This window comes from Musa acuminata, chromosome BXJ1-5, assembly GCF_036884655.1.
Source record: "Musa acuminata AAA Group cultivar baxijiao chromosome BXJ1-5, Cavendish_Baxijiao_AAA, whole genome shotgun sequence".
Taxonomy (NCBI): Eukaryota; Viridiplantae; Streptophyta; class Magnoliopsida; order Zingiberales; family Musaceae; genus Musa; species Musa acuminata.
In genome coordinates this window covers 36236239-36308327 of record NC_088331.1, presented here as the reverse complement: position 1 = coordinate 36308327, position 72089 = coordinate 36236239, and the positions used below count along the sequence as shown (strand labels likewise).

Sequence of the window (72089 nt, the reverse complement as noted above, 5' to 3'; positions counted from 1 at the left end):
AAAGCAAATGGGTTCCTAAAGATCATCCCTTCCTATAAAAACATTAAAAGTCTAGGCCGGAGCAAGAAATAATATTCTGCTCCTTGACTCTCAATGGTCATAAACCAAGAATCAAAAAGGAACTCGCAACACTTAAGTAACAAGTGGAAGTTGTGAAATCACAAATACGATACAACCTTATTAGAAACGTATGATATCCAAATTCACATAAATATGTCATGATCTTAAAAGGGATACCAAACAAACATACGTATGCACGTTAAAAGATCTATCTTGATCGTACAAGAGCTTCTTCCTTAAATAAAAACTCATACGAAACCATCTAACAAACATTAATTGCTCTGAAACTCTCCTCAAGGCAAAGGCTCCCTAATCAAATCATATTAGGTGCTCACTGGCTGCAGGCGGTGGCACCTCTCCAGCTGGCGGTGGCACCTCCAGCTATCACGGGTTGCCAGAGGTTGCACTGCTCCAGCCAGAGGTGCAACCGCCAGCAGCTCTGCCCTTTAAAACCACACTAGGGCCGGCTAAGGAACCGACCCCAACTCACCCCCATTTCCTCCTCTACTCTTCCAAGTCTCCTCCATTCCCATTTCACTCCTCTAAGCCTTCCAAATACCTCCCATTTCGGAGCAAAACATCAAGAATCCTTCCTTCTCTTGAAGATTTCACAAAGGTACTCTCTAAGAAGCTCTTAAATTCTGTTTTGTTCTTCATTTACTTTAGCTTATCATCATCCCTCTAAACAGCAGTAGTTATGGGATCTAGAAGATCCTCAAGGGACAAGGGAAAGAGGAGATTAGTAGAAGAGTTTGATTTCACTCTTTTCGATTCAAAATACCATGCTGAAAAATTTCCCTCTTTCGAACTTAGATGTATTACTAAGGGAAAATACGTAGATCTAAATGAACTAAGAGACTTAGAGACCATCCAATGGTTTGCGAACCTAGATCTACTTCCAATCTTGCAGATTAATGAACCCATCTATCCTAGGCTTGTTAGATTATTTTACAATAACATACAAATAGATGATGAAGGAAGAATGTCCACCTATCTTTTGGGACAACACATCTCAATCACTGATAAATTCATTTGTGATATGATAGGCATTCCCATAAAAAGCATAGGACTCTACTTTAGAGGATCATGGGATGATGAAAGTATTGGAACATCCTATGATGAAGCCTTAGGAACAATCTTTGCCAATCCTAATATAGCATTGGTTCCTAAAAGTTGTGAACATCTATTGCCTTTGAACACTAAGATACTTCATTACATCATGACTAGTATAATTCTTCCTAAACAATACCATCATGATGAAATAAGTCAACTAGAATTAGGAACTATGTACTCTATCTTGAAGGGACATGACATCTGTCTTGGCTATCTTATTCAACAAAATATGTTAGAATTATCTAAGAAAGATATGATGCTCCCATATGGTGGTATAATCACTAGAATAATAAAAGCTTACGACATTCTAATATCACCAGAAGAAGAAGTAATGAAAGCAGATAGATTCAGCATAATAAACAAAAATCTACTTCACCGACTAAGATGTCACTATAGAAACGGTAACTGGGTTAGAATGCCTAGAAGAACTGATCCCCCTCAGCCTGAACCTGAACCTGAACCAGAGCCGGAAACCCTAGTCTTTAGGAGTACCCAATCTCCTCCGATCTGTCCCTTTGAGGAAACACATCCGGTTGAGCAAACTCACACATCATCCATCGAAGATATCGGGATTCGGATGGACCGATTTGAACAAAGACAAGAACGGCTTGAACTTCGACAAGATCAAATCCTAACCGAGCTGCAGCAAATCCATCGACAATTTGACTCTTTACTTAAGCACTTTAATCTTCCACCTCATGAATAAGCTTGTATGAACATCTGCTGTTTTTGATATGACATGTTGTAAACTCCCTATGTTATTCATGAAGGACTTTGTCTTTATGGTTACCTGATATGCTGTACATATGTTACCCTGATATGGTTATCTTTGTTTGTGTAAGCATATTTGCAAACATCTCTTGTTGTTTATCTCGGTTTTTGCACTGAAACTAAAAAGGTTTAAAAGCCTATGCCTTGAAAAATATGAAGCAACATACCAATGTAAGTTGATAAGTCAGCAGTATGACATTGATATGGTTGCTATTACTAATATGATTGCTATCATGCCATGTATCAAGATATCAAACAAAAATTTGCATCGTACGAGCTGATATCTTACCATGTGATGCAATGCTACACTTGCTGAAATAAAAATCTTGCTATACAATATGATAGAATGCTGCACTTGAAATAATTGTGTTACTACATCAAAAGCTTAACACTCAAGAATCAAACACATTGATATTAGACATCACTTTATACGAGATCATGTCTCTAATCATGATGTAACCATAGAGTTTATTGATACCAAACATCAACTGGCTGATATCTTCACAAAACCCCTATGTGAAGAACAATTTGATTACATAAGAAAAGAATTAGGAATGTTGATTTGTCCAAATACTTAAACTAGTTAAAATTATTTTTCGGATGTTATTACTATTACATGCCTTGACAACGCTTGATCAAATAACATGTTGCAAATTATGTGACAAATATTTTTAACCAAATGCATGTAAGAAGTTCATTTTTCGGTTTGTATGGGATGTTCCTATACACTCTTATGAAAACTCTTTGAAAAATGACTTTCCTCCGTCAAGCAACAAACAATAAAGAGATATATGTGTCATGACTTCCTTTATATGCTTGATAATGCTATCATGCTTTTTGTTGATGACAAAGGGGGAGAAACATATGAATTGATAAACACTATGTCATAGCCGAACTGCCATAATCATGTCTATGTCGTAGTTGCAAATACTTGAGTGATGCTATAAACAATGTTATAGTTATGCCATCCTTGCATCACCAAGAGATATGTGAATATGCGCTATAGTTTGCATCATGTCTTGATTTGATATTCTATATTGTGAAGAAAATGCAAACTTGCTAGAAAATCTCAAATGTGTGCATCATGTAAAAAGTCCTTCGTAGCTTTATATTATTACATGATGAATAGTTACAAACACTATCATACAAACTTGATGATGTATGTCATGCCTTGACATCATTCTTGAAGAGATACATCATGATGGGCATCATGATGGGAGCATTGATAAGTTTAACTGATCTAACTTATCAATACGTCACTTGAATTCCTAGGTCTTGAATTCAAGGTTGACTTATCTCAACTATGGCATATAGATAGGGGGAGTTAAGGACAACTCCTTTATCAATTGATTGTCATCATCAAAAAGGGGGAGATTGTTGAATCTCGGATTTTGATGATGAAGTCAATTGTCATTTGTTATCTAATCTATGTGTTGAGATAAGTGTGCAGGATTAACTACGATGAGAGTAAGACAAGCAGCAGGTGTTGCGCCGGAGTCAAGATCATGATCACGTTGGGAGTTCGAGAGTTCGACGGAGTTCGGACGGTCGTCGGAGGTTCAGCGAGAACAGATCCGAGAAGTCCTGAAGCTTGCCAAGCGAAGCTCGTCGGAACTCGCCAAGTGGATCGTCGCAAAGTCCAGGAGTTTGCCGGAAGTCCGCAGGAGCATCACCGAGGGTTCATCGGATGATCGACGGAAGTTCGCCGGAAACTCGCCGGAAGAAGCGATTGACGTACCGAAGCAAAGCTGCAGAAATTGTCTTAGATTTAATCGTAGTTAGCACGGTGATTAAGTTAGAAATGGGAGGTGATCCCATTAGCTTAATCCTGGGGCAATTGGGCCCCTGAAGAACTCAAGTTGGGTCGAATGGTTCAACCCATTCGAACCCAAGTAGCTGTGGGAGGTGCAACCGCCCAGGCAGGGAGGTGCAACCGCCCAGGCTAAGTCTCCCAGCGAGACTGGGCGGTGCAACCGCTCCAGCCAGGCGGTGCAACCGCCCAGGGCTCAGTCTCCAAGCGAGACTGGGCGGTGCAACCTCCTCTGTCAAGAGGTAGCACCGCCAGAGCTCAAGTTCCGAGCTCTGCCGAGAGGTGCAACCACCGAGCTCGGTCTTCGAGCTCTGGCAGAGAGGTGCAACCTCTTTGGACAGGTGATGCATCGCCTGAGCTCGGTCTTCGAGCTCTGGCAGACAGGTGCAACCACCCCTGACAGAGAGGTGCATCCGCCTGAGCTCAGTCTTCGAGCTCTGCCAGGCGGTGCAACCTCTCCAGTCAAGAGGTGCAACCGCCTGATCCCGGAATTCCGGGATTTGATGGTTTTGAGCTCGAATTTTGAATTGGGTTGGGGCCTATAAATACCCCACCCATTCAGCACTGAAAAGATACAGACCTACACCGAAATCTTGATCTTTTCTGTGATTCTAAGAGCTCAAAAGTGTTGTAAAGCCTTTAAGTCTCCTCCTTCTGTTCTTCAAGTTTTCAGTTGTAAAGTGAGGAGAGAAAGGTTTGTAAAGGTTGTCTCCTGAGCCTATCAAAAGGAGAGAAATTGTAAAAGGGCAGTTTGGCCTTCGCCTATTGAAGGAAGGCCCCTAGTTGACATCGGCAACCTCGTCGGTGGAGGAAGCCAAAAGTGGAGTAGGTCAAGGCTGACCGAACCACTCTAAATCTCTGGTTTGCGTTTATTCTCGAGCACTTTATCATTACTGCAAACCTCCTTCATTACTACTGCTCTCTGCGCTTTCACAAACAAGTTCTAAGTGCTGTTCTTCCGAATCTGCATTCAGACGTAAATTCGTATTTTCATACATTACAGTTTACGTTTACGTTTGATTCTGCAGAACTGTCTTCCGTGCTTTTACGAACGAGCTTCTTTGCAGTTTACACTTACATTTTGATCCTATTGATAACTGCAAACTGTCCTCTACAATTTTACGAACGAGTTTCAACATTTAGACGTAAAACTGCATTCAGACGTAAATCGGCTTTCCTCGCACAATCATCAGATCTCAGTTCACGTTTACGTCTTGATTTCAACTGCATACTGCCTTCTGCGAGTATACAAACGAGTTTCAAAGTTTAGACATAAATCTGCGTCTAGACGTAAAACTGCGTTTAGACGTAAATCTGCGTTTAGACGTAAATCTGAGTTTAGACGTAAATCTGAGTTTAAACGTAAATCTGAGTTTAGACGTAAATCTGCGTTTAGACGTAAAACTGCGTTTAGACGTAAATATGCGTTTAGACGTAAATCTGCGTTTAGACGCAAAACTGCGTTTAGACGTAAATCTGAGTTTAGACGTAAACTGCGCTTAGACGCAAAACTGCGCTTAGACGCAATCTGCGCTTAGACGCAAACTGCACTTAGATACAAACTGAGAATTAGCTTTTGCATCATAATAGTTTTTGAACGAACGCAGCTTTTGGTTTTTAATCGCTGTAAGATTTCCGCTGCACTAATTCACCCCCCCCCCCTCTTAGTGCTCTCGATCCTAACAAAAACTACATTAATAGACTCTTCTATAACTAAGGTTCTCTTGTTAAAAACACGAAAAGCCTTAGAAACGGAAGAGTAACCAAGAAAGATGCCTTCATCGGATTTAGCATCAAATTTTTCTAAGGCATCCTTTTCATTCAAAATAAAGCATTTGCAACCGAAAACTTTAAAATAAGAAACATTTGGTTTTTTGTTATTCTATAATTCATAGGGAGTTTTTAATGAAGACGGTCTTATTAGAACCCTATTCATGATGTAGCAAGCCGTATTCATGGCTTCGGCCCAAAAATACTTGGGTAGAATATGTTCATTTAACATAATTCTTGTCATTTCTTGTAGGTTTCTATTTTTTCTTTCAACTACTCCATTTTGTTGAGGATTTCTTGGAGTGGAGAAGTTGTGATTGTATCCATTAACTTCACAAATATTTTAAAAATCACGATTTTGAAATTCGCCACCGTGATCACTCCGAATTGATGAAATCATAAAGCCTTTTTTGTTTTGAGTGAGTTTACAAAATTTAGAGAAACACTTGAAACAATCACTTTTGTGAACTAAGAAATAGGTCCAAGTGTACCTAGTATAGTCATCCACAATTACAAAAGCATATTTGCTTCCTCCTAGACTTGTTGTGTCAATTTGTCCAAATAAGTCCAAATGGATCAATTGTAATGGTCTAGTGGTGCTAATTTGATTTTTTGGTTTGAAAATAGTTTTTATTTGTTTACCTAGTTGACATGCATCGCATGCTTTGTCCTTAATAAACTTCATATTTGGAATCCCTCGTACTAATTCTCTAGATGAGATCTTAGATATTAGTTTCATGCTTGCATGGCCTAATCTCCTATTCCAAAGCCAAGCATCATCATTTAGAGCAGAGAAGCATATTTCATTACTTAGTTCATCAAGATTGATGGTGTAGACATTATTTTGTTTTAATGCAATCATAGTCATGTTATTGTTTGGTTTTTCAATAATACACATATTTGATTCAAATCTAACGATATAACCTTTATCACATAATTGACTAATACTCAAAAGATTATGTTTCAATCCATCAACTAGTAATACATCATCAATAGAAAAACTTAATTTATTACCTATGGTTCCCTTGCTAATGATTTTGCCTTTGTTGTCGTCTCCGAATGTGACGTACCCTTCTTCTTTGCTAGTGAGCATAGAGAAATTAGATGGATCTCCAATCATATGTCTTGAGCATCCACTATCGAGATACCATCTCTTGCTCCTAATTTGTGGGTTTGTCTACAAAAGAAGATGATTTTTAGGTACCCATTTGATTTTGGGTGCCTCAAAAATTGATCCACTAATTTTGTTATTCATTATTGAATTATTTATAGTTCCTTTAGGAACCCATATTAATTTATGTGGACTAATTTTCCTAAACGGACATTTGTAGGCAATACGTCCAGATTTGCAACAAAAGTTGCATTTCATATAAGATGAAACATGCAATGTAGGTCCTTTTATGAAAGTGGTAGGATTTTGATGTGATCCTTTTACAAATCCAATTCCACTTCTATTTGCGATGTGACCCTTGTTTGTAAGGATCATATCTAATCCTTTGCTACCGACCTTAAACTTGTTTAAGGTTTCTTTAAGTAGCAAATTTTTATTTTTTATTGCTTCTAAATACTCACACTTAGAGCATAGAGGATTTTGAAGACTATCAAACTTATTTTGTAGTAGGATATGCTCTTTCTTTAATATATTTAACTTCTTACTAATAGTTCTACATTCATCAAATAATTCATGAAAAGTGATAGAGAGTTCTTCAAAAGATAAATCTTCATTAATTAAATCACATACCTCTTCTCCTAAAGTCATTAGCGCAAAGTTTGCCTCCTCTTTATTGCTAGCTTCTTCACTTTTGGAATCACTTGAATCGTCCCAAGTTGCTTTTAGAGCTTTCTTCTTCTTCGGTTGCTTCTTCTTGGCTTGGGGGCATTCATTTTTGAAATGCCCTAGCATCTTGCATTCATAGCATATCACTTGGTCCTTTTTATATTCAAGTCTGTTTTTGGTGTTATTTTTAAATTTGTTTTTTCTTAAATTTTTTTTAAAATTTTGAGTCAAAAGTGCAATGTCATTTTCATTGTCCTCATCACTTGATGTTCCTTTCAAGTGATCTTCTTGTGATGTGAGTGACATATCCTTCCTGTTCTTTAGAAGGGGGTTTTTGAGTTCGTCATGATCTTGACAAGTCATTTCGTAGGTCATTAGAGACCCAATGAGTTCTTCAAGAGGGAATGTTTTAAGGTCCTAGGCCTCTTGAATGATCATAACTTTTGGATCCCAACTTTTAGGAAGGGATCTTAAGATTTTATTTACTAGTTCAAAGTTAAAAAAATCTTTACCAAGAGCTTTGAGTCCATTGATGACATCCGTGAAACGGGTGTACATGTCTCCAATGGACTCACTTGATTTCATTCGGAAAAGTTCATAAGAGTGTACAAGGATGTTGATTTTGGACTCTTTCACTCGGCTAGTGCCTTCATGAGTGACCTCAAGAGTTCTCCAAATATTAAAAGCCAAATCAGAAATTGAAACATGATTAAACTCATTTTTGTCTAGTGCACAAAACAAGACATTCATAGCCCTTGCGTTTAAATCAAAAACCTTCTTTTCCGATTCATTCCATTCGCTCATCAGAAGAGAAGATTTTTGAAATCCGTTTTCGATAATAGTCCAAAGCTTGAAATCCATGGAAATGAGGAAGATCCTCATACGAGTCTTCCAATACGTGTAATCCGACCCATTAAACATAAGTGGACGTGTGATAGAATGACCCTCATGCATACTGGAGTAAGCCATCTCTCTTGGGTATTAAACCAAGTATGAGAGTGAGCCTCGCTCTAATACCAATTGTTAGGATCGGAGCAGCACTAAGAGGGGGGGTGAATTAGTGCAGAGGATTAAAACTTATAAGTTCGAAAATGATTCCGTAAAATGCAAAGAGATTTAGCTTTGATAGTAACTTGAGTAAAGTAAGAACCAGAAACTCATTGCTATGTAGATAACGATTGCAGAAAGGTAAGTACTTACACATTCAATGAACATGCCAATTTAAAGTGGTTCGGTCAAATGACCTACATTCACTTGCGAAGCCTTCTTCGATGAGGCTTCCAACTTCCACTAGCAAATCACTTTGAAGGGAAAGGACTAATACCCCTCTTACAACCTTTACAAGTGGTTCACACTCTTACAATTTTTTCAACAAGAAGGAAGGAGGTGAACACTCAAGCAATTTGAAAACAAGACTTGCTAAGACTTTGCTAAGGCTCTTATCTCAATCTATTGCTTTGCAAAAGTTGTAATCTCAGCTGAGAATTGAGGGGTATTTATAGGTCTCAAGAGGATTCAAATTTGGGCTCCAAATTTTGAATTCTCTTGGGTTTCCGAGGCTGGCGATGCCACCGCCTTGTCACGACCTTAGCTGGAATTGCCTAAGGCGTGAGGCACCCTTGCGGCCAAAGACGCGAACTTAGCTTTGTTAGGATCGGAGCGGCACTAAGAGGGGGGGGTGAATTAGTGCAGCGGAATAAAACTTTGGTTTTAGTAAATCTTTCGTACGATAAGAACGGAACTTGAAAAGCTTAATCTTGAAAGCGTATTCTTAAATATGTGCAGCAAAAGTAATAAGGAACTTAAAGCATATAAGAAGGTTTGCAATAATGTAAATAGCAATAATGAAATGCAAACCAAGAATCACACCAATTTTAGAGTGGTTCGGTCAAATGACCTACTCCACTTGCGAGGCCCCTCTTCGATGAGGCTCCCACCTTCCACTAGCAAGTCTCTTGAAATGGAAGGGTAAATACCCCTCTTACAACTCTTTACAAGCGGTTCACTCTCTTACAGATTTTCGAGAAGAGATGAGGTGAACACTAGCAAATTGAAAAGAAGACAAGCTAACACTTTTCTAAGACCTTTCTCTCAAACTTTTGCTACACAAAAAGTTGTATACTCAGCTGAGTTTTGAGGGGTATTTATAGGCCTCAAGAGGATTCAAATTTGGGCTCCAAAATTTGGGCTCCAAATTTGAATTCTCTTTGGTTTCCCGATGCTGGCGGTGCCACCGCCCAGCGCTCGGGTGCTGGGCGGTGCAACCGCCCAGCCCAGGAGGTGTCACCGCCCAGCTCTCGGGTGCTGGGCGGTGCCACCGCCTACAGTGTTTTCAGCCACTAGTTGGGCTTCAATCTTGGCCTAAACTAGTCCGAACTCGGGCCCAATTGGCCCCTAACCAGGATATAGGATTATTTTCTTAATCCTAATCCTAATTACAAGTGAACTACATAACAAAACACATCCTAAGCAATTTTATCAACCGCGAATGTCAAGTCTTGTTCCGGCGAGCTTTCCGACGAACTTCTTCCGACGGGGTCCAAGCACGCTCCTGAACTTGTGATGACTTTAATGAGTAGCCGAGACTTCTCGGTGATCTCTGCGAACCTCCGACGATCTCTTCGGCGAACTTCCAACAGGTTCCCGATTCTTTCTCGGTTGGTTCCATCAGCATCTCCGACGATTCTTCGGACTCTTAAACGTTCATCGAACTTGACTTCGGTATTCTTGCTTTGTGTTTTCTATTTATCGTAGTTAATCCTGCACACTTAACTCAATAATATGGATTAGATTAAATAACCCATCAATTGATTTTATCATCAAAATCCGAGATTCAACAATCTCCCCCTTTTTGATGATGACAATCAATTGATGACGGAGTTAAACATAACTCCCCCTATCTATATGTCATATTATGAGAAGATAAACAATACTTGAATTCCATCCCATTGGATTCAAGCATAACCCGATAAGTTCTAACCATAGAGCTTATCGTGATCCTTAATAAACAATAGTAAGTACGAAACTTCTTTGAAAATCATAAGTTAAATGAAGAGGGACGAATTTTACTACGACAGAAGATAAAGATTTTCAATATAAATTTTATGATGTAGATGTAAGGCATGCTTTCAATATGATCAATCATTCTTGTGATATTTTCAAGGATTTTGCAAGGCATATAAGTCACTCATATCACATTAGTTTTTGTGATCCATATAAGTCATGCTATCATTATGCTATCATTATGGTGTAGGTGATCACTTAGTCATCACTTCTCCCCCTTTGTCATCAACAAAAAGAGACAAGCCAGCGAATTTATGATCATAAAAAAAATTAGCATTTAACAGTAAACAAGGTTCATCATTCGAATTTGCCAGAAATAGTTTATCCAAGAGAAATCATGTAGATCAAAACAGTAGTTATCAGGTATCGTTTAATAGATGACAAACTTGTTGTAGGTAATCCATAGTGCTGATATCTAAAAGCAAACAGAACAAAATAAAAAGATACATCAATTTAATCCTTAGGAGGTAATCCACAATGCTGATACATGATATCTATTTTTACATTCATTTGTCGTAGTGTCTTCAAAATTTCAACTTGTTGATTTTGAATTTGTTCTTGCTGTAATTTGATCTGAGACAGTTCCGCCATTATGCGATCTTCAGAAAAGGAAATAGGAGCTGAAGGTGCTGCGCCAAAAGGACTAGGAGGAGGAGATTCATTTCCCACAAGAATTGGTGTTTCGGGCTGTTCTATTTGTGGAGGAATTGGATCCGTCCTTCTAGGCTGCCTAACCCATATGCCATTGCTAAATGTGCACCTAAGTCTTTTCAGCAGGTTTTTATTTATTATGTTATATCTATCATTCTGAATAGATTCTTCATCAGGTGGGATGCAAATGTCATAGGCATGAAGAAATCTAGTGATTAACCTCCCATATGGCAACATAGTATCCTTGCCCATAATATCCTGCATGTGTTGCCGAATTGAGTACCCAAAACAATTATGCTGACCGGTCATTATCCAATACATGGTACTCAGCTCTATTTGACTTATTTCGTCAAGATGAAATTGTTTGGGGAATATGATGCTTGTGATAATGTGATGAAGAATTTTAGAGTTGAAAGGCAGTAAGTGTTCACAGCTCTTGGGTAGGAAGTCAAGGTTTGGATTTTCAAAAATTGTTTCTACGGCTTCGGTATAGGTTGCTCCTATTGAGTTGATGTCCCATTTACCTTTAAAATAGCATCCTCTATTTTTTTCAGTTATGCCAATTAGCTCACAAATGGTGCCGTCAAATATTCTAATGGGTGTTCCTAGAAGGTAAGTGCTTAGGCTATCATCGTCCTCATATAGGTTGGCATAGAACAATCTAACTAATCGCGGATAGATTGGTTCATCTAGTTGTAGTAGAGGTAGAGCTTCTAGGTGTGCAAAACACCTAATGGGATCTAAGTCTTCTAGTTCATCCAAATCAACATATTTTCCCTTATGGATAACTCGTTTTTCAAATTTTGGAAAACTAAGGGCTACCTCTTTTGATCTAAAAAGATCATGGTCAAATGAATCTCCTTCAATCCTTTTTCCTTTTGATCTCTTGGGAGCCATTATCTAGACAAGATGATGATGAAATTGTGAAAAATAAGCAAGGGAAAGAGAAAGGAAAAGAGGGAATGAGGTACCAAAAAGAGGGATTTCAAGTGTTACCTTATGGAGATTATGTTGAGAGATAGAAGGCTTGGACCACCAAGAATCCTTCTCCAATGCTTCTAAGAGGTAGAATGAGGGTTAGAGGAAATGGGAGAGGGTTTTGAGAGCTCTCTCTTCAGGTTGGGGGCGGTGTCACCGCTGGCCCTAACCCCTCGGGTTAATAAGGGTCGCTCGGTCGGTGCCACCGCCAAACCGAGCGGTGTCACCGCTTGGCGCCCGAGCGCTCAGGCGGTGCAACCGCCAAATCTGGCGGTGCCACCGCTGGCATCCCGTGGAGGAAAGAAAAAAAATTTTCTTCCTCCCCCTCCCCCTTTTTTTTTTGTTTGCTTCCCTCAAGATAATAAGTTATACTTTAGTGGATCATTTTGAATTGAAGAAGAAATCAAATCCACAAAAGAAAGGAAAAGGACGAGTCATTTTTCGTGAAGCTTATTTTAGGGACAATTTAACATGCCTAATTCCCTTCTAATGAATTCAAATTGATCTTCATTCAGAGCTTTTGTGAATATATCTGCTAATTGATGCTTTGTGTCAATGAATTCTAGAACAACATTATTGTTAAGGACATGATCGCGTATGAAATGATGCCTAACGTCGATGTGCTTAGTTCTAGAATGCTGAATTGGATTTTTAGTAAGACATATGGCACTAGTATTATCACATTTTATGGGAATATTTCTAAAGTGAATTCCATAGTCTTCTAATGTATTTTTCATCCATACAACTTGTGCACAGCATGCACTCGCAGCAATGTATTCGGCTTCCGCCGTAGATAGTGCGACTGAATTTTGTTTCTTGGAAGTCCAAGAAACAAGTGCATGTCCTAAAAATTGGCATGTTCCGGATGTACTTTTTCTATCTATTCTACATCCGCCAAAATCGGCATCCGCATAAGCCATTAAATCAAAATTTTCAGATTTTGGATACCATAAACCTAAATTTGGAGTTCCTTTAATATACCTAAATATTCTTTTAACACTTTTAAGATGAGATAGTTTAGGATTTGATTGAAACCTAGCACAAAGTCCTACACTAAACATGATATCTGGTCTAGTCGCGGTAAGGTAGAGTAGACTACCTATCATACCCCTATATGTTTTTTGATCGAAATTTTCACTAATTTCATCCATATCTAACTTAGTCGCAGTACTCATAGGGGTGTTTATTGCTTTTGAATTATCCATGTTAAATCGTTTTAACAATTCTAACGTATATTTAGATTGGTTAAGAAATATACCATCCTTAAGTTGTTTGATTTGTAATCCTAAAAAGAAAGTTAATTCCCCCATTAAACTCATTTCGAATTCATGACTCATAGATTTGGCAAATGATTCACATAGTGATTCATCCGAAGAGCCAAAAATAATATCGTCAACATAAATTTGCACAATAAGAAAATTATTTTCAAAATGTTTAATAAACAATGTAGTATCAACCTTGCCTTTGGTAAAATTATTTAAAATAAGAAAGGAACTAAGCCTTTCATACCAAGCTCTAGGAGCTTGTTTCAAGCCATAGAGAGCCTTAGTCAATTTGAATACATGATTAGGAAAAAGAGTATTTTCAAATCCGGGAGGTTGTTCGACATATACTTCTTCGGAAATAAAACCATTCAAGAAGGCACTTTTGACATCCATTTGAAATAGTTTAAAATTATAACTACTAGCATAGGCAAGGAGCATCCTTATGGCTTCTAATCGAGCCACGGGAGCGAAGGTTTCTTCGTAATCGATACCTTCTTCTTGGTTGAAACCTTTGGCCACTAATCTAGCCTTGTTTCTAACCACGATACCATTTTCGTCTTGCTTGTTTCTAAAGACCCACTTAGTACCAATGACTAAATGGTCACTAGGTCTAGGAACAAGCTCCCACACCTTATTTCTCTCAAATTGATTTAATTCCTCTTGCATTGCAATAACCCAAAAATCATCTTTTATGGTCTCGTCAATGCACTTAGGTTCGATTTGAGAGAGGAAGGCGGCATTAGCACAAAAATTCTTGAAAGAGGAACGAGTTTGAATCCCTTTAGATGTATCCCCTATAATTAGCTCCTTTGGATGAGCATCTATATACTTCCATTCCTTAGGTAAGGAAATTTCGGAAGAAGGTGCATCCAAGTTGCTATTTTGAGGAAGGGGTTCATTTAAATTCAAATTATCAAAACCAAGATCATCGTCAAAATCATTTTTCTTAAAATTTGAGACTTCATTAAAGAATACATGAATAGACTCTTCAATTACTAAAGTTCTTTTATTAAAAACCCGAAAAGCTTTCGAAACGGAAGAGTAACCAAGAAAGATGCCTTCATCGGATTTAGCATCAAATTTTCCTAAGGCATCCCTTTCATTTAAAATAAAGCATTTACAACCGAAAACTTTAAAATAGGAAATATTTGGTTTTTTGTTATTCCATAATTCATAGGGAGTTTTTGATAAGGAAGGTCTTATTAGGACTCTATTCATGATGTAGCAAGCCGTATTTACGGCTTTGGCCCAAAAATACTTAGGTAAACTATGTTCATTTAACATAGTTCTTGCCATTTCTTGTAGGTTTCTATTTTTTCTTTCAACTACTCCATTTTGTTGGGGATTTCTCGGAGTGGAGAAGTTATGATTGTATCCATTAACTTCACAAAAATTTTGAAAGTCATGGTTTTGAAATTCGCCACCATGATCACTTCGTATTGATGAAATCATGAAACCTTTTTCGTTTTGAGTGAGTTTACAAAATTTAGAGAAACACTTGAAACAATCACTTTTGTGAGTTAAGAAATAGGTCCAAGTGTATCTAGAGTAGTCATCCACAATCACAAAAGCATATTTGCTTCCACCTAGACTTATTGTATCAATTGGTCCAAATAAGTCCAAATGGATCAATTGTAATGGTCTAGTGGTGCTAATTTGATTTTTTGGTTTGAAGCTTATTTTTATTTGTTTCCCTAGTTGACATGCATCGCATACCTTATCCTTAATAAACTTCATATTCGGAATCCCTCGTACTAGTTTTTGAGATGAGATTTTAGATATTGTTTTCATGCTTGCATGACCTAATCTCCTATGCCAAAGCCAAGCATCATCATTTACGGCGGAAAAACACATTTCATTACTTAGTTCATCAAGATTGATGGTATAGACATTATTTTGTTTTAACGCAATCATAGTCATGTTATGATTTGGTTTTTCAATAATGCACATATTTGATTCAAACCTAACGATATAACCTTTATCGCATAGTTGACTAATACTTAAGAGATTGTGTTTCAATCCATCAACTAGTAAAACATCATCAATGGAAAAGCTAAATTTATTACTAATAGTTCCCTTGCCAATGATTTTGCCTTTGTTGTTGTCTCCGAAGGTGACGTACCCTTCTTCTTTGCTAGTGAGCATAGAGAAATGAGATGGATCTCCAGTCATATGTCTTGAGCATCCACTATCGAGATACCATCTCTTGCTCCTAGCTTGTGAGTTTGTCTACAAAAGAGGATGATTTTTAGGTACCCATTTGATTTTGGGTGCCTCAAAAATTAACCCACTAACTTTGTTATTTATTATCGAATCCTTTATAGTTCCTTTAGGAACCCATATTAATTTTTGTGAACTCATTTTCCTAAATGGACATTTGTAGGCAATATGTCCGGATTTGCAACAGAAGTTGCATTGCATATAAGAGGAAACATGTAATGTAGGTCCTTTTATGAAAGTGGTAGGATTTTGATGTAATCCTTTTACAAATCCAATTCCATTTCTATTTGCGATGTGACCCTTGTGTGCAAGGATAATATTTAATCCTTTGCTACCAACCTTAAATTTGTTTAAGGTTTCTTTAAGAAGCAAATTTTCATTTTTTATTGCTTCTAAATGCTCACACTTAGAGCATGGAGGAGTTTGAATATTATCAAACTTATCTTGTAGCAAAGCATGCTCTTTCTTTAAGATACTTAACTTCTTGCTAACAGTTCTACATTCATCAAATAATTCATGAAAAGCGATAGAGAGTTCTTCAAAAGATAAATCTTCATTAAATAAATCACATACCTCTTCTCCTAAAGCCATTAGCGCGTAATGAGCAACTTGCTCGGTGTTGGACTCCTCTTCTTCGGATGTACTTGAATCATCCCACGTTGCCTTTAGCGCCTTCTTCTTTGATGTTCTCTTTTTGGCTTGAGGGCAATCGTTCTTGTAGTGTCCCGGTTTTTTACATTCATAGCAAATCACTTGGTCCTTCTTTTGTTCAAATTTATTTTTTGTATTATTTTTAAATTTGTTCTTCCTTAAATATTTTTTGAATTTTTGAGTCAAAAGTGCAATGTCATTGTCACTGTCCTCATCACTTGATGTTCCTTTCAAGTGGTCTTCTTGTGATTTGAGTGTCATATCCTTCCTGTTCTTTGGAAGGGGGTTCTCGAGCTCGTCATGAGCTTGACATGTCATTTCATAGGTCATTAGAGACCCAATGAGTTCTTCAAGAGGGAATACTTTAAGGTCTTTGGCCTCTTGAATGGCCGTGACTTTTGGATCCCAACTTTTAGGGAGGGATCTTAAGATTTTAGTTACTAGTTCAAAGTTAGTAAAATCTTTACCAAGAGCTTTGAGTCCATTGATGACATCCGTAAACCGGGTGTACATGTCTCCGATGGACTCACTTGGTTTCATTCGGAAAAGTTCATAAGAGTGCACAAGGATGTTGATTTTGGACTCTTTCACTCGGCTAGTACCTTCATGAGTGACCTCAAGAGTTCTCCAAATATCAAAAGCCGAATCACAAATTGAAACACGATTAAATTCATTTTTGTCTAGTGCACAAAACAAGGCATTCATAGCCTTTGCATTTAAAGCAAAAACCTTCTTCTCCGATTCATTCCATTCACTCATCGGAAGAGAAGATTTTTGAAATCCATTCTCGACAATAGACCAAAGCTCAAAGTCCATAGAAATGAGGAAGATCCTCATGCGAGTTTTCCAATATGTGTAATCCGACCCATTAAAGAAAGGTGGTCGTGCAATAGAATGGCCCTCTTGCATGTCGGAGTAAGCCATCTCTCTTGGGTATTAAACCAAATATGAGAGATAACCTTGCTCTGATACCAATTGTTAGGATCGGAGCGGCACTAAGAGGGGGGGGTGAATTAGTGCAGCGGATTAAAACTTCGGTTTTAGTAAATCTTTCGTACGATAAGAACGGAACTTGAAAAGCTTAATCTTGAAAGCGTATTCTTAAATATGTGCAGCAAAAGTAATAAGGAACTTAAAGCATATAAGAAGGTTTGCAATAATGTAAATAGCAATAATGAAATGCAAACCAAGAATCACGCCAATTTTAGAGTGGTTCGGTCAAATGACCTACTCCACTTGCGAGGCCCCTCTTCGATGAGGCTCCCACCTTCCACTAGCAAGTCTCTTGAAATGGAAGGGTAAATACCCCTCTTACAACTCTTTACAAGCGGTTCACTCTCTTACAGATTTTCGAGAAGAGATGAGGTGAACACTAGCAAATTGAAAAGAAGACAAGCTACCACTTTTCTAAGACCTTTCTCTCAAACTTTTGCTACACAAAAAGTTGTATACTCAGCTGAGTTTTGAGGGGTATTTATAGGCCTCAAGAGGATTCAAATTTGGGCTCCAAAATTTGGGCTCCAATTTTGAATTCTCTTTGGTTTCCCGATGCTGGCGGTGCCACCGCCTAGCGCTCGGGTGCTGGGCGGTGCAACCGCCCAGCCCAGGAGGTGTCACCGCCAAGCCAGGCGGTGCCACCGCCTACAGTGTTTTCAGCCACTAGTTGGGCTTCAATCTTGGCCTAAACTAGTCCGAACTCGGGCCCAATTGGCCCCTAACCAGGATATAGGATTATCTTCTTAATCCTAATCCTAATTACAAGTGAACTACATAACAAAACACATCCTAAGCAATTTTATCAACCGCGAACGTCAAGTCTTGTTCCGGCGAGCTTTCCGACGAACTTCTTCCGACGGGGTCCAAGCACGCTCCTGAACTTGTGATGACTTTAATGAGTAGCCGAGACTTCTTAGTGATCTCTGCGAACCTCCGACGATCTCTTCGGCGAACTTCCAACAGGTTCTCGATTCTTTCTCGGTTGGTTCCATCAGCATCTCCGACGATTCTTCGGACTCTTAAACGTTCATCGAACTTGACTCCGGTATTCTTGCTTTGTGTTTTCTGTTTATCGTAGTTAATCCTACACACTTAACTCAATAATATGGATTAGATTAAATAACCCATCAATTGATTTTATCATCAAAATCCGAGATTCAACAAGCTTGTGTTTCCTAAGTCGCGAGTCACCCTTGTGGCAAAGACGCGAACTTAGCTTGCGTTGCCTAAGTCGCGCTTCGCCCTTGCGATCTTGCTCCGCAAGGATCAGCCCACTTTGTAACCTCTCGCAGGTCCCGAAGGACCTGTAAAAGAGAAAGAAGTTAGTTTGAAAGAACGAGCAACAGACAAGTCCCGAAGTCTCGCGAAAAGGGAAGCTTTACAAGCAATTCGTTGAACACCTTGTGTGCACAAGAGAAAAGAGGGAGAGGGAGAAAAACAAGGCTTTCAAGGATGAATGAATAGCTGCAAGCCCACAAACAACCGCTCACCTGGTCCCGGGCGCAAAACCAAGTTCCCGTAAAGGTCACGTGCGAACTTGCGAAAGAGAGTTCAACGCCCGGTATATAACCGAAGCCCCATCCAGCCCTGTGCCACCCGGGGGGTTCCTGGGGTCTGAGATGGCTGACATTTTGGTGAGCAGAGGCAGCTCTCCGCTCACCTCCCGCGGCACGCGAAAACGGAGCTGTTTTGGGCTGTTTTAGGGCTGTTTTGCTCGGTTCGGTGAGCGGTCGCTTTACAACGCTGCAGCTTGTTCGAACTTACATATTTACAAGCAAAATGACCCAAAACCATGAGAAAACATGCTGCCAAGCAGCTGTACATGCAGGTATGAGCGACGAACGGTTCGTTGAACGGAGTTGTTGCGGGTGCGCGACGACCGTTCGTGACATTCTCCCCCACTTAAACTGTCGACGCCCTCGTCGACGCTTGTTGGTAGTTTTTGATGACTTCTTCTTCATGTCGTAGGGCATCTTCAGGCTCCCAACTGGCTTCAGTTCGAGGAAGCTTTCGCCACTTCACCAAGTACTCTGTCTGCTCCGCTCCGTTGGGTAGCTTTATCTTGTGATCCGCCAGAATGGTTTCCACTCGCTTCTCGTAGGAGGCTGTGATGGGAGGTAGCCGAGTTGGAATACTTCGGGAAGCATCTTGCAGATCCGAATGGTAGGCTTTTAGGTTGCTGGCGTGAAGAACGTTGTGAATTTTGAACCACGCCGGCAGTTGCAACTTGTAAGAGACATTGCCTACCCTACTGATAATTGGGAAGGGCCCTTCATACTTACGCACCAATCCTTTGTGGACTTTGTTCCTGAAGAATTGGAGTGATGCTGGTTAGATCTTTACCAACACCAAATCGCCAACTTTGAACTCTTGTGGTCGCCTTCCCAAGTCTGCCTACTTCATCCGTTTTGTCGCCTTCTCCAAGTAAGCCCACGCAATATCTGCATTTCGATGCCACTCCTTTGCGAAATGATAGGCTGATGGACTACTCCCAGTATACCCAATTGCCATAGTGTGCGGAGTCGACGGTTGTTGTCCTGTGATAATTTCGAAGGGGCTCTTGTTGGATGCAGAGCTCCGCTGCAAGTTGTAGGAGAAATGGGCGATGTCTAACAGCTTCACCCAATCTCGTTAATTGGCACTCACGTAGTGCCGGAGATACTGCTCCAAGAGCGAATTTATTCTTTCAGTCTGGCCATCCATCTGGGGATGGAGGCTTGTAGAGAAGTATAACTTTGACCCCAACAATTTGAATAGCTCGGTCTAGAATCGTCGCAGGGACCGAGCGTCTCGATCACTAATGATATTGTGCGGGACTCCCCAATACTTCACTACATCCTTCATCATCAGTCTGGCTGCCTCTTCTGCTGAACAGTGTAGGGGAGCAGTAATGAAAGTTGCATACTTTGAAAACCGATCGACCACCACGAGTATCGATCCGAGTCCCCCTACAGGTGGCAAGCTTGATATGAAGTCTAAGGAAATGCTCTCCCACGGCCTTTCGGGTACGGGCAACGGCTCCAAAAGTCCCACCGGCTTCCGCTGCTCCACCTTGTCTTGTTGGCAAGTAAGGCATGTTCGAACATACTCCTCCACATCAGTCCCCATCTTTGGCCAGTAGAAGGCCCTCTCCACGAGAGCCAACGTTCTGTGAATACCTGGGTGTCCAGCCCAAAGGGAATCATGATACTCTTTTAAAAGTTCACGCCTTAAATTGTCTACTCGGGGAACATAAACCCTATTCCCTTTTGTGTAAACAAGTCCCTCCTGGACCCAAAATCATCGTGCCTTGCCTTTTTTTATGAGCTGCATCAGGATAACTGCCTGGGGATCACTATACAGTCCATTCTTGATTCGGGAAAGGAAGTTGGAGTGCAACTGACTTGCTTGGCCTTTGCCCTCCAGTTGTGCAGCATTCACGCATTCCACTTTCCGGCTCAGCGCATCGGCCACGACATTCGCCTTCCCAGGCTTGTATTCCATTGCCATATTAAATTCAGCCAGGAAGTCCTGCCATCGTGCTTGCTTTAGGGAGAGCTTCTTCTGAGTTTGGAAATAGCTCAGGGCGATGTTGTCTGTCCTCAGCACAAATCGCGACCCGAGGAGGTAGTGTCGCCAAACTCGTAGGCAGTGGATCACCGCTGTCATCTCCTTCTCATGCACTGGATACCGCCTCTCGGTCTCGTTGAGTTTGCGGCTCTCGTATGCCACCGGATGACCTTCTTGCATGAGTACTCCACCAATAGCAAAGTCCGAAGCATCTGTATGGACTTCAAAGGGCTCTCCATAGTTTGGCAATTTGAGCATTGGTTCTTCTAGAATAGTAGCCTTCAGATCTTGGAATGCTATCTCACATTTGTCAGACCACTTCCAAGGCTGCTCCTTCTTTAGCAACTCCGTCAGTGGGGTTGCCCGCTTCGAGTATCCAGCAATGAAGCGTCGATAGTAGTTGACGAAACCAAGGAAGGATCTCAACTCTGGCACCTTCTTTGGAGTTCGTCATTCTGCAACTACTTGCACCTTCGACTTATCCATCCGAATGGAGCCATCACCGATTCGATGCCCTAAGAATAGGATCTCAGTTTGAGCAAAGTAGCATTTCTCCCTTTTTACGAATAAAGTGTTCTCTCAGAGAACCTTGAAAATCGTCCGAAGGTGCTTGACATGCTCCTCGAGCGTTTGGCTATAGACGACGATATCGTCCAGGTAGACGACCACAAACTTATCCAAATACTCCTTGAATAGCTGGTTCATGAGAGTACAGAATGTGGCCGGAGCGTTGGTTAAGCAGAAAGGCATCACCAAGAACTCAAATGCTCCATACCTGGTCACACAGGTAGTCTTCGCTTCATCGCCTTCAGCAATGCGCACCTGCCAATACCCTGACCGAAGGTCGAGTTTTAAGAAATACTTGGCCTTGCCCAGTTAGTCGAACAAGTCCGCGATGAGCGGGATGAGATACTTGTTCTTCACCGTTACTTTGTTGAGGGCTCGATAGTCGACGCATAATCGGAGGCTCCCATCTTGTTTCTTTTGGAAGAGAACTGGAGCTCCGAAAGGTGCTTTAGAGCTACGGATGAGACCACCGCTTAGCAGTTCACCTAACTGCTTCCTGAGTTCTGCCAACTCTGGTGGAGGCATGCGGTAGGGTGGTCTTGCTGGAGGCTTCACTCCTGGCTCCAGCTCGATACTATGATCCACGCCTCTGCGTGGAGGAAGAGTCTTCGGCAACTTGGGTGGCATGACGTCTTTGAACTCCTTCAGGACGTTCGCCACCATAGTAGGTTCTTGAATGGCCTCTTCGTTGAGTGGCTCTAGATTCATAGCAGCCACGAATGTCAGTTCGCCTTTTCGCACCCCTTTCTTCAATTGTAATGCCGAAATGTGTTGGGGCTCCTTGGTTCCTCTCCAAGAGACGGGAACCATGCAGGGGTCATCGCCTCCCATCATACATAGGGAGTTCAAGAACGGCATCGGCACCAACTTCGCCGCGTGCATAAACTCCATTCCAAGAATCACTTAGAAGTCGTCTAGTGGCACGGCCATCATGTTGGTGTTTCCGCTCCAAGTCCCGATTTTGATAGGAACACCCTTCGCCAACCCGGAGATTCACCTGGCCTCCTAGTTCACCGCTTTCATTCGGCTTGGGCTCTTCTCCAAGGTCAACCCAAGTCGCTGTGCTTCACGATCGGCTATGAAGTTATGGGTAGCGCCCGTGTCCACCATTGCACGGGTCGTTTGGCCATTCAGCTTGATGTCCACATACATCAGTTCACTACTTCCTGCTTTTTGTGCCTTTGTCTTCATGTTCTCCCCCACTTGACCCCACATAGCGTTCAACAAACGCATTGCTCCCATTCGGGGTCCTTGCGACTCCTCATCGTCGCTGCTGGATTCTGAACTGCTCGAACTAAGAGCAACAGCTTTGCCCTTGTCCGATCGGGGGGGGGGGGTGTATGGAAGCCGTCAAAGCATTGAGTGCCTATTTTTGTGGGCACTCCCTTACCATGTGCGGTCCTCCGCACAAGAAGCATCCTCCAGGTTTTGAGGCCTTGCCTTTCGGGTTCGGCCCTTTGTGGGAGCTCTTCTTCTTATGTTCGCCCCCGAGCTCCTTCCCTCGAGAATGTTTTGGAGGGCGATTGCCTAAAAATTGTTTCCTTCTCGCTGGGTCTTCAGAGGAAACAAAGTCGGTGAGCCTTTCTGCAGCAGCAATTGCCCCGACTACATCAGTAACATTCCTTCGATTTAGCTCCTATTGAGCCCATGGTTTCAAACCATCAAGGAAGCTGAACAACTTGTCCTTCTCGGACATGTCCTGTATGTCCAGCATTAGTGCAGAAAACTATTTCACATAGTCTCGGATGGTGGTGCTTTGGCGGAGTTGTCTCAACTTCCTTCTTGCGACAAACTCTGTGTTCTCCGGTAGGAACTGAGTTCTCAACTCCCACTTCAAGTCCTCCCATGTGTCGACTCGACACCGACCTTGTTGGATTTCCTCCCAATGAGTTCGCCATCAAAGTTTCGCATCTCCATTCAGATACATTGTTGCTATAGAAACTTTGGTATCTTCAGAATCGGGCCTCGTAGCTCAGAAGTATTGCTCCATGTCGAACAGAAAGTTCTCGAGCTATTTGGCATCTCTGGCCACTCTATATCCATGGGGCTCAGGTGCCCTCAAGTTTTGTGGCAGTGCAACGCGGGTGTTTCCTCCTCCCGCCTTTAGCGTTCTTGTGAGAATAGCCACCTTTGCAATGAGTTCCGCCATAACATCTTGTAAGTGCTGCACGGAGTCCTTGGTGTCATCAGACAGTCGGTCGACTAGGGCCTCGACCTTGTTGATCCTGGACTCCGCTTCCTCTTGCGAGCTCTCTACCCCAACAAGTCTTTGTTGGTCATGGTAGAGTTCCTCCATGCTCGCTTCCAAAACATCCAAGCGGGTTTCCGCCGTCGTGAGTCTCTCCTTATGACTCTTTTTTCCAGTTAGCGCACCAGATTGCGCTTCCTCCGCTCGCGGAGAGTTGCCAAGTTCTCGCTCATCCTGCTTGCTACCGCGCTCCTCTTGAGCGGCTCCAATGGCATGTGAGCGAGTGTGCACATGCAGCCCACCTGCGGCTACTTGGGGCAAGGGTCCAGCTTGCCCCGTCTTGCTTGATTCGCCACGATGCTTTGCCATGGCGAAGTTGCAAAGTTTGTTCGCTGTTCGATCGAAGAGCTTGCCTACTCTGATACCACAATGTCACGACCTTAGCTGGAATTACCTAAGGCGTGAGGCACCCTTGCGGCCAAAGACGCGAACTTAGCCTAAGTCGCGAGTCACCCTTGTGGCAAAGATGCGAACTTAGCTTGCGTTGCCAAAGTCACGCTTCGCCCTTACGATCTTGCTCCGCAAGGATCAGCCCATTTTATAACCTCTCGCAGGTCCCGAAGGACCTGTAAAAGAGAAAGAAGTTAGTTCGAAAGAACGAGCAACGGACAAGTCCCGAAGTCTCGCGAAAAGGGAAGCTTTACAAGCAATTCGTCGAACACCTTGTGTGCACAAGAAAAAAGAGGGAGAGAGAGAAAAACAAGGCTTTCAAGGATGAACGAACAGCTGCAAGCCCACAAACAGCCGCTCACCTGGTCCCGGGCGCAAAACCAAGTTCCCGTAAAGGTCACGTGCAAACTTGCGAAAGAGAGTTCAACGCCCGGTATATAACCGAAGCCCCATCCAGCCCTGTGCCACCTGGGGGGTTCCTAGGGTCTGAGATGGCTGACATTTTGGTGAGCGGAGGCAGCTCTCCGCTCACCTCTCGCGGCACGTGAAAACAGAGCTGTTTTGGGCTGTTTTGGGGCTGTTTTGCTCGGTTCGGTGAGCGGTCGCTTTGCAACGCTGCAGCTTGTTCGAACTTCAATATTTACAAGAAAAATGACCCAAAACCATGAGAAAACATGCTGCCAAGCAGCTGTACATGCAGGTGTGAGCGACGAACGGTTTGTTGAACGGAGTTGTTGCGGGTGTGCGACAACCGTTCGTGACAGCCTGTCAGTGTCTGACATTGATAGTATACTAGCGGTGCCACCGCCCGACCTCTCGGGTTCTGGGTGGTGCCACCACTCAGTTCTCAGGTTCTGGGTGGTGCCACCGCCTAATCTGGCGGTGCCATCGCCTACACTATTTCAACTCACTGATTGGGCTCCAAAATTGGCCCAAACCAGTCCGAACTCGGGCCCAATTGGCCCTTACTTGGGTTATAGGATTAACACCTAATCCTAACCCTAATTAATGTGCTAACTATGAATTTAAAGACATTTCCTAAGCTATTACAAAGTTCGCAAGTCAAGACTTCTTCCAGCGAGCTTCCGGTGAACTTTCGGTGGTCTTCCGATAAACTTTCGGAAACCATTCTACGGACTCCCGGCAAGCTCCTAGACTTCACGATTTGATCTTGGCGAGTTCTGACAAGCTTCTTCGGCAAGCTACGATCTTTCTCGGTGAGCTCCGCGAACTTCCGACGTACCTTACGATGAGCTTCCGAAAACCCTTCGGCAAGCTCCCTACTCATTCTCGGCTAGTTCCGGCAACATTCCCGACGAATCTTCGGACTCTCAAACATTCATCGAACTTGACTTCGGTATCGTTGCTTTATGTTTTCAGGCTATCGTAGTTAATCCTGCACACTTAACTTCAATAATATGGATTAGATCAATTAACCCATCAATTGATTTCATCATCAAAATCCGAGATTCAACGGACACCTATGCTTTCTTGATATACGCTTGCCACATTGTCATTTTTATGCTAGCTAAACATAAGCAATTAAAGGAGAAAAGTTAAGAAAATTTATCAAATGAGAATCTTGATGCAACTTGTCTTAGATTAAAGAAGAGAAGAGAAGAATAATTGAAGGAGAGGTGTTGCTTTGACTTGATGGTTTGGACCAATTCATCACCCTTGGGATTAAATTTTTCTAAGACAAGTGTTCAAATTCATCCTATAGATATTTCTATCCTTCATTTCTTCTTGTTTATGGGTAATTTGTAGAGTTTTATCCTTTCTAATGACATAAACATTATTTAAGCTACAAATTTACTAATCTAGAATTTTTGAGAATTTTGATATATCTGCTTTGTTTTAACTATAACATTTATATAGAATTTTGATTTGGGTAAAACCTAAGTTTTTAGAAATTAGACTTTTATATCTTTCTTTCAATACCAATTTGGAATGCAAATGCTTGTGCAAATATTTGTTTCTTTTGATCATTTGAATTTTATAAAATAGAGAATATATTTTTATCTTTCTATATTAAATTACTTGTAACTCTCTATAGACCACTCTAATTTATATAAAACATACTTTATATAAAAATAGACTCATATATCTTTTAGATTATTAGGATCGAGTTGGCACTAAGAGATGAATTAGTGCAGTGGATTAAAACATCAGTTTAAAATTCTTTGTACGTTAAAAAGGATCTCAGAAGATAACTTGAAAGAGTGTTTGATCGTAAGGGTAGTGAAAGCCAAGTAAAAAGGAAGTTAAGCTATTGTAACGTAAGTAAATAGCAATAATAGAAATGCAAACCAGAATTTATAGTAGTTTGGTCGGTGTGACCTATATCCACTTTCGATTCCTCCTCCGTCGAGGTCACCAGCGTCCACTAATGGTCTTCCTTCAATAGGTGAAGACCAACCACCTCTTTATACTGCTTTCTCCTTTTCATGGGTTTAGGAGATAACTCTTACAAACCTCACACATCTCTTGAATGATCTCAACTCTTAGAAAGGGAGGAGGAGGACTCATGCACTTTTTACAACAATTTAACACCTCAAGAATTCAAGATTAAGTTAACACTTTCGTGCCTTTTCATGCAGAAAAACGTGAAACATTTATATGCCCTAGTAGCTTCTGAATTGGAGCCAAAAAGTGTCATATCCCTGGATTTCGAAGTGCTAGCAGTATCACTACCATTGTTGGGCGGTACTACCACCTGCAGATTGACATTGGGCAGTTCCACCACTTAGTATGGGCGGTACGACCGCCTGACAGAGCTTGGAGATCGAGCTTTGGCGGTACCACCACTTGATAGCATTAACTTGTTAGGATCAAGAGCGGCACTAAGAGGGGGGTGAATTAGTGCAGCGAAAAACTTTTCCGAATTCAGAAAAATATTTGTTTCGATTAAAACTGATTTCAACAAAAATGGTTTCGATTCAATCCGTTTTGGAGAGATTATGAACTTGAAAGCTTTCAAAAAAGTGTAAGAGAGGATTAAGGAGATTTATAGTAATGTAAATTGCACAAATGAAATGCAAACCAGAATTTAGAGTGGTTCGGTCAATGTGACCTACATCCACTTTTGGATTCCTCCTCCGACGATATATCTGGCATCCACTAGAGACCTTCCTTCAATAGGCGAAGGCCAACCACCTTTTACAACTCTTTCTCCTTTTGCCGGGTTTAAGAGACAACCCTTACAAGTCTTGCTAGTCATAGGTGCCCAACAAGCCAATCATGTGATGGCATATGTGACTTGACACAAAATCTTTTTTCTTATTATATTTTGACATTTATCACTTTATATTAACTATTGTATATATGCATATATATATATATATATTGTGATGTCCTTGGATCTATGCAATGGGAATTAGATCGTGATGAGATCACAATAATGAGATTGATTCACCTTTAAATACAAATCCTAAATAATCACAGTCATAGGTTACTCGAGAGGGACATTATGATAACCGGATAGATTGGTGTGCTATATACCCATCCATATAATGAATACAGCTGGTCTCATAGCTGCTCGTGTGGGGACACTAGGGATATAGTACAAGTGCTCATTGGAGAATGAGTTCACTGATTGATCCACTTATGGAATGCTGGATGGTTGATGGTGCCTTATTGTCAGACAGCGATTCCGTAGTCCTAGTGGTGTATCTGGTCCTTAGACTTGAGACACTAAGGATATCCTGTATGAGTGCTCCACTCTTTGATACTAGACTTATAGGTTTTGATGTCTTAGATTTAGTACAACCAGTCATTAGGAGTGGTAGTCAAACTTATAAGAGCTATTGAGTATCGATAGAGGATTATCCACCCTCGATATCATGAGAGGAATATCCCATGTGTTCTTACTCAAACAAATCCCTGGCCAGAGTCATTCAGATTGAGAGAGAAAGAGTTCTCCGGGAAAATCCGATTAGAGCAAGACTCGAGAAGAAACCGTATGGGTCTAATAACACCATACTCGATATATGATCTTTAGGATATTAGATGGATAAGGTGCTAGTCATAGGTGCCCAGCAAGCCAATCACGTGAGTGATGGCACGTGTGACTTGTTACATAATCTTTTTGATTATTATATTTTGGCGTATATCACTTTATAACTATTGCATAAATGCATATATATATTGTGATGTCCCTGGATTTGTGCAATGGGAATCGGATCGTGATGAGATCACGATAATAAGATCGATTCACCTTCAAACACATATCCTAAATAATCCCGGTCATAGGTTACTCGAGAGGGACATCGTGATAACCGGATAGACTAGTGTGCTGTATACCCGTCCATATGATGGATGCAGCTGGTATCATATCTGCTCGTGTAGGGACACTAGGGATACAGTACAGGTGCTCATTGGAGAATGAGTTCACTGATTGATCCGCTTACGGAATGATGGATGGTTGATGATGCCTTATTGTCAGACAGCGATTCCGTAGTCCTAGTGGTGTATCTGGTCCTTAGACTTGAGACACCAAGGATGTCCTATATGAGTGCTCCACTCTTTGATACCAGACTTATAGGTTTGGCTGTCCCAGATCTAGTACAGTTGGTCATTGGGAGTGGTAGTCGACCTTACGAGGGCTATTGAGTGTCGATAGAGGATCATCCACTCTCGGTGTCATGAGAGGAATATCCCATGTGTTCTTGCTCAGACAAATCCCTGGCCAGGGTCATTCGGGTTGAGAGAGAAAGAGTTCTCTGGGAGAATCCGATTAGAGCGAGACTTGAGTAGAAACCGTATGGGTCTGACAGCACCATGCTCGATATACGGTCTCTGGGATATTAGATAGATGAGAGACTATAGGTACATGGTAAATGAGGACAGACATGTCCAATGGATTGGATTCCCCTGTATCGTCTGGGGACTACGGCGTAGTGGCCTAGTACGTCCGTAGTCGATGAGTCGAGTGAATTATTACAGAGATAATAATTCACTGAGTTAGAACGAGTTCTAACAGGTATGACTCACGGCCAGCTCGATATTGGGCCTAGAGGGTCACACACATATGGTAGGCATTGCGATGAGTAGAGGTTCGGATATGAGATATCCGACGGAGCCCTTGTCTTATTGGATGCAGATCCAATACCCACTAGGGAAGGACCCATTAGGGTTTGACATGGGATCTCTATAAATAGGAGGGATTCACAGCCTCATAGGCTAGAGTCTTTGCTCGCCTTTCCTATTCTCCTCTCCCTCTCTACCTCAGAGTAGACCCGGAGTTTTGAGGAGGGTCGTCGCAACCCTGCTATGTGGATCACCGCTAGAGAGGAGGACGCTTGACCTCCTTCACCCTCTCCGAAGGATCTGCAAGGAAATAGGGATATACGATCTCCCTAGGTAACACAATCTCTATACGCAGTTTTGTGTTTTGCAGATTTTTTGCGCACCAATCTTCGCATGACGACGAACATCTTTTTGGGAATCGGGGATTTTTGTTTTCTTATTCTTCCGTTGCGCATATGATGTCGCCCCCCATGATTTTCCAACATAAGGGACTATAGTTATATGGTAACTGAGGACAGACATGTCCAATGGATTGGATTCCCCTGTATCGTTTGGGGACTACGGCATAGTGGCCTAGTACGTCCGTAGTCAAAGAGTCAAGTGAATTATTATAGAGATAATAATTCACTAAGTTAGAAGGAGTTCTGATAGGTATGACTCATAGCTAGCTCGATATTGGGCCTAGAGGGTCACACATATATGGTAGGCATTACGATGAGTAGAGGTTCTGATATGAGATATCCGCCGGAGTCCCTATCTTATTGGATATCCAATAAACCCCTGAATTATTGGATCCCATAGATGAGATCAAATAAGAGCCCATGAGAGATTATTGGATAGAGATCCATTAATCTAAAAGGCTTGGGTAATTGGATGCAGATCCAATACTCACTAGGGGAGGATCCATTAGGGTTTGACAAGGGACCTCTATAAATAGGAGGAATTCAGTGGTTCATAAGATAGAGCCTTTACTTGCCTCTCCTATTCTCCTCCCCCTCTCCACCTCAAAGTAGGCCTGGAGTTTTGAAGAGCGTCGTTGCAGCCGTATAGTGTGGATCACCGCTAGAGAGGAGAACGCTCGACCTCCTTCACCCTCTCCTAGAGATCTGCAAGGAAACAGGGACATACGATCTTCCTAAGTAACATAATCTATTTTATACGCAGTTTGTTTCACGGATTTTTATGCACCAATCTTCCCACGACGACGAACATCTTTTTGGACAATTAGGGATTTGTTTTCTTATTCTTCCACTATGCATATGATGTCGCTCCCAAGATTTCCTAATAGTAGCATCAAAGCTAGGTTATTCGTGCAAATGATTGGTTTTTAATTGCGTGTGTTGTGTTTAGGAAGAATTTTGACGTTAAATTATTGACGTTAAATTATTGACGCAATAGACGAGGAAGGGTAGCAACTGTTACTGCCCTTGCTACACTCGAAGATGGCTGCCTGCTTGCTGCCATCTTCATGCAGGCAGGCTGCCTATAATGGTGGCATGCAAGGGCGACGCCTGCGGGTGTTGGACCCACGGGCAAAGGCACTGCGGGGCAACAATGCCTTCGGCCGCTGCTCCCATGGGCTGACGCACCGTAGGGCAGCGGTGCCTGTGCCCGCTACTCCCGCGGACAAAAACCCCACAGGGGTGGCCGCCCGACGAGGTAGCACCACTTGCGGGCACTGCCTCATGGGCAAAACCGCCCGCGGAGGGGGCGACGCCCACAAGGGAACCCACCCGTGGGGGCAGCGCTACCCACGGGGGCGCCCACCTATAGGGGCGGCGCCCCGGCCCCGTTACACATGCCGCCGCTGGTAAGGTGGCGGTGGCAGCAGCAATAAAGAAGAAGGAGATGGGCTTAGGGTTTTGGGCAAAAAGATAATTTTGCCCATCGAAATTTGAAAAATTTTTGTTTCTATCTTTTATCCAAATTATGAAAATACCCCTAGGAATTCTGAAATTCCCTACATATCCTTGAATTCAGAAAATATTAATTAATTAAAAAGTTTAGTTGATTATTATTTTGATTATTATCTAGTAGTCCTACATGATAATGATTTATATATGTGATGTTTGATGTGTGGATGGATGATCATGGACCATGTGACGTGTGTACTTGTGATTATTATTATTGGGGTCTGCGAGCCTCCATTATATTTCTCATTTATTATCGTGCCTACGTGTCTATGATTAAGTTGTAATCACATGAGGAGGCGTAGTGGGAGCGTGGATACGATAGCGGGACCCACGAGACGGACGATCGCGATGCATGAAGATGCATCGAGATGTCGATGGAACCGACGAGGATGAGATGGACGATCATAGGGCATGAAGATGCACCGTTGGACACATAGATCTTGATGTGAGTAATTAGGCCTACTGGCTTGGACCTGATCACATTAGGTTATGGTCCATGATCATCTGGTGTGATTGCTTATATACATACTAAATATGTATATATATTTACATGCGATGTAGATATATATTAAATATGTATATATGTGATATGTTATATTAGGAGACTAAAACGATAAAGAAACCTCTCTCTCGATAATATTAAGTCGGTATACGTGAGGCAATTAGATTGACCCACGTGGCCTTCCATCATTATAGGTAGGAACCGATTCCTAGTGTAGGTTGAGTTGGTCGAGTCCCTCGAGGCTCACTTATATCATGATTCGCTATCTTGCTTACGACATAGAGATGTCACCGGTTACTTGAGGAAATGGTATGCTTGGTCGAGTCCCTCGATGGTATATCGTCAAATCAGACTCATCTTGTAACAAAGGTGTTGACTTAACCGAACATCATGGTTAGTTGAGTCCCTCGAGACCATGGTGATTCGGAGGCCAAATAGGATGAGAATCACAAGGAGTTATGATCAGCAAGAGTTGTCTACTTTTTGGGCTTGGTGTGATTGGTCAGTCCCTTGAGGTTACACTAAGACGCTGATTGGATCTTGATCCTCACTAGAAGTCTGCCGGAGACTTCCATTTTACGTGCTGAGGGTGTCGCGTGACTCGCTAGTAAAATAGTGGAAGCATAATAAGATAAAAGCCCATATCTTGATTGTTTATTTCTTGTAAAATCTGGATGTTATTCATTTCTACTACATCTTTATTTTTAGAAAATGTCGCATTCAAATCCCTTACGTGGCATAATTGATGTCAACCGTCTCACTAGTCCAAATTATACAGATTGACTCTGCAACTTGAGAATTATTCTCACGACGGAGAAAATCGCGTACGTCCTTAATACAGTGATGCCTACGCCCAAGGAAGGGGCAAGCGAGGATGAGATCACTCGCTACGTGAAGTACATTGATGACTCCACTCTTGCTCAGTGCTACATGTTGGGCTCTATGACTCCTGAGTTACAAAGACAATATGAAAAGATGGATGTCAGATCCATTCTCCAAAATGTCCATAAATTGTTTGAGGAATAGGGAAGGACTCAACGATATGAGATATCCAAGAGCCTCTTCTACGCTAGGATGATTGAGGGGACACTAGTTCAGAACCATATCTTAAAGATGATTGAGTGGATAGAGAAACTCATAGGACTAGGAATGGTCCTAGAGGATAACTTATGTGTGGACATTGTGCTTCAATCCCTACTATATTCCTTTTTACAATTCATAATGAATTTTAATATGAACAAACTTGAGGTGACTCTCCCAGAGCTCCTCAATATGTTGAGGGAGATAGAGAGTACTATTAAGAAAGAGAAGCTAGTTCTCTACACTGGTGAGATTAGAAAGAAAAGAAAAACAGAAAAGTCCCTTAAAAAGGGTAAGGGCAAGGGCAGACCAGGTAAAGCAAAGGTTGCTAAGAAAGACCCAACAAAGGATAAAGGCCAATGCTTCCACTATGGCAAAGATGGGCACTAGAAGAGGAACTGTAAAGAATACCTTGCAGAGAGGGTGAAACAAAAGCTTGGAGAAGCTTTAGATACATTCATGATCAGTCTCCATTTGTTAGACTCTTATGATAACACATGGGTATTGGATACCGGTAGTGCTTATCATATATGCAATTTGTTGTAGATTCTAGCAAAGCTGAGGAGATTGGCGAGAGGAATATTGCATAAAGGTTTATTTATGTTAGACACTACTCCACATATCATGAATGTAAGTGTGTCTAAGAGGAAATGAGATGAGGTGAACAGTGCATACTTGTGGCATTATAGGCTAGGTAACATCCATGAGGGAAAGATTCAAAAGTTGCTAAATGATGAATATCTAGATTCATTCGACTATGAGTCATATGTAACTTGCGAGCCTTGCCTTCATGGAAAACTAACCAACTCTCCATTTAGTGGAACTAGAGAGAGAGCCACTGAGTTGTTGGAACTCATACATAGTGATGTATGTGGACCCATGTCAACTCATGCCATTGGTGGTTACTCCTACTTCATTACCTTTACTGATGATTTCTTAAGGTATGGATATATGTACTTAATGAAGTACAAGTCTGAGGTCTTTGAGAAATTTAGAGAGTATAAGAATGAAGTGGAGAACCAGACTGGAAAGAGTATCAAGAATCTTCGATCAGATCGAGGATGTGAGTACTTAAGTACAGAGTTTACTCAGTTCCTTAAGGACTATGAGATATTATTCTAATGGATACCTCCTTATACACCTCAGCTCAATGGTGTCTTTGAAAGGAGAAATCATATGCTATTAGACATAGTATGGCCCATAATGAGTTTCATTGACCTACCCATCTCATTCTGGGGATATACCCTAGAGACCGCAGCTTACATTCTGAATAGAGTTCCAACTAAATCGGTAGTGTCTACACCATATGAGATATAGAAAAAGAAAAAGCCCAATCTTAAGGTTGTTAAGATTTGGGGCTGCCCTACCCACGTTAAAAGACACAACCTTGATAAGTTAGAATGGAGAACAAAGCGGTGCAAATTTATGGGATACCCCAAGGAAACGTGTGGGTATTATTTCTATCATCTCGAGGACCAAAAGGTCCTTGCAGCCAAGAGAACAGTGTTCCTTGAAAAGGAACACATTCTTGGCGGAGATAGTGGGAGCATGATAGAGTTGAGCGAGGTTGGAGAACTAAACTCAAGCACCACTCTACAGCCCGAGTCTGTTCAGGTAACTAACACACAAGTTTCAACTTTACATAGGTCTGGCAGAGTATCCCATCCTCCTGAGCGATATGTGGGACATATTAGAGGAGAAGATGTTAAGGACATTGATCCTCAAACCTACGAGGAGGCTATTATGAGTATAGACTCTGGGATGTGGCAAGAAGCCATGAATTCTGAGATAGATTCTACGTACTCCAACAAGGTTTAAAACTTAGTTGATGCACCCAAAGGTATTTGTACCCATCAGTTGTAAGTGGATCTTTAAAAAAAAGATCGGAGTAGATGGAAAGGTAGACACCTATAAAGAAAGGCTAGTGGCTAAGGGGTATCATCAAAGGCAAGGTGTTGACTATGACGAAACCTTCTCACTCATAGCAATGCTAAAATCCATCCGAATTCTATTGGCTATTGCAGGACACTATGATTATGAGATCTGACAGATGGATGTGAAAACTACATTCCTCAATAGGAACCTCGAGAAGGACGTGTATATAATACAACCTGAGGGATTCGTGTGCAAGAACAGCCCAGATAAGGTGTGTAGGTTATTTAGATTCATTTATGGACTAAAGTAAGCTTCTCGAAGTTGGAACATAAGATTTGATGAGGCAATCAGATCTTATGACTTTGTTAAGAACGAATATGAGCCTTGTGTGTACAGGAAGGTAAGTGGGAGCGCTATCACCTTTTTGGTGTTATATGTGGATGATATCCTGATCATTGAAAATGATATAGGAATGCTATCCATAGTAAAGGCTTGGTTATCTAGATACTTCTCCATGAAGGACTTTTGGGAAGTATCCTATATCTTGGGGATTCAGATCTATAGAGACAGATCCAAGAGGATGCTTGGCTTGTCCCTATCTAAGTACATAGAAACTATTATCAAAAGGTTTGGAATAGAAAATTCCAAGAGAGGTCTCATACCAATGAGACATAGGATATCGCTTTCTAGGAGTATGTCCCCAAAGACTCTAGAAGAAAGGACGAATATGGATATGATACTTTATGCCACAGTGATAGGGTCTATCATGTATGTCATGCTATGTACTAGGCCTGATATAGCGCATGCTTTGAGTGTCACGAGCAGGTATCAGGCAGATCTAGGCTTGGAGCACTGGAAAGCAGTAAAGTGTATCCTTAAGTACTTGAGAAGGACTAAGGATCTTTTACTAGTATATGGAGGTAGTAGCCTCAGGGTTAAAGGCTACATGGACTCAAGTTTTCAGTCTGATGTCGATGATAGCAAGTCGAATTCGGAGTATATGTATACCTTGAATGAAGGAGCAGTGTGCTGGAAGAGTTCAAAGTAAGATACTACTGTTGACTTGACCACAAAGGCGGAGTACATTGCTGCAGTAGATATAGCAAAGGAGGGAGTCTAGGTGAAGAAGTTCATCATAGATCTAGGAGCCGTGCTAAGTAGTGAGGAGCTGATTCCTTATATTGCAATGACTATGGGGAGATTACTCAAATAAGGGAACCCGGGTCTCATCAGAAGTGTTCTGAGGAGGTTCCAACTTATTGGAGAGATCATGACCTAAGGAGATGTAGTAGTGGAAAGAGTTACATCCAAAGATAACATTGTAGATCCACTAACAAAGCCATTGTTTCAGATTGTCTTTGAACGTAACAGTGGTCTAATAGGGATCAAACACATAGGTGATTGACTTTAGTTCAAGTGGGAGATTGCTAGTCATAGGTGCCAAACAAGCCAATCACGTGAGTGATGACACGTGTGACTTGACATAGAAATTTTTTGCTTATTATATTTTGGTATTTATCACTTTATATTAATTGTTACATATATGGATGTATATATTATGATGTCCTTGGATTTGTGCAATGAGAATCGAATCGTGATGAGATCACGATAATGAGATTGATTCATCTTTAAACACAGATCCTAAATAATCCCGGTCATAGGTAACTCAAGAGGGACATCGTGATAACCGGATAGAATGGTGTGTTGTATACCCATCCATATGATGAATGCAGTTGGTCTCATAGCTGCTCATGTGGGGACACTAGGGATACAGTATAGGTGCTCATTAGAGAATGAGTTTACTAATTGATCTGCTTACGAAATGTTGGATGGTTGATGATACCTTATTATCAGATAACGATTCCGTAGTCCTAGTGGTGTATCTGGTCCTTAGAGTTGAGACACCAAGGATGTCTTGTATAAGTGCTCCACTCTTTGATACCAGACTTATAGGTTTGGATGTCCCAGATCTAGTACATCTGGTCATTGGGAGTGGCAGTCGACCTTACAAGAGCTATTGAGTATCGATAGAGGATCATCCACTCTCGACATCATGAGAGGACTATCCCATGTATTCTTGCTCAGACAAATCCCTAGCTAGGGTCATTCGGATTGAGAGAGAAAGAGTTATTCGAGAGAATCCGATTAGAGCAAGACTCGAGAAGAAACCGTATGGGTCTAACAACACCATACCCGATATACGGTCTTTGGGATATTAGATGGATGATGGACTATAGGTATATGGTAAGTGAAGATAGACAGGTCCAATGGATTGGATTCCCTTATATCGTCTGGGGACTATGACGTAGTGGCCTAGTACATCCGTAATCGATGAGTCGAGTGCATTATTATAGAGATAATAATTCACTAAGTTAGAAGGAGTTCTGACATGTATGACTCATGGCTAGCTCGATATTGGGCCTAGAAGGTCACACATATATGGTAGGCATTGCGATGAGTAGAGGTTCAGATATGAGATATCCGCCGGAGACCCTATCTTATTGGATATCTAATAAACCCCTGAATTATTGGATCCCATGGACGAAATAAAATAAGAGCCGATGAGAGATTATTAGATAAAGATCTATTAATCTAAAAGGCTTGGGTAATTGGATGTAAATTCAATACCCATTAGGAGAGGATCAATTAGGGTTTGATAGGGGACCTCTATAAATAGGAGGGATTCAGTGGTTCATAGGCTAGAGCCTTTACTTGTCTCTCCTATTCTCCTCCTCCTCTCCACCTAAGAGCATGCTTGGAGTTTTGAGGAGCATCGTAGTAGCCCTGCTGTGTGGATCACCGCTAGAGAGGAGGGCACTTGACGTCCTTCACCCTCTCCTAGATATCTGCAAGGAAACAGGGATATACGATCTCCCTAGGTAACACAATCTATTCTATACACAGTTTGTTTTGCAGATTTTTGCGCACCAATCTTCGCATGACGACAAATATCTTTTTGAAAAATTGAGGATTTTGTTTTCTTATTCTTCCGTTGTGTATGTGATGTCGCCCCCAAGATTTCTCAACAAGTCTCACTCCTCTTTCTTGGATGGTTATAAGGCTAAGAGATGAAGAAGGAGAACTCTTTATTTTTACAATACTTCAACACTCAAGAACTCAAAATTATGCCAATAGCTTTCATGCTCTTTCATGCAGAAAAGGGTAGGGTATTTATAGACCCAAATGACTTCAAAATTGGAGCAAAAAAGTATCTTATCTTGGATTTTCGGGGTACTTACAATACCACCGCCATTATTGGGTGGTACTACCACGTACAATCTGACACTGGATGGTATACCACTTAGTTTGGGTGGTACCACTGCCTGACATAGCTCGGAGATTGAGCTCTGGCGATACCACCATCTAACAAGGGCGGTACCACTGCCTATACCACCTAGGAGACTGGGTCTTCCAAGTGGTGCCACTGCCGGCCCTAGCAGTGCCACCGTTGGTTAGAGTCAAGCAACTTGGTTGGGCCTTGTATTCGGCCCAAACTATCCTAGCTTCGAGCCGAGTTGGCCCCTAACAGAGTTGATATGATTACCTCCCAAATCAACTATAATTATCGTTCTAACTATGATTAAGGAAAGCATGGTCCGGTACGTCGATTATTCACTCGGCGATCCTCCAACGAACTTCTTAGCGAGTCTTCCAGCGAGCTTCCAGTGAACTCCCGACCAACTCTTAGCTAGTCTTCCGGCGTGCTTCCGACGATCTCTCGATGAGTTTTCGATAAGTCTTCCATGGTGCTTCCGGTGATCTCACGATGAACTCTCGGCGAGCTCCTAGTATATCGTCCGAGTCTTCGACTCCGGCTCATCATTTGCTTTATGCCTTACTATTATCGTAGTTAATCCTGCACACTTATCTCAACACATAGATTAGATCAAATAATTTACTAATTGATTTCATCATCAAAATCCGAGATTCAATATAACTGTTGGTGGTACCACCACCTAGAGCACTTGGGAGACTGAGTCCCAAGCGATGCCACTATCGGCCCTAGTAGTGTTGAATGACTATTCAATCGACCCAATTCAGCCTTATTAAGGGCCCAGTTGGCCCATAACTGAGTTAGTGGGATCGCTTCTCAATCTTAACTCAACTTAAGGTCTAACTACGATTAAGGCAAGCAATCTTTATCTGGTATATCGATTTTTCTCTCAGTGAACCTCCAACGAACTTCTTGGCGAGTCTTCTGGCGAGCTTCCAGTGAACTCCCGACGAACTCTCAAAGAACTCCCAACGAACTCTCGATGATCTTCTGAGGAACTCTCGACGATCTTCCAACAAACTTTTGACGAGCTCTCAACACACTTTCAGTATATCATTCGAATCTTCGACTCTGGCTCATCATCTACTTTATATCTTACCACTATCGTAGTTAATCCCGCACACTTATCTCAACACATAGATTAGATCAAATAATTTTACCAATTGATTTTATCATCAAAATCTGAGATTCAACACAAATAATATCTTAGTTGAGTAAGTTAGAGTAAAATTTATTATCCAAATATCCTGTACAATATACCTTATAGATTTTATGAGAATAAATTTATTTTTAAATTTATCAATTCTTGCTTCTATATTTTTAACTTGATTTCCGTTAAAATTCTTCAAATACTATGTGGTTATTTGAAACTCTTATATCTCTTTGATTTCAGCTAAATTTTTTTTCTCAATTGAGCCAACACTTGTTTTAAAGTATTGTTTACTCCTCTCTTTGGGACACTATGTTTTGCAGGAACTGTAAGACCAAATTTTTAAGATACCACCATCTGATAAGACTTAATTTAATATTTCTAACGCACAACTTTGCATCTTATATGGTACTGATATTGATGATATTAATCACTTTTTCTTTAGCTTTGATTTGCTATTAAAATCTAAGTTTTCTTAATTCAACAGTTGGTAACAAGTTTTCCGATTTTAATGATTGGATTAATGGTTTTTTACTTGAGAGGAGCAATAGCTCTAATTTCTATAACTTATAAAGCAATATTATCATTGAATAATAAGTTACTGAAAGCGTCTGGAGGTTCTATGGGTGAGATACACAATGTTCTTTCTCTGATTAAATGGATTAAAACGATTTAGGTATGTACCAAGTTTAATGCGGATGACACTTTTGTTCCTCTTTATGTAATGGAGGTATTGGATTTGTTGTCTTTAGGCAGGGTGCAGACCCACAATGGACTCCCAAAAAGCTTTGATAATTAAGGAAGGATTGGTGCTTGAAAAAAAGAAAGGCATCGACAATCGGTTGAAAGTGATAATCTCGATTAAAATTTTAAATAAAGAAGGGTTTGCTCGGTGGCCTATCAGAAATTACATCAGCAATATCAATGTTTTACTGTATAATTTTAATATATAAAGTTATGTGATACTGTATAAATTACAGCAGCAATATGAACACGGATGCTCGCTCTAACAGTTCATTGGGTATGAATAATTAACTTTTTTTTAGAAAAACCAATATTTTGAAAAACATTTTTTTTTTCTGGAAAATGCGTCTTTTCTGAAATTTGTGGTAACCCCATCGAATACTTTATAAAAAGTAAAGGGTAAATAAAAAGGAAAATACTAATGCGGTAATTGCTAAATCCGACCTCACACTCACGGATGAGAACCGTGTGAGGGGCGGCGCGCCATGAGTCCCCTGTATAGAACCACCGCACGATTGTTCCACACGATTCCATCCTTCCGCCCGGTCCCTCACTTTCATCCCCTTCCTCTTGGGATTTCTCGGTGTGCTACTTGCCATGTCCGTCATGAGATCGGCTTCCTTTCCGCCGAGATGGCTCGCCTCGGGTCCAGGCGCTCCCATCGCGCCGTCCGTTCGGGCATGTAAGTCAATGGAGAGGAGCAAGAGCCACAAGGTCTACAAGCAGCTCGGTTCGTCTCCCTCTCCTTTCTGCTATAAGTTGAACTAGTCGAGTTCTTGGACGTCGAATTCCATTGGCATCTCTTGTGTGGTCGTCTTGCTAGTAATAGCTCAGGTTATATTCATGCTTACAGTGGTCTCGAATGGCGTGGTTTGAATTTGCGATGGAAGAATGTGTGCTATTTTGCCAATGAACAATTGTCGATACTTCATCTACTAGTAATTATAGGCAGTTGTATTACTCTGATGTGTTTAAAAAACCGAAATGAAGTGAAATCCTCTTTAACGACATATGGTAGTTATATGCATCTTAGTTTCTATAGTATTTTCAAAATAACGATTAATCCCATTTATCTTTTGTATTTAAAGTTTCAGGATCCGAATCTGATGTGCTAACTGGCCTATAACTCCCTGTGTGCTATTTTGCCAATGAACAATTGTCGATACTTCATCTACTAGTAATTATAGGCAGTTGTATTACTCTGATGTGTTTAAAGAACCGAAATGAAGTGAAATCCTCTTTAACGACATATGATAGTTATATGCATCTTAGTTTCTACACTCATCATACCCTTATAAGCCAAACTTAGTCTTTGCCCACTTCCGATGTGGGACTAATTGGGGTGTTACATAAAGTGTGTCGAAGGTGAAGCCACAACTCACTTTTTAGAGAAATTAGGGTGTCACATAAAGTGTGTCGAAGGTGAAGCCACAACTCACTTTTTAGAGAAATTATACAACTATCAGAAATTCCAACTTAAGCTGTTGCATCAGTCTATAGTGAGCCCTCTAAGCTGGTTGCAATATCTGCACTGGATCAGCAAGCGGTTACAAAACAATTCTTGATTTTGTTTTCTGAGATACTTCTCAATACTGGATTAACAGATAAGCTTTGGTTGTAGAAAGTGACATCATTCAAATGACAACAAATAATTTGTTTTCCTCTAGTGATATGCATTTATTTTATTTTTCTTACAGATTATATGGTGTTAAAGTTTTTTATTAGTCATTTAACGTGTGGTGGCATTGGTTTTGATTATGTCCTAATGTCTAAGCCATAAATAAATTCCTAAGCTTTCCTTAGTAGATCAAAACACATTGTCTCCATAATCGTAAGTGTTGATTAGCTCCAGAATAGCTAAATTGGTCCCATTATCTGTTCTATGTCTTGGTGTTTTTTCCAAAAACTTATGTGTGATTACAATTAAAAACATCTGTTTCATCAAGGACTCATCAAAATTTTAAATTCAATTAAGGGCTTAAGGCTTGCTTTGTGAGTATGGAATGTGTGTGATACTTGTTTTGAGAACAGAAGAAAACATGATATGGATTATAAGTGAATTTTTGTACTTGTCATATTGCTCTTTTATGGATCGAATTTGGTTTGCAACATGGCTTAAGTGGTATGGAGGGGGACTGCAAATCCTTTATCCCCAGTTCATATCTAGGTGTCACCTGATTAACAAAAAAAATGAATTTCTTATTCTGCTGATTTAACTCGACGAATTCTGTCCCCGGATAAGGAGAGGCAAAAGGATACCGATACCTTATTTTTAGGTCTTTGACACATAATTGGCTGCTTGTGTCCTGTTACATGATCCAGAATGAGAACTTATGTTTTAAAAGTTTTAAAGGCAATGTGAGCAAGAATTATAGGAAAATAGCAGTATAGTTCATGGTATGAAATTTCGAATGGCACCGCCCAGTACGGGCGGTACGTACCGGTCCGACGACATACCGGTGCGTGGACCACCCGCTACCGGACGGACCGTGCTACAGTGCTACAGTAATATATTGTAGTAGCGCTACAATGCTACAGTAAGAGGAAATCACTCGGTAAGCCCTGGTGTACCGTTCGGTATGTTGGTACCGTATCGTACCGAGCCAACCTTGAAACACCGGTATGGTACTGTATTGCATACCTTGGTATAGTCAGTTTCTAGTATCTGAATATTTTATTATTGTTGTTGGTATCATTGCTGTTATTGTTGTTAGACAATTTTCCTGATTTCACATTCTTCAGGTTTTATGACCCATTATTGGCAGTAATTTTATTCCATATACTATTGAATCTGTAACTTTATTGTCTAGGTTTGTACTCACTCAAGAAAAAGATTGAAGATGCAGTTCATCGTGCAGAGATGATGGCACCAAATGCATTAGAAATTGAAGAAGCAAGGCGAATCAAGCAGGAAGAAGTGCTTCGAGGTCATAGTCTGTGGGATGACTTGGCTAAGTCTGATCAACATTTTACTGCCTTAGCTGATGCCAACAGACTAATCAATGATCTTAAAGATTTGAGATATAAGGTGCTGTGCTTCCCAAGACCGGCATAGTGTCATTTCATTAGATAAGTTATTGATATAGGATAAGTTGCTTTGTTACCAAGTTTGATATAGAACAAAAGTATGGAAAGCTCTTGGCATAAAGAAAATGCTTTTTTATAGGATTTTATAATTGTGGAATAAAGAAAAAGAAGATATTAGTTGAGATAGAAAACAAAAGAATAATAAGCAGATTTGCTTTGACTCAAGGATTGCCTCCTAGTAATGAAGGTCTCACACATCTCTATGTTTTTTATGTGAATAATGGAATTGTACCATCCAAAAAAGGAATATAACCCCATGCCTGTAAAACATAATGGGGGAAAAGAGTTTAATCATTCTGTGTAATCTGGTTATAATCTCTTTCCTTCTTTTTATAAACTCCCCAAGCACAAAAAGGAAAGAAAATCATAAAAATAAGGAAGAATACAATTAAGAAAATTATATCAAGGAAAGTTTTTCTTTATTCTTTAGAAGAAGATAAATTTTCAGACTTGTTTTTGCATGTAGTTTTCGTTTTTATAATATATTTGATTGATAAACTTTTATCATTGTTGAATAATGAAAATTGCTTAGAGAATCAAAATATTCAATCAAAATCAGAATTAGATTTCTTTCGCTTTTTTCCTCATTGGTTTCATTTTTGTTTTCACTAGGAAAATTTAGATTTATGACATTTGAAAAATACCCCCTAAACTAATAAAATTTATTCAAACAAGAAATAAATTAAAATGGTCTTGCATCATACACTTTTGTTGCGAAGGAACTTGTCTCAAGTTCAATATTTGAAACCTTGTATCAACTTTGATAATAGAATATCTCAACTGAACCAAAAGCTCTGGTACTTTAAATGATAGAGGTTGTTAAGTTAATATGATACCAAATCTGATGCAGTACAAAAGCATGAAAGGTTCTTGGAAGTTGGAAAAAAGAAATATTTTTTCTAGGATAGAGAAAATAAGATTGAAATAAAAGAAAAAATTTAGGATAAGTACCATACATATATTGGTAAAAAATGTACTCAGTGGAAAAAAACATCAATTCATTTCATCCAATGTTCTTTAGTTAAAATATTTTCTCTCTTTCTATAGAGTCTCAAATGCAAGAAAAAAATAATAAAAATAAGGAAACAAATATAATTTAAAAATTACAACAAGGCAAATAATCATTTATTCTTTCTTTCTTCAATGAATATATATTTTCATATTGTTTTGACAAATAATATTCCTTTTTGAGAATATATTTGATTGATAGGCTTCCATTCTTGTAGAATGAAACTTGTAGACGAAATCTTCAAATTTGATTTCTTCCACTTTTCTCCTTATTGACATTCTTTTTGTTCTTATTGGGCAAACTTGATAACCAATGTAGGATTTTGTAATATGTTGACATTTGACAACTTATGATATTTGCAAAATATCCGTAAATTAATAAATTTAATTCAAATTGATGAATTTGGTCCCGCATCAGTTATCTCGTCCATATAAAAAATAGTTGCAGACATTAGCTTTGACTTCCTAGACTAATTCATTATTTAAGAAATTAAACCTTAGACAATCAAATTTTCCAATTTTATTGAGTCGTTAAAATTGGCCATGGGAACAAATTTGAACTAGACCTTTTTATGAGTTGTATGTGTTCAAAATATTGCCTTGAGCTTCATCTAGTATGTTATTATTGGTGATATCTCTCAGAGCCTTGGGTAAAAACAAGTACTTTAACTATGTGTTTCACAGAAGTTCTTTTCCTTCTCCCTTGTCTTGATATCTTAATGTATCAATTATAGTATTTTGGCTGTTTTATTAAGAGCTTTCTATTTGCTAGTTCATGGCCAGTCTGAGTGATGCTATCAGACTAAAGTACCATGACTTCCTTTATTTTCTGATACAAAATAATTGTGTTGTGGACATAACTCTATTTCAAACTTCTAGGCTGAAGAAGCAAAGTTGATCATGGAGTTAGCCGAGATGGATGTCATTAGTCATGAGCTTTTTAAGCAGGCTTATAAAGCAACTTTAGATGTTAACAGCTTCCTTGAGCAATATGAATTATCAAAGTTTCTGAGTGGTCCATATGACAGTGAGGGAGCTTGTTTAACTATCAAAGCTGGGCCAGAAGGCATTGCTTCTGAGGTTAAAGAACCATTTTGTTTACATTTAACAACAATTTTTGTAGCTAGATTTTTCTTTTCATAAAGCTGCATTTTTGCTAACTGTGGTATCTTAATCCTTAGCAATCAAGTTCCGAACTTTAGGTTACTGTAATCTCAATAAGTAACTTGAAACACCATCTAAACTTTCTGATTAATTGTGTTTTAGCATATTTATATATTTTTAATTGTTATGAACATATTTCCTGATAAGATTTACTGAGAGGTACTGTCAGTAATATACTTTTTGCTCTAAATAGAATTTGCCTATCAAGAAAAATCAACTGGTATAAATATGTCCTATTATATACCTTAATTTTTCAATCATAATTTATAAGAAAGAGCAATTACTATGATTTTGACAATTTCATTTGAGGCAACTGCTGCAACATTGTTACCTCTATGAAGTTATCATTTCTATTGTTTTTTTATTGGCTTGTGCTAGTGGATTATTCTATGTTCTCTGTTTTTTTTGTTGTAATATATAAATACTATATCTTCCAAGTGTGTGCAAATTTTTGATAGTCACATTGAAACTTTTAGATTAAGGAAAGATGGACTAGCACATTGGCAAAATTTAAATAATTAGTTTATATTGTTAAGTGGGTATTTTTCTAGAGTTTTTGTGAAAGCCATGAGATGTAGGAGGTAGACTACAGTATGCTTTCACTTGAGAGAATTTCGGGCACAATTTTGATCAATGGCCTCATTTGTAATTTTCATCTATGATTTTACTGAAAATTTGGATGCGCCAATCAAGATCTATCATACTGTAGTATCCTGCTCGGTATGGATTGTACGCACCAGTCCAACGTACCGGTCCGATAGAGGACCGGTACGCTGACCACCTTGTATCCGGTGGTCTATGTTATATGATCTTGTATTGCTCGATATAGGACTTGTACCGGTTGAAATAGTCAAAATTCGACCATTTCAACCGATACCAATCAAGGATCATGATTCATTTTATTCAAACGGTTCATTTGACCGTTTGAACTAGTAGAAAGGGTTTTTAACCCCTTATTCTCTCTCTTTTCACTCTTTCTAACTCATCTACTCTTTCAATGACTTTCTCATTCACATATTTCTCTCATTCTCTTGTTTGCACTCTCTTAAACTTCACAAAGCTATGATTTGTGGATTGGATCAAGATTGAGAGGCTAATTAGAGAGGATTAACACCTAAATTAGATAATCAAAGATATATATGTTTTTTCTTAATTTTTGATGATTTTTGAGATGATTAAGCCTATTTTATGTTCTCAATGTGTAATATGTTGTTTGAGGCCTTTTATGTTGGTAGAATAATGTTAATTAGGGAGTAATTAAGGCCTTTAATGTTGTTATTAGTGTGTATATTGCTTTTTATCCGAAATTAAACACATATTATGTCAAATCTTTGTATTTCATGCATATTAGGGTGATTTACATGTTTGTGATGGTAGAATATGTTTAATTAGGTTTTAATTTAGATTATTTTTGTAAATTTATACTAATTTATATTTATTTCCAACTTAAAAGCCTTGATCTTACCTAAAGATTTATTATGATGACTTCTAGAAAGAAAGAGTATTTTGCATTTACATTATGATGACTTTTAGAAAGAAAGAGTATTTTGCAATTACATTGATGTATTAAAAATTATGTTTAATATAGGTAGTCACTGGTGTTTAAATTACAGGGAATATATCAAGTTTTCTGTAATCACCATGTGCCTCTTGGATTAGAAGAAAAGTTTTTATGACCGTTTATCACAAGTCATCTTTTATAAATTGGAGCAGTGAACAACTAAAAAATATAGAATAAGTTAGTGTAATCTAGATGAGAATATTAAGGTGTATATGTGAGATTCCTAGAAAAGATAGAATAAGACAATTTTAATTTGTAAACAATTAGCTCTGACATTGATAGAGAATAAAATAACAAAAATCATTTGAGATAGTATGGATATTTATTAAGATTAGTTGATTAGGAGAGGTAGAGAAGACATAAGAAAATTTGGCAACTGCTGTCTTGAGCTTTGTAGGAGTATGTATATACCCTTATGAGGTCTGATTCATTTTTAATAAGTGTCAGCAGGTTGGTTTAGGGCAATAATAAACCCAAGGAGGTCTAGGGTCAATCTAGGTGACCCTAGACCTGATATTGGAGAGATGACCCTAGACCAGTAGTTTTAGGCAGTAACTATTGCCAGGTCATCCAAATAATAAACTGATATTGGAGAGATGAGATCCTAAACCACCCCTTGTGTGGTCAGAACCGAGCAACAGGAGTTCTAATATGGTTCTAGAATAAGTTAGCCAAGCTATTTACCTGTTGGGAATTGTCTTTGAAGAATTTAAGGAACCCTTTTTTTTTATTTTTTTGACAAGGCTCTTTTGGTTATATTTTGTAGGATGACAAGATTTCTTTTTCCACAAAACTCACAAAACTTCTATAAGAGAACTTGCAATATCTAAAGGTATAGTTGAGATTGATACTCTTTTTATGCAATAGAGTAGCAGTAGATCAGTAGTGATCTCTCTTCTTCTCTTTATTGCTCTCATTTGGGAGGTCAATACTTCTTGTATCAGAGATTACCTTGATAGGAGGGTCATATTCTCTTAAGTTGTTAGGACTAGATCAACCTTAGTGATTTATGGCAAATGTGTCAGTGTTTGTGCACCCAAGCTCATGCCTCTATCAAGGAGCCAATACTGTAAAACATATCTAACTTCATAAAGGAGATGTATATCAATCTAGGGCTCACTTTGACAGACTTGGAGGGCAAATGGAGACTTTGTGGACCAATCCTAACAACATGTAATGATCTTCATCAGATTCAATTGGTGTGAGATCTGCTTCCTTCAGACCTTTAAAACAAATTATTGGATGCAATCAGATAATATATTTGCAACAACAACCTTTTTGTATAAGCCCCGGACGTGTGAACCCAAGCAACCAACATATTTGACATTGACTACAATATGTTCTTGCCTTGAAGGCAATTGGGGATGCAATAGGACCCAGAGCATTGCAATGTGCAAATTGGTGATGCGGTAGATCAGTGGCTAGTAGTCCCAGTTTAAACTTTGTAAGGTCTATCTAGAATTGAAGATCCAGCACACCCTTGACTTCCATGCTATTGGAGCTCGATTAAGCTGCTAAAATGGCAATTTTGACTTCAAAGTGTTGTCAACCAAGGGAATCTAAAATAAACTTCTGCAAAACAAACTTTTACTCTACACGAAGTCTGAACATTTAATTTCTTATAGATTATGTTTATATTATAGTGTTCCATGTGATGAAAGTTCTTTTAATTTTTTTATATTTCTATACTATAATGGTCATGTAAATCAACAACCAGGTTAAGAAAATTCATCCTAATATTAACATCATTTTTGGGGGTGCATCATTTTTGTGGACTGATTAGACCCTAAACTGGATATTAACATCCTAATATTGATTTTAATTGTCATGGTTAATTTTAAATATATTTTCAATTGGTTTCCTACTTAAAATAAGAATAAATTGGATATCAAAATCCTAAGATTGATTTTAATTGTCAAGGCTAGTTTTAAAAACATTTTCAATAAATTTCCTACTTAGAATAGAAGATATAAACCTTTTATTTAATTATTTTTGGACTAATATTAGTCTTTATTTTTTCTAATTATTTTACTGAGATTTGGATTCCATTATTGAATTTATTTGGTGTCTAATCGTTGTGATATGGATATTAGATAGTTTGAGTTAACCAAGTTGTTTAGATATTTGAAATAATTTATTGAGAAACTTTAGTTTCCTCCTATTGAACTACTTATAGGGTGATTCCTTTAACTCCTTTATATATGACGGTTTGTGCGACCTAAAGATTTTATTTGAGACTGATTATCTTTTGATGAAATAAATTAGTGGTAGATTAGTAGTAACTTCTCATCTTTCTTTTTTTCTTTCTTCGGAAGCAATTCTCCTTAGATTAAAGAATACCCTGATAATAAGGTCATATCATATCAAATTAATGGTTTAGATAAGTTCATCGAAGGGAGAGAATAGCTAATTTATATTCATGTCCTCATCAAGAGACTTTTGGTTCAGACCATGTTGAATGGGCACAGTGGAAGTTAGCTTTGGTTACATATTAATAACTTTGGATGGGACAGTATGGGTGAGCTCTTTGGCAACGATTGTTCCTTAGTGGCATGGAGAAATGCCAATATCTTTCTAGCATGGCAGTATGGACCAAAAGTTCATCTTGTTGGTAACTTCAGCATGGATTGACATGGCACATGCTAGTACCTTTATAGCATAATACATACCAACCTATTCTGGCACGTATCGGTTGGTACTACAATCCTTGCTCCGGGAGTTAGAAAGCCTTGAGGTGGTAGTGGAAGTGGTAATGGGGATTAGAGGAAAATAGAGAGGATAAGGGATAAAAGTGTTACTTTGCAACAAGAGCCTGAAAAATCAGAGCGAAATCAATTCAACTTGGTAGTACTCACCATATTTTATGGTTTTTGAATGGATTCCCTTGGTAGTTTTTGTAGAAACCATCTATTGAATTAGCACTGGATGGTTCTTGCTCGAATCACAACTATGATGGATGATCATGAAATTAGCTGAGTGGTGTAGGTAGGTTTGATGACACTCAACTTTGGGAGAAGTCTATTCATCCGATGTGGATTTTACTTGACTTACGCTAGCACAATTCTTTTGTGGTGCAGTTGACTTGGTTTTCCCTGTTTGCATGGTCCATTGCTACTGGTCCTTGTTGGTGTTTAGCAAGAGAAATATTCAAGCTCTGGTCTTGAAGGATGGAAAGTGTGTCATTAAAAACTAAATTCCACTAACCAATCACTTGTGATGTGATTAATATTCTGGCTAGTTTAATCATAACCAATAGTGATCAAGGTTCAGAATTTGGTTAAATGTATGTCAACCCAGGGTCATGCCAAAGAAGCCCCATCTTTGTTTTTGATTTCCCAATTTAACATGGACACATCAATTCTGATTACTTTCTAGGATACGTTCACTGATAAGAAATTCTTTGTTTTGAAATCAAATCATCTTATTTTGGCATCTGTAACCAAAAGTAATTTATGTTGGAAAAATGCATGTAGTTATTGATAGTTTGTAGAGCTTCATACTATTGCTATGAATTCAAGTCATTGTTTAATGTAATATTGTTTGTTCCTTGGTTCAGAGTTAAGAGTTGCTACATTCATTAGTTTTGTGGCATGCTCTTCATATGTATAAATGCTTAACTGCATGTCTAGGTTTGGGCAGAGAAGCTTCTTCAAATGTATACCAGATGGGCTAAAAAGTATGGATGGACAGGTAAGATCATTGAACGGTATTCATCAAAGGGAGCTGGAACCAGAATAGTAACTGTTGAGTTTGAATCAGAATATATGTATGGCTACCTTTCTGGAGAGAGAGGTGTACATAGAAAGATCTGCAATTCTGTGGATGGATCTGCTGTTCCTAGGGTAATCTTTGCTGTTCCTTAATATACGTCATGTTAGTAGGCCTTTAAAAATTCTAAATTTCTTGAACATTGAAATGAAGATGTCTTGTTTCAGAAATAAGGTAAACAGGACACAACTGGTAGCTCAGATCATGTTTCCTTGGACTATGTATTATGAAATATATAAGACATACATGAGAAGTTCCAAGTGGCCAACTGGGAGGATAGGTTATGACATATCATGCAATGGAATAACCAAATACTAACCAATTTTGCAGTATAAATTAGGTTCCTGATAAGGCGCTTTGGCTTTTTTTTGTTCATGACTTGAGTAAAACAATTTCACTGCAGATCATCACTTGTTTTATGCATGTCAAGGTTTATTAGAATAAGTCCCCTAAACATGTTAATCCATTAAAATATAAGTTTCTTTAGTAGACGACTTAAAACTATTGGGAACGCTTTTTTAGAAAGGAAAACTGAGATTCACAAGTTCCCTAAAGTTTTTGATGTTACATTTCCTTGCCTGTTTTTAATGTGGTAAGCAAGGATTAACATCTCGGTCACACCCTTGTACCCTTTTGAAGATTTGGTCTTGTGTTGAATGGTACAAGCTGGTCTAATCAATTCATCCTCAAAAATATACTTTTAAGATCCATCACAAACTATATATGAAGGAAACATGCATACAAACCCTATAAAAGTACTAAAGTGGACATGTTATACATGCATTATAAAGTAAACATATTTATTTATCAAATTTGTTGTCATACTTTTTTAATGTAGGACGAGTAGCAATTGGTTTCTTTTGATGATAGGGAGCTAAAAAGAAAGAAAAAAGATAATAATTTAAAGATAATAGAAAAAAAATTGGATAACTACCTGACTTACTTTACCTTAAGGAGGGAACTCCCATGATGAAGACTTCGTACCTCCATACATTTTGCACATGGATGATGGAATCATTCCATTAAAGAAGTAACTTGTGGCCTCATACTACTTACAAGGTGGGAAAAGGATTTAAGTCATTGATCCATTTATATTTGATGCATTACAATGTTCTAGCCTCTTATTTTAGGCTCATGTATAAGAACAAAAGGGAAAATATATAAATAAGAAAATTACAATCGTATCAAATCGAATATATGATATCCTCTATCCTATTAAGAAGATAATATTTTTGACTGATTTGAAAAATAATCTTCCTCTCTTGATAACATTTTTGATTGAGAAGCTTCTATCTTTGTAGAGATGAATCTTTAATCAAGATTTGTAATCTTCAATAAAAATAAAAATAATTTCTATTTGCATTCTTTTCTCCTTGCTGAGCAGATGTTGACATATGATAACTTGTTACATATACGAAATATCCTTAAACTAATCAAATTTATTTAAATAAAATATAGACTAAATTGGTTTCATGTCATATGCTGTCGCTACATAAGAACTCGCCTTGAGTTCATATTCTTGAGATATGGATCGGCCTTAATGATAGAACATTTTTATTATCTTTAAATTGTCTCCTAGGAAGAAGACCTCGCTCCTCTGCACATCTTGCATATGAACGATGGAATCATTCCATCGGAGAAGAAACTTGTGGCCTTGCACCATTCATACACAAGGTGGGAACATAACTCAATTCATTGATATATTTCTAATAAATGCATTACAACATTCATGCCCCTTTTTATAGACTCAAGTACAAGAATATAATAGAAAATGCAAAAATAAGGAAAATTACAATCTAATCAAATCAAATATGTGATATTCTCTTTCCTTCGAAGAAGGTAATATTTCTAACTTGATTTGAAAAATAGTCTTCCTCTGTTGATAATATTCTTGATTGATGAACTTTCATGTTTGTAGAGATGAATCTTCAATCAAGATTTACAATCTTCAATAAAAAACAAATATGATTTCCTCCATTTTTTCTGCATTTGTATCCTTTTTGTCCTCGTTGAGCAGATGTTAACATATGAAAATTTATTACATATATGAAAAACTAATCAAATTTGTTTAAATAAAGCATTAGACTAAATTGGTTCCATGTCACTTTTTGTTGGTAGTAGGCCACCAAAAGGATGAGTGATTTTGTGGGAGGTAGTTCCATGTCTTCAATGCATCTCGATTGTGGAATAAGATTACAACTTTGAAGAATATATAATATTTTTTCCATGACATTGGATATCAATATACCATATACCACTGATGAAGGGAAGTTATAGTTGGGCCTCATTATTATTAATTATAGCTAGGATAGTGAGTTGTTGGGGCAATTATAGCTAGGATAGCTAGGTTATATCAAATACTATTGCTTTCATTATTGATAAGTTGAACTGCAACTATAACCACGACACTAGGGTTGTGAGCCATATGAAGCAAGGATTGTTGTACTGCCCGAAACGGTAGGAAACAAGTGGCACATATCAGTCCGAACGTGGACCGATGCGTGAACCATTCTCGTTTCAGGCCATTTGATCCAAATCATCAAATAAGTGTCATATCACCTCGATTAGGGTTTTCTACCCATTGCACAGGACGTTGCTGTCGCTAGTGCTGTTGTTGTCGTCGGGGAATGTTGCCTGCCCATTCACTACTGTCACCGTTGGACATCTCCTACCCGTTCATTGCTGTTGTGGGACATCACTTGCCCATTCGTTGCCACCATGAGACTCTCTCGCACACGCCTTTCTGTTCTCCTCTTCTTCCTTCTTTATCTTCCTCCATAGCCCCTTTCCTTCTTCCTCCTCCATCACTTTGTTTTGTTCCTTCTTCTTCTTCCTTGCTTTCCGTTCTCCTCCACCATTTCATCTTCTTCCTTCTTCTTCCTCCTCTATTGCTTCCCCTTCTTCCTTCTTCCTCCTCCACTATCGGCCCCATTTTCCTTCTCCCTCTTCCTTCCTCTATTCCTCCACCACCCCTTCCTCTTCTCCTTTTTCTTCCTCTCCGAAACACCAGTACATACCGGTGTACCATGTGTTAGTACATTGGTACTAATTGGTACATATCAGTTTGATAGATTACTGGAACGGGTCTGGTACCCAAAACGGTGATCCTTGATATGAAGTATTAGTTTGTGCAAAGATGGCCATCTCAATGATGTTGTTATCTATGAAATCTATGCTATTTGGACGGTAACCATGAGGAATTCTTATCGAACTCGATATCATATAAGTTGTCTCTTATCTCCTCAATGGCATGAATGAAATGATGTTCCTTGCTCTGATAGACTGATTGCTTGTATCTCAACCATGTTTCAATCTTGTGCCCTGCTCTTTATATCAAGGTTCTGAATATCGTACCGTATCATATCGGTGTACTGAGTTTTACTTGATATGGTACGGTATGGGGTATCGAGCGGTACACCTAAAAACTGAATAAAATCCTCTGAAAATACTTGAAAAATAGAAAAGAAAGTTAGGATAGGGTTTCTAAGTTAGAAATAAATATACATTTAGTATAGTTTTAGTAAAACTAATCTAAATTAAGTAAGAATAGTGCCACATCTTTTTCGGGCTTAAAAGAATTGCCTTGTGCAAGATTTACAATTTCGGTCCGCTTCGGATCGTCGTTTGTTAATATTAAATTATCTACAGAAAAATTATTTGAATTGTTAGATTATTTTGTATACAACTTAAACTTTAAGATTCAAATGAATTAAGAAATTACATGTGTAAATATACTTGATTCTACCACTAAAACGAACGATGGGCTTCTACGAGTGGTGGATCGGGGTCCTCGATGCTATGTATCTGTATATCAATATGATATGTTTGTCAGACCCAATCTTGAAATTGATCTCACGATATAGTGTATTGAAACACCGTATGCCATTGGTGCATCAATGTGGTGATGGTCGTAGGTTAATCGTCGTGAATCACGTGTCTGAGGCGGCTCCTCAAGCATGTATTGGTGAATATTCGAACTTTTATTTTCGCTACGAATCTACTGCTCTCCGTATCATACTGTTGCTCGGAGAAATATGACCAACTATTATCGTACTATTATTGGCCACAAGATTCTCCATAATACGATGATTGTGAATACGATAAGCTTCATTCTGTGTCTACGTTGTGTAGGCTCTGTCGCATCTGCTCAAAATCATCCATTGGCTTCTCCTTTTCCTTTCCCTTCCATGTATAAATTTGACCAGTACCTTATCGAGTTTCATGATCTGAATCTTAGGTGGCATGTGTAAAATACTGCTCCTCAGTCCATGCACCACCCTTAAATTGTGTAGATGGGACCAACGACTCCCCAAATTAGCCTCTTAAATTTGAATCAACCACATATCGTTGTTTTGTTGAGTTTAGGAGAGTGAAAATATGAGAAAAAAAGAGTTTGAGAGAGTTTAAGAGAGAGAGAAAGTAAAATGGATCGAAATAGGGGGAAGGAAAGAGTTTAAAAACTCTTGAGAAGGCTTCCAATGGTCAAATTGATTGTTGGAGCACTATTACAACTGGTAACAGTCGCCTGGTATAGCTCGTATCGTCCGATATGGTGCTATGTCATTGATACTGCTCGGTAGTAGGCGGTCCGTGTACCGTTCTGCTAGCGGATCGGTACGTACTGTCCGTATTGGATGGTACAATACGAAATTAAGATCCTTAATTTAATACCTCATCTAGAAGTGGATCTTTTTTTGTCTAGTGTTAGGCAGTGAACCTTAAATGTGTATGTTTGCTTTTCTAAGCATCTCTGTGACAACTGATTGTGAATTTTGGTTTGTATTGACAGGAAGGTAGACAAAATATGTCAGCAATTACGCTTGACGTTGCCATTGATAAGATTTATATTGTAATCTTTTTGAAGTGTAATAAGATCCTCAATATTATAATTACTACTCAATTGCAAAATTGTAGTTAAACAACAAGTTCTTTTTTTATGTATCTAATCTGAAGTAAGCATGAATTATATTTGTGATTTTGTTACCTAGATTCATGTTGTATTGGAATCAAATGAGTGTTCTTACTGATTATCCCATAAATTTCTCGAAATAGACATCCTTAAAGCAACATACGTGATTAAGTAATTGTTCATTTCATTACTTAATGTGTTGGGTTGTGTAAGGATAATCAGGTATAATAATTTCATTATTTCTTACTAGTTGCATTGATTGCACTTGAGATGTTTGATTCTGATCTACTGATGAACTGTGAAAAGCCACCAAGAGGTTATCTGTGGCAAGGTTTGTATCAAACTAGTGTGTAGGATTCAGGTAGTACCTACATCAAGTTGCAAAATGATCAATCATTATTAAAATGTATTAGACTATCTCAGTATAATACACATTACAAAGTTAATAAATAATGAAATAAGAATTCTTTTTACCTGTCATAGGAAGGTGGTTGGAAATCCGGGTGTCCTATCTCAAATAATGTTATAAAGATTCTAAGATCTCCTAGGGTTAGTGAGTGCCCTCCAAGTCTTTTTATGAAGGAAAAGATGTGCTTCTCAATGGTCTTCCCATCCATCAGCTATCCACCAGCCTGCTTGGAATTTATGCTATTATCAACACCATCTAAATTAAATGGCAGTTCTCAACCTCATCCACTAAAGTTTACATTACGTCTTGAATATACCATGCATCATGAATCTAACTGGTGGAAAAAGTGATTCTTTGTTCCTATAAGTAAAAAATGATCATGTTGCTCATCTTGGAAGGCCCGGATTAGTTGTCATATATAAGGTCACATCATATAAGGCCCACTGCTTGTTAAATAACTTGACTTAGCATAAGATTTCTTCAACCTCCTCATCAAGATACTACCTAACAATCTTAATGGACTAGAAGGTTGCATCTTGGGATCATGTTCTAGAATGATAACATGGACCTTAAGTTGTATGTGCAGGGATGAGATTGAAATTGAACCACTTTATTATTTACTTTGTTATATCTCTGTTCTTCTCTTTTGTATAGCATATTTGATTTTTTTGTCTAATTTTCACTTTGGAAGGGAGTGTTAGGAATCAAGATCAACCATGTCAATAGCTGACCTCTTAATGAAAGTGCTAAAAGAACCCCATAAGCCCCCAGGTCGAGGTGGTTGTATACTTCAACCACTTCTTCCTAGCTCATGAGTGTCACGTGATTGCTTCATATTTACACTCCTATCCAAACTTTGTGCATCACTCCTATTGGGCCTCCTTAGTGTAGAGGACTGATTGACTTGGGATGGTTCAACAACACCAATATTGTTACTACCACTACCATGTTATTCGTGTTGGGATGAACTACTAAACTTATTTTAGTGTCTTATGGACTGATGCATGTGGTGGCACTCCAGTGATGCACAAATAACTGTAGTAAGCTCATGGTCCTCACCAACATTATCCCCTTGACTCCCATTTAGGCATCCAATTCTACCTTAGAAGCCTGTCTAATTTCTCTGTTTACCTTCATTCACTTGGTCATGTTGGAAAATCCATGTTGGTTCAGTTAGGTTAATCCTCAATCATGACCAATGTAGTCATAGTGAATGTACTGCTAATGATGATGGTGGTCTAAGTGACAAGCATGCTACTATGCTGAAAAAATACTTTGTTGGTTAAGAGTCATTAATACAAGTATACAACTACAAAATTTAAATTTAGGATTCAAAACATGGTATAAATGTAGCTACTTCTATGGAAATTAAGCTAATATGCACGTAAATCTAGCCTAAATCTTCATAAAGCTACATCAAACCCACATGGATTTTATTCCTCCATCATGACCAATGTAGTCATAGTGAATGCTGCTAATGATGATGGTGGTCTAAGTGACAAGCCTGCTACCATGCTGAAATAATACTTTGTTGCTTGCGAATCATTAGTACAACCACAAAATTTAAATTTAGGATTCAAAACATGGTATAAATATGGTTACTTATACAGAAATTTAGCGCAGATGCACATAAATCTAGCCTAAATCTACATAGAGCTACATCAAACCCACATGGATCTTACGGATCCCTATAAAGCCAACTTAAATCTACATAGCTTTAGCCAATATCTATGAGGATTTAGGTTGAATTTGAACAAATCTTGGTTGGATTTGAATGGTTCTCAGGTAGTTCCTAACGGTCTTAGTAGGATTTGAGTAGACCTGGGCTAGCTTCATAATAATCTTCATAAAGAAATAACAAATCCAGACTAGAAAGTGATGTAGGACAAGAACTTCAATACAAATATAATATAGGGCTTGAACGGGCAAGAAAATATTTTTGTTTATAGGATTTCATAGTTGTGCAATAGAGTATAGAAGTTATTAGATGAGGTAAAAGCAAAAAAGAGGAAAAAAAACTTCTAAACTCACTTTGGTTCAAGGATTAACTCCTAGTAATGAGGGCCTCGCATCTCTGTGCATATCAACATGTGGACAATGGAATTGTACCACAGGGAAAGAAGAATGTGGTCTCACACCACTCACATATAATGTGGAGAACACTCTTATTCATTCAACCATCTCCATGCAGAATTGTATTGCAAGGAAAGAAGAGTGTGGCCTCACACCACTCACATGTAATGTGGGGAATACTTATTCAATTAACCATGTTGTGGTGTTTCCAGAATACAATCCGTTCCTCTTCTTATAGACTCCCAAGTATAAGAAAAAGAAATTACCAAAATAAGAAAAATATAATTAAGAAATTATGACTCTAAATCAAGGCTTGTCAGTCATTTATTCTTTAGGGAAGATAGATTTTAGATATAGTTTTGCAAATAATCTTCTTTATTTGATAGAATATTTGTTTGATAAACTTTCTTCTTTGTAAAATTTTCAATCATGATATACTTCCTTTTGGAAATGAAATCACTAATGAAATCCAAGATTTATCTTCTCCACGTTTCCTTGGGATCTCCAATCAGTCTATGATTTGTCTTTTTTTCTATTTTATTTGGCTTCCATTTTTTGTCCTTTTGGGTAGTCTTGGTAACTAATGTAAGATTATAGAAGATACTGTCATATGGCAATGATATTACCTGGTGGTATCAATTTAATTTTGATCACAGAGAGCATGCATGATATAGGTGGATCATCCACCATGGATGAGCCTTTGTGCCACGACAAGTTCTCTCCATTTAATTTGAGCATCATGGCTTTATATTTCTGAAACATTCTTTCTCCACTTAGGTTTATGGTTACATGTCAGATCCTCCCAAGATCTGGCAAAGGTTGGAGCCTTTATCACTGGGCACCTTTTTTTCTTGCTCATGTTTTCAGTCAGAAAGCAATATCAGAAGAATGCATAAGAAGAATAACAGAACAAAAGCTCTATAGTTGTTTTTCTAGTTAAGCAAAGTGCTTTTCTCATTTTTTTCATTGGTCGTGTAAGTCATGTGGTTCACAGTATTGGCTGATCCCATTGATGCAACCATATCATCGAAGACTTGGCCAATTTCTCAGCCTTCAATTTGAAATTGCTCAAAACTGGCTTGAATTGATCAAACTTAATTATGAAACAGGGCTAAACCTTTTGAGAGCTGAGTCAAACACTTGTCCTCATTATGATGTCATGATCATGGAAGCCTTTTAAAACCTTAATTAATTGCCACTAAATAAATTTAAGTAAAGTAGGAAAAAAAATACCACATGATGTCATAAATTCTGGAAAAAGACTAATTGCTCATTGGAAATGCTAGTAAGGTATTGTGTTTTTTCCTCAGTGAAGCAATTTAGTGATTTTGTGATAATCTTCTAGCAGTTTGCATAAACATACTGATGTTGCATGTTCCAACTTTAGGTTTATTTTATTTTGATATGGAAAATTTGATGACACAAAAAATATTGCAGTTATACTCAGCTATTGTGGATGTGATCCCTCTTTTCCTTGGAGGGTCTATTAATATGCCAATTGATGACAATAATCTTGAGATCTCTTTCTTCTCTGCTCATAAACAATTTCCATTTGAGAATGGAACAGAGCATGCAGTTAGCATTCATCATATTCCAAGTGGTGTAACTGCCCAAAGTTCAGGTACCTTGTCTTCATTGTAAGATCTTATATTTTCTTTTTGCTCTATTGTGCTACATATTCTTTCATATTGTAAACTTCCAACTCGTTATCAGGAGGCTCAACTAAAGTTAACGATGCTTATTGGAAAAATAGAATTTCCCTTCTCTCAAGTGAAAAAACTGTCTGATAGGCAGACTATGGGGTTGACCACACACAATATTCTTTCAGGATTACTGATATAGCTGGGAATAAATTCTGGTTGCTTCTGGAAGCATTAAATTCCTTTGAACTCTACACTAGATATTGTCTTCTAGTGATTAACCTTCTTTGTTGACATTATGAAAGTTTTGATTACATATGTTAGATCTCTTCTTCATGTATTAGTTGAATTGGAAAAGAACTTATACATCTGAACATCTTTCAAGTTTTACTGTGGATTCTAATATAGTGAACTTACTGAGCATCGCTGAAAAAAATAATTTTTGCATAAGCAACATTTAGCTCTTCATGTATTTGTTGAATTTGAAAATATATATTTCAAGTTCTACTATGGATTCTAATATGGTGAACTTTACTGATAATGGATGGAAAATAGAAGTTTTGCACAAGCTACACATGGTTACTTTTTCTGGAACCATAAATGAAATTGTTAACTGTTATTTGGTTCATGTTCAAGGAAATGCAGAATAAGATGAGTAGCATTCAACCCAAAAAGTCTGACATGCATAGGAAATTAATATTCAGTATTGTGTCATGGAAGTCATTAAAAAATATATCTTTATTTATAGGCCATGTCAAATTGCTACTAAGACATAAATTGGATGTAGCTTCACATATCATAGGAGAATATCAATCAGTAATACTGAACAAGATCCTGGAAATGTCAGTAAGTCCATACCAGTTTCACGATAGCAAAATAATTGCACTGAAACCTGTGGAATTGTTTACTGGGGATGGGTAGCAGTACTAGAAACTCTGGAGTTTATGTGATGGTTTTTTCACTTGCAACTAACTCTTCTTGGACATTGACTTTGTAGAGGAACTAAATATAGAGAAATATATCGCAGTTGAGTCCTGAATGGCATTGCTGCAGATTTCTGCTGACATCAATCAGTAATAAATAAAAAAAAAGTTCTACATGTAGTGACAAAGCATATGCCATTAATGAGAATGACATAAAAATTCCAGTATGGATGTTGCATCAGCACTCTCAGCAAGGATATTAGATGTACACTTCGTGTCCATGTAGACATGTGAGCACATATGGAATGAATGGTGTATGCACCTCCCAATACATACTGTCTCAACAAGGATATCAGATGTACACTTTGTGTACATGTAGACATGTGAGCATATACGGAATGAATGGTGTATGCACCTCCCAATACGTACTGTCTCAGCAAGGATATCAGATGTACACTTTGTGTACATGCGGATCACCCTTAACCGGGTGCTCCACTTCCAAAACTGTCCTCTTTTATCCCTCTTTCTGAATCCTGCATCCCCTCACACTCTCATTTCTTCTACTCACCAAAATTTCCCCAAGTTCTTCCAAATCCTACTCAGACATCGTCCAAATTTAAGCAATATTTGAAGGGGGACCCTTTTTCTGAAGGAAAAGGTTTAGAATTGAAGATCTTACCATATTGGACCTATACCTATCTAGCCATGGATCGGCACGGGTTCAGTAGAATCTTGCAGGTAGAAAGTGTCAGAAGAAAAAATGTCAACATTTTATCTTGTCTAGTCGTATCAGTGATATTGTTCTAGGGAACTTGTTTATAGAAGTACATGCTAAAAAAATATTTCATGTTTAATAAGTGGTGTAGATGTAACAGAACATCTTGTTAAAATTTGATAACAGCAGTTATTAACAGTCACAAACTCCAAATATTTATCCAGAAGAAGCATATTCCTAATTTCATGTTAGCTTTTATGCTGTGTAATGTTTCAGAAAGCCTAATTGAGCTTGCTTAAACTCTATGCAGGTGAAAGGAGCTCTTTTGCCAATATGGTTAAGGCTCTAAACCGTTTGAAAGGAAAACTTCTTGTTCTAGAGAATGAACAAGGCACCTCTGATGTAAACAAAGTTGAGAGGGGAGCTGTTCAGAATAAGTTGAATGATGAAACCAGGAGATACATATTTCATCCCCAAAAAATGGTTCAGGATGTGAAAACTGGAATCCAACTACCAGATTTGAACTCCATATTGAATGGTAACATTGAACCACTTATCAGAACTCATATTAGTCTCAAGCGGGGAAGAGAAATGGTGGCAACTGACATGCTTTAGTATCGAATTTAATGCCCTGTTTGGTTGGAGAATTAAATAATGGATTAAGAACTTGTTCTGTAATAACTTCTGAATCTATCTTACTCTACAGCTTTTTCCAACTTGTCAAAGGGATATATCCAGGTAAATATAGTAACCAACAGAATAGTCTTTTCTATTTTAGCTATTCTGGTGGTGGCAAAAAGGTAAACATTCTTTATTTCTGATATATTCTGGACTGTAGCAAGAATAAACAAGTAATTACCTTGTACAGAATAACTTCTCATCTTGATATGTGTTTTTGAACCAAATGGGCCGTAAATTGTAGTAACTACGTTCCTTCTCCTCAGGTTGATAATATTTCATTTAAATGCTAAGCCTCGCTTTGTTTTGATTTTTGGACAAATGCATGTATGGCTTGATAATGTTTCACTTGTTCATAGGAGGTTTTAGTGATCCCTTACAAAGTTTCTTTTGGATCTGATTGTCTAAAGATGGCAGATTAATGTTTTTGACAAAGACGATAGCACCACCACATGTGAAGATGACTCAGCATTTAGTCTCTTAGTACTGGCTCAAACATATCAAAGCATATATATTTGTCTCTACAGTACTGGCTGGAACATATCGAAGTGTAAATCACATTTGAGAGAGCAGTTTATGTAACATAAATGGCTTTGGGACACTTGGATTGATTAGGAAGCATGACAATGAACCAAGTCATATGAAATTGCGATTTTTACCATCACCAAAGATTGGGTGTTTGTCGCTGATTGCAGATATTCAGTTGCCACTTATTATTTGGCCCACAACAAAGTTGAGGGCGTGCGCTAGTGCAAGTAATTTGCACTTGTGTTTGTAACTTGTGTTGGGAGAGTGTGGACAACTACTTTTAAGTAGTAGATGGCATACTTGGTTGAGCTAATATCAGCGTTTCCAACTTTGACGTACCAAGAACTCTGCATGCTTTTAGTAGATGCCGCATTGGTATTTTAGCTTTCAATATTTACATTTCTTAGAGGTTTATTGAAGAACAGTATTATGAACTTATTAGGATTGGTAAGTATTTGAGAAGCATTCTAACTATCTGTGAGGAATTCTAATTAAATTTAAGCTTTTTGGTCGGTTAGAATTTAGATATAATTATGGATTCAAGTAAGAATATTTTTTATATTATTATGATTTATTTTTATAAATATGTTTTGAGTTTCAAGGTTTTAGTGAGAGATAGAATCTTAAGGTAAGAATAGAGATATCAACATGGCAAGATGGTGGGGTACTTCCTCTATCCTCATTCCCACCCATTCCTCATTTAGGATGGGTGGGGGTGAGGACAAAAAATCCTCATTGGGCGGTGGAGAATGTGTAGGTTTTTCATATTCTTTTGATTAATTCATTCAATTTTTTTAAAATATTATTATCAAAATTAATTTATAATATCAAAATGTATAAATAATAACAATTAATAAATGTTGAATTCATTCTTCTGACATGTAAGTCAAAGGGGGGTGTTACTATTGAAAATTAGTATTGTTTTATTTGGTTCAATTGAATTGAATTTGAATATTGATATTATTTCATTAGGTGAGTTAAGCATTCAGACCTAATGTCTAAATTGGATAAAGAAAAACACCCTTTATCCCCGTTTGTTCCTCTCAATTGGTTTAACTAAGGTTCAATTCAATTTGATTTGAATATTGATATTATTTCATTAGGTGAGTTAAGTATTCAAACCTAATGTCTAAACCCACGTATTGATAGGGCAAGGATGGGTACGAGTTGAGATAGTGAATGATCTATCCATTCCTACTCCATATTCGTACGGGTAATGAAAAATATCTTTTATCCCCGTTTGTTTCTCTCATCCCCATCGTATTAAGGTCAAGAGATTTATAATTGATCTATACCAATAGGCATATTTGACACATAAGAAACTCAGGGTACTCTTAGAAGATTTTTTTTAATGGATCTAGAGAGGGTAGAGAAGAGTTCTTTAAGTTTATATGAAAAAGTGTAAATTTATATGAAAGAGTGTATAGAGAATTGTACTTATGTGAGAATAACCTAAGGGATTTATAATTAATCACATATAGTGAAGAAATTAGTTTTTTCTATAAATATAGGCGAGTTATCATATCACGTTAAATCTTATATTAACTTTTTTATGCATTCTCATTTGTTGATTTTTGAGTTTATTCTTTTGGTTTTTGATTCTCCTCTCAGCTATTGTTTGAGATCAAATTCTAGCTTAAGAAATCATGTATATAACTGATCATTAATACTTATTTTCCACGTTCTAGTGCATTGAGAAGTTCTAGCTCGAATATATTGGAAGTGAAGATTTAGCTATTGGGAGATCAGAGCTAAGTACTAACTCTCAGACCGAGAGAAGAAACATATTTAAGGTATATATTTAGAGCTCATAATTAACAATGTCCCAAGTCTGAATGAAATGGTAAAGAGTTGTGTTAAGCCATTAATAACCAACATAAAATTATGTCAATTCTAATAAATATAGACCTTAATTGATTTCAGTATAAAGCTAGATAATCACCTTGAAATGATGTGAGACATATTCACTACTTAGGTGTCCTAAATTGCAAATAGTAGACTAGGAGATCAGCCAAAAGTGGCCCATTACATCGATGCTGATGTGGTGCCAAGTAGACAAAAGTTCTTTTATTACTTTTAACCAGAATTAGTGTCGTAGATAAATCACGTCGGTTCGAAAATCTCGTTTGATAAAAAAATATTTCGACAAAGCCCATATAGGAAATACTTAACTTTGAAAACGTACTCGTAAGCGTAGTGGAAGTAAAGTAAGTAAGACAGTTTGTAGCGAAGGTAAATAGTAAAAATATAAATGCAAACCAAGTTTTATAGTGGTTCGGTCGTCGTGACCTACATCCACTCCCGATTCCTCTTCCGTCGAGGCCACTGGCATCTACTAATAGTCTTCCTTCAATAGGTGAAGACCAGCCACCTTCTTACAACTCTATTATACTTTTGACAGTCTCAGGAGAGTGTTGAATCTCAGATTTTGATGATGAAACCAATTGATAGTGTTTATGATTTGATCTGTGTTTTAAGTGACATAGGAAGCTTTGATCACGGAAAGACAATTAAAGCAAGAAGAATCATATTGGGCTAGAAAAAAATATATCAAAAGATAGGACATCACGCCGAAGGATCGATCGATGTATCGATAGAAGGTTTTGGGCCATAGGGTTCAGGCATCGAGCTAAGAAGAGCAGATATTGTGCCAAGGAAATTGGAGTTGCGGAGGTCAACTAGTCGATTGGGCAATAGGCCACAAGAGAGGACAATGCGCCGAAGAATCGGACGAAGCATTGATGAACCGATGACATGCTGGACAACATTTGATTAGTTTAGTAATAATTATCTAGATCGAAGTGGGTTTTTAGTGTGCAGGATTAACTACGATAACAATGCATAAAGCAAAATAAAATCCCAAAGTCAAGAACGAGATTTTGTTAGGAGTTTGAGAGTTCGTCGGAAGTCCGGACGTTCGTCGGAAGGTCTATCGAAATTGATCAAGAAATCTAGGAGCTTGCTAAAGAAGCTTGTCGAAACTCGCTAAGGAGATCATCGTGAAATCCAGGAGCTTGCTAGGAGTCCGCTGGGACATTACCGAGAGATCATCGGAAGTTCGCTGGAAGATCGCCGAAAGAAACCTAGACTTACGGACTTGATTAGTTTAGTAAATGTCTTAAAATTTATAGTTAAGGCCAACTCTATTAGGGGCCAATTGGGCCCAAGTTTAGGCTATCTTTGGCCAAGTAAAAGGCCCAAACAATGACCCAACAGGTGGCACCATCGTGGCACAGTCTCTAAGACTGTGTCAGGTGGTGATACCGCTAGTCTGGGCAGTGGTACCACTTAGACACAGTCTCCGAGAGACTGTTAGGTGGTGGTACCGCCCAGTGTTAGTGCTGCAGGTAGTGGTACCGCTAGTACCCTGAAAACTAGGGATAAGACATTTTTAGGCTCCAAGTTTGAATCCACTTGAAGCCTATAAATACCTCTCTCTCATCCCTAGTTTGTTGAATCTCAGATTTTGATGATGAAATCAATTGTCATTTGTTATCTAATCTATATGTTGAGATAAGTGTGTAGGATTAACTACAATGAAAGTAAGATATGCAGTAGGAGTTGCGCCGGAGTCAAGACAATGATCACGTTGGGAGTTCGAGAGTTCGACGGAAGTTCGGACAGTCGTCGGAGGTTCTACGGGAACAAATCCGAGAAGTCCATGAGTTTGCCAAAGAAGCTCGTCGGAACTCGCCAAGTGGATTGTCGCAAGTCCAGGAGTTTGCCGGAAGTCCGCAGGAGCATCACCGAGGGTTCATCGGATGATCGATGGAAGTTCGCCGGAAGAAGCGATTGACGCACCGGAGCAAGTTGCAGTAAATGTCTTAGGAAATATCGTAGTTAGCACAATGATTAAGTTGAAAATGGGAGGTGATCCCATTAACTTAATCTTGGGCAATTGGGCCCTTGAAAAACCCAAATTGGGCCGAATGGATCAACCCATTCGGACCCTGATATATGCTAGGCGGTTGAACCGCCCCAGCCAGGCGGTGGCACCGCCTGGGCTTAGTCTCCGAGCGAGACTGGGCGGTGCACCTGCCCCTGACAGGAGGTGGCACCGCTTGAGCTCGGTCTTTGAGCTCTAGCAGGAGGTGCAACCGCCTCAGTCAGGCAGTGGCACTGCCTGAGCTCGGTCTTCGAGCTCTAGCAGGAGGTACAACCGCCCTTGACAAGAGGTGGCACCGCCCAGAGGCTCAGTCTTCGAGCTCTGCCAGGCGGTGCAACCGCTAGATCCCGGAATTTCAGGAATTGACAGTTTTGAGCTCGGAATTCAAACTGGGTTGGGGCCTATAAATACCCCACCCTTTCAGCATTGAAAGGGCACTTAAACACACCGAAATCCTGATCTTATTCTGTGATTTTTAGAGCTCAAAATTGTTGTAAAGGCTAAAAGTTCTTCTCCCTCTTTTCTTCCAAGTTCTGATCTTTAAAGAGAGGAGAGAAAATTCTGTAAGGGTTGTCTCCTAAGCCCGTCAAAAGGAGTGAAACTGTAAAAGGGTGGTTGACCTTCGCCTATTGAAGGAAGACCTCTAGTGGATGTCGGTGACCTCGTCGGTGGAGGAAGCCAAACGTGGATGTAGGTCAAGATTGACCGAACCACTCTAAATCTCGGTTTGCATTTACTTTGAGCATATTATCTTTACTGCAAACCCCCTCAAAAGCTTACTGCTTTCTGCGCATATACGATTGGGTTTCAAGCTTTGCACTTTCCGAATCGGTGTTTAGACGTAAATCAGTTTTATCGTACGATCATCATATTTCAGTTTGCATTTACGTTTTGATTTCTATCATAACTGCAAACTGCCTTTATATCCTTGCTTTAACTGCATCTCGCTTAATCAAGTGATTTACGAATCAGCATTTAGACGTAAATCAGTTTTTTTCATACGAATATCATATTTCAGTTTGCGCCTACTTTCTGATTTGAACCATAACTGCAAACTGCATTTATATCTTTGCTGCATCTCGTTTAATCAAAAGTTAAAGTGATTTACGAATCGGCTTTCTTACTGAAATCACTTTTATCGAACGAACGCAGTTTTTTTTTAATCGTAGAAGGTTTTCCGCTGCACTAATTCACCCCCCCCCCTCTTAGTGCTCTTGATCCTAACAATTGGTATCAGAGTGGGGTTAACTCTCAAACGGATTAAAACCCAAGAGAGATGGCATACGCCGGAAACCAAGAGGGCCATTCTATTACACGTCCACTCATGTTCAATGGGACGGACTACACCTATTGGAAGACCCGAATGAGGATCTTTCTTATTTCTATGGATTTTGAACTTTGGAATCTTGTCGAAAATGGATTTTCAAAGTCTTCTTTTCCAATGATCGATTGGAATGAATTGGAAACGAAGGCTTTCACTCTTAATGCAAAGCCTATGAATGTCTTATTTTGTGCACTTGATAAAAACGAGTTCAACCATGTTTCGGTTTGTGAAACCGCATTTGATATTTGGCACATACTTGAAGTGACTCACGAAGGCACAAGTAGAGTGAAAGAGTCAAAAATCAATCTTTTGATACATTCTTTCGAACTTTTTCGGATGAAACCGAGTGAGACTATTGACGATATGTTTACCCGTTTCACGGATGTTGTCAACGGTCTAAAAGGACTTGGAAAATTTTTTTCGGATTTTGAGCTCGTAAATAAGATTCTAAGATCCCTTCCTAAAAGTTGGGATCCTAAAGTCACTACTATTCAAGAGGCGAAAGATCTAAACAACTTCCCTCTTGAAGAACTAATCGGGTCATTAATGACATATGAGATGACTTGCAAAGCTCATGAAGAGCAAGAAGACATCCTTCCAAAGAACAGGAAGGATATGACACTCAGAACTTTAGAAGACCACTTAGAGAGAAAACTCAAGTGATGAGGACTATGACGATGACCTGACACTTCTAACAAGAAAATTTAAAAAAATTATTAAAAGAAACAAGTTTAAGAATGATAAAAAAAATAAACTTGAACCCAAGAAGGACCAAGTTATTTGCTACGAGTGCAAAAAGCCGGAACACTACAAAAGTGATTGTCCCCAAGTCAAAAAGAGAACATCAAAGAAGAAGGCGCTCAAAGCAACGTGGGATGACTCGAGCGCGTCCGAAGAAGAGGAGTCCAACACCGAGCAAGTTGCTCATTACGCCTTAATGGCCATCGGAGGGGAGGTAACGAATTTAATAGATGCAGATTTATCATTTGATGAATTATTAAATGCCTTCCATGACTTATTTGATGAATGCAAGATTATTAGTAGAAAATATAAATTGCTAAAAAAGGAGCATGATAGTCTTACTTGTAATTTCGATAAGTTAAAAACTGAATATCATGATAGTTTAGGTTCATGCATAAAATGCCATGATCTAGAAACTCTCCAAAAGGAAAACTTGCTACTTAAAGACACCTTGAAGAAATTCGAGGTTGGTAGCAAGTCATTGAACATGATCCTTGCAAACAAGGGTCACGTTCCCAAAAGAAGTGGAATCGGATTTGTGAGAAGTCATCACCAAAATCCAACCACCTTCATAAAAGGCCCCATCTTACATTTTCGACACCAAAGCAAATGTAACTTTTTTTGCAAACTTGGACACAAGACGCATTATTGTCCATTCAAGAAAATTAGTCCGAACAGATTAATTTGGGTTCCTAAAGGAACAATGATAAATTCTATGCAATATGATAAAAAATGTAGATCTATTTTTGAGGCACCCAAAAGCAAATGGGTACCTAAAGACCATCCTTTCTTGTAAAGACATAAAACATTATAAGCTGGGAGCAAGAAATAATATCCTACTCTTTGGATTCTCGATATTCATGACCCGAGATCCAAAAAGAACTCGCGATGCTCTCTAGCCTAAATAACAGAAGAGGATTAGAAAATTAAAATTCCAAATGCGATATAGATACAATCCTATTTGACCCCTCAGAATTGGAAACCCATGATTCTCACTTCGCATATCCTCTGGATTTTCGAACCCATTGATGTCATCCGTTCGTTACTTTCGAATCCAACTATATCATGAACTTACTAAGTTTGTCATGAACTTGTAAGGCTTACCAACTTGAACAATCTGTCACAAACATGTGCATGACATTTAGAGTATGCACGTCACAAAATCTATCTTGATCATGCAAAATTTCTTATCTTACAGTGAAAATTCTTACGTAATTACGTAAGTAAAGTTGATTGCTCTAAATGAAAATTCTTCTTAAGTCAAAAATATTCAAATCAGATCACACTGCAGTCAGAACAAGTGCTCACCGCCTGCAGGCGGTGGCACCGCCCCAGCTGGAGGTAGCACCTCCGGCTGTCATGTGTTGCAAGCAGTTGCACCGCCCCAACCAGTGGTGTAACCGCCCGCAATTCTGCCTCTTTTTAACCCGAGCTAGGGCCGGCGGTGGAACCGACCCCAACTCACTCCCTTCCCCTCTTTACTCTTCCAAAGCTTCGCCACCTCCATTTCACCCCTCATAGCATCCCAAATACTCCTCATTTTGAAGCAAAAGATCAACAATCTCTCCTTCTATTGAAGATCTCACTAAGGTATTATCTAAGAACCCCTTAAATTTTATTTTTGATTCATTTACTCTTGTTCATTACTATCCTCTTAAATAGCAGTAGTTATGGGGTCTAGAAGATCCTCAAGGGACAAAGGGAAGAGGAGATTAGTGGAAGATTTTGATCTAACCCTTTTCGATTCAAAATATCATGTTGAAAAGTTTTCCTCTTTCGAACTTAGGAGTGTCAATAAGGGAAAACATGTAGATTTAAATGAACTAAGAGACTTAGAGACAATCCAATGGTTTGCAAACTTAGATCTACTCCCTATTTTACAAATTAGTGAACCCATCTATCCAAGACTTGTTAGACTATTTTATAACAATATATAAGTAGATGAAGAAGAACGAATGTCTACCTATCTCTTAGGACAACACATCTCCATTACGGATAAATTCATTTGCGACATGATAGGCATTTCCCTAAAAAATAGAGGACTTTATTTTAGAGGATCATGGGATAATGAAACTGTTGGGACAACATATGTTAAAGCCTTATGAACAATTTTCGCCAATCCCAACTTAGCATTTGTTCCTAAAAGTTATGAACATCTACTACCACTAAACACTAAGGTACTTCATCATATCCTAACTAGCATCATTCTCCCTAAACAATACCATCATGATGAAGTAAGCCAAATAGAATTAGGAACTATGTATTGGATCATGAAATGACATAACATCTGTCTTGGTTATCTTATCTAGCAAAACATGTTAGAACTATCTAAGAAAGACATGATGCTTCCATATGGTGGTATAATCACTAGAATACTGAAAGCCTACGATATTCCAATACCATCGGAAGAAGAAGGAATAAAAGTAGATAGGTTTAGCATAATAAATAAAAATCTACTTCACCGATTAAGATGTGTTTATAGAAACGGTAACTGGGTTAGAATGCCTAGAAGAACCGATCCCCCCCAACCTGAACTGGAACCGGAAACACCAGTCTCTAGGGGTACTCAATCTCCTCCGATCTGTCCTTTTGAGGAAACACATTCATTTGAGCAAGTTACTGCATCATCTGTCGAAGATATTGGGATTCGAATGGACCGATTTGAACAAAAACAAGAATGTCTTGAACATCGACAAGATCAAATCCTATCTGAGCTACAACAAATTCATCGACAATTTGACTCTTTATTTAGGCGCTTTAATTTTTCACCTCCTGAATGAGCTTGTATGTGAACACAATCACCTATTGTTATTGTAAACTCTTTATGTTACTCACCATGATGCCCTTTGCCTTGATCCTTGATATGGTTACCTGATGTATTTATTTGTGAGCATATGCAGAGTTCAAACATCTCTCATTGTTTAATCTCATTATTCATTGTCGGATTTTACATTGAAACTAAATGTTTTTATAACTACTTTGAAAACCTTGTGCCTTGGTTTCCATGATAAATATGATTTGAGAAAATGATATACCAACGCAGTTAATGAGTCATGACATTGTTATGATATTATTATTTCCATAATACTAAACATCAACTAGTTGATATTTTTACAAAACCTCTAAGTGAAGAACAATTTGATTTCATAAGAAGAGAATTAGGAATGTTGATGTGTCCGAATACATAAACTTGTTGAAATTATTTTTCGGAATTTATTGATTGATTGATCAATTTCACTTAATTGCTATGATGATTTTACACAATTACATGTTAGAAATTATGTGTATGAATATAAAAATTTCCATGATGATAAGCATGTTTTGTCTTCATGATCATATTTGAAAATCAATAGCACAGTCTCGTCTGAATGCATGAAAGTCTTAATTTCGTTTTCAGATTCTCTTAAAAATCGGAGTTTCTCGATACATTATCCTCTTCCGGACTTAATAAAGCATATGTCATAACAAGTTTAATTCTCATCATTGTTGACATATGAAATACATCTCTCATACACCTATGTGAAGAATATTCTTTAAAGAAATGGATTTAATAAAATGATTCCTGATTATATGAATGATAGTGTTTTTACTAACAAGGATTTGTTTCTAATACATATCTTGATCCTTGTGAAAATAAAGCAAGATTTAATCTCTCATCAATTTTAACTTCATTTAAAGTAAACTCACAAATATATGGTGGAGATGCGGGGTAAAAACAGAATTGATATCTCCATGTCATGGTTGCATAATTGACTCACTATTGAAAATGACATGAACCTAGTAAAGGCATCATACTTATGCTCAAAATTCGCTTATATTGTTCTCCTGGTATCACAATTACCATGCTTTTTGTTGATGACAAAGGGGGAGAAATATATGAGTATTAATGTCATGCTTGCATCACCAAGAGATATATGAATTGCTATGTTATGATTGCTATAATTTGCATTATGCCTTGTTTGTATCATGTCAAGATATCAAACAAAAAATCTTACTTCGCAGTTTTACATGTTGATATCTTACAATATGATGAATTGCTACTATTACCATCATTCAAACTTGTAATGTAAAATTTGAAAATGAATGTCAAGCCTTGACATCATCTTTAGAGAGATACATCATGATGGGAATCATGATGGGAGTATTGATAAGTTTAAATGATTTTAACTTATCAATATGTCAATTGAATTCAAATATTTTAATTTCAAGAATGACTTATCTCAAGTATGG

At 38.6% G+C, this 72089-nt stretch overlaps 1 protein-coding gene across 2 annotated transcripts; it reads left to right on the top strand.

The window, feature by feature from the left end:
• The first annotated feature begins 39899 nt into the window (after window positions 1–39899).
• On the top strand, window positions 39900–61474 carry LOC135674157 (peptide chain release factor PrfB3, chloroplastic-like). Of its 2 annotated transcripts, XM_065183697.1 has the most exons (7): window positions 39900–40175; window positions 42256–42473; window positions 44420–44620; window positions 49895–49955; window positions 50025–50107; window positions 58862–59045; window positions 61013–61474. In XM_065183697.1, exons 1-7 carry the CDS (start codon window positions 40043–40045, stop codon window positions 61315–61317), a joined length of 1185 nt encoding a protein of 394 aa, XP_065039769.1. In that variant the 5' UTR covers window positions 39900–40042; the 3' UTR covers window positions 61318–61474. The 2 variants fall into 2 exon arrangements, with proteins under 2 accessions (XP_065039769.1, XP_065039768.1); XM_065183696.1 differs by having other exon boundaries at window positions 39902–40175; window positions 49895–50107.
• The last annotated feature ends 10615 nt before the right edge of the window (window positions 61475–72089 follow it).

Coding starts and splice junctions, on each gene's coding strand:
- LOC135674157 (XM_065183696.1), top strand. CDS start 40,043: ATGTCCGTCATGAGATCGGCTTCCTTTCCGCCGAGATGGCTCGCCTCG. Junction 42,474..44,419: donor TTAAAGATTTGAGATATAAG/GTGCTGTGCTTC, acceptor TCAAACTTCTAG/GCTGAAGAAGCAAAGTTGAT. Junction 59,046..61,012: donor TGTAACTGCCCAAAGTTCAG/GTACCTTGTCTT, acceptor AACTCTATGCAG/GTGAAAGGAGCTCTTTTGCC.